The 60948-nt window shown below is 30.7% G+C and overlaps 2 protein-coding genes across 2 annotated transcripts; both read left to right on the top strand.

Annotated features, from left to right (window-relative positions):
* On the top strand, positions 1794–2132 carry LOC109346917. The gene has a single exon (XM_019586656.1). It carries the CDS (start codon positions 1794–1796, stop codon positions 2130–2132), a length of 339 nt encoding a protein of 112 aa, XP_019442201.1.
* Positions 23839–41141, top strand: LOC109347263 (nuclear pore complex protein GP210). Its single transcript, XM_019586977.1, has 36 exons — positions 23839–24096; positions 24522–24787; positions 26640–26797; positions 26902–27118; positions 27211–27560; positions 28345–28524; positions 28754–28883; positions 28975–29123; positions 29398–29509; positions 29593–30158; positions 30266–30389; positions 30483–30757; positions 31275–31382; positions 31750–31812; positions 32133–32324; positions 33113–33169; positions 33311–33379; positions 33784–33930; positions 34037–34156; positions 34317–34436; positions 35107–35262; positions 35347–35409; positions 35816–35949; positions 36074–36485; positions 37007–37109; positions 37205–37317; positions 37714–37785; positions 38016–38091; positions 38325–38432; positions 38552–38693; positions 38792–38863; positions 38956–39172; positions 39291–39357; positions 39598–39689; positions 39904–39964; positions 40629–41141. The coding sequence occupies exons 1-36, from the start codon at positions 23924–23926 to the stop codon at positions 40985–40987; spliced, it is 5823 nt and encodes a 1940-aa protein (XP_019442522.1). The 5' UTR covers positions 23839–23923; the 3' UTR covers positions 40988–41141.

Raw genomic sequence — 60948 nt, 5'->3', positions numbered from 1 at the left:
AAGGAAATGTTTTATTATTGTTTCTTTTCATTTAGATTTATATATTTTATATTTAGTATTAATGTTTTATTCATTCTTGTAATCCTTGGATTCCACCTTGAGGTTAGTAAACTAACTTAAAGACATTTTCTCTACTAAATATTTATTGGATAAGTAGTAAACTAAGAAAATTTGGTTTTATAATTGTATTTAAGTATTATTTAACGTAAATTTATTGTCTTAGTTATATCACATCAAAAAATAATAATATTACTTTGTCAACTATGCAACTCAAATGATAAATAGAATAACATTTTAATAATAAGGATATTTTGATAACTATACTATATATTTTCAGGAATATATATTATAGACAAACATGATTTCAAGTTATTTTTAGGATTAATAAACTTTTTTCTCCAAGAAATATAAGTACCAATCAAACATATTTCAATATACCTAAAAATGACATTTCAGGTTATGAGAATGTGATTATCGGAATTATAATTCACACCCTGAAACAAAAATTCCCTAAAGGAAATAGTTAAGAAATCTAAGAATGAAAACCCAAAAATATCTAAATATCTTATTTTATTACACATCTAAAAATGAAAAAAAGGAGGTTTGAACTTTTGAAGATGAACAATGGATGATATAATTATATTTATACATTACACATCTCATAATTTCTTTCTTTAATTTGAATATTTTATTGTAGAAAATATCAATTGCATTAATCAAATTTTAATTAGATTGCAAATAATTAACTTATATGATTCTTTCCCATTTTTGTGTGCAAAATGTCCATGTATGTAAGCCTTGGAACAATTCTATTAATTTGGTTTCCTTATGAAGAGACAAATATAAGTTTATATATAAAATATAAATAGAGAATTTAAGGGGTGTACATCTACTGTCCATACTTAATCTCATTTTATGTGTCATGATTTTGTGATTGATTAAAAAAAATATTTAAATTAAAATTTAATTTTTAAGTATTTTTCTGATCATTCATAGCATATAGCATATGGAATGACACTCTTCACCAATTTAAGTGTGAATAAGTTACTCATATTTATCTCTCCTAACAGTGACTTGCTTAAACGATGTCATATGACTTCCTTTACCTTTTCTCATTGCATGTCATCACTCCCAATACACAAACAAAATCAGTCCGGATTCACTTAGTCTAAGATTAAGTTAAAAAAACTATTTCATATCTCAGTCACTCATTCTATAAAAATCTAATAGCTCAAACATACTAATTAATTCAAATTGCATGAATCATTAAGTTTCCATCGAATAGATGACTAAGATGCGAAGAAAAAATCCATTTTATATAAAAATTGGAAATTGAAGAAGGCGGGAAAATGAGCCGTTGTTTCTCAAATCAATGAAATTTTGGCGCCATAATTGTTGTGCTGCCCGTAAAATTCCCGGTCACCCCTTTCTCTCTCTCTCTCTCTCTTTTATTCATTCTCAAAGCTCAAACCTTTTCTCTTATTCCATTCTTCTTCTTCTCATTTGTGTTCTTTCTCTAAACCCATTTTTCATTTCATTCCTTCTTCTTCATTTTCTTAAACCACCCTTTTATCTTTGATTCTAAGCAACACCCACTTTTCTTTTCTTATTTTTCCACCCAAAGTTCAAACCTTTCACACAAGGGTTTTTTTCACTTCCATCAATTTTCAACAAAAAAAAAACCATCTTTTTTTACCTTCATTTTTAATTCTATAACTATTTTATTCTTTGATTCTGATTGATACCCATTTCTCCTTTCACCTTGTTGAACCCAAAGTTGAAACCTTTCCATGATGGGGTTCTCAAAGAAGAAAACTTTGCAACCAGATTCCAACACTATTATTAGCCTTGAATCAGAATCAAAGAAATGTTCTATTGCTGGAATTTCAGTTCGTTCTTTGAAACCAATAAACACAAAGGGAAGAGGAAAAGAGAATGATGAAGAAGATGAAGAAAGTTGTACAACACCAACAACAAAAGAAGCAAGGATACCAGAAAAATTGAAGTGTCCAATGGCACCAAAGAAGAAAAGACCAACAAAGTGTAACAATTTTCATGGTGTTAGAGAGTTTTTTAATCCTCCTGATTTGGAAACTGTGTTCAAGTGCCATGTTGTTGAGAAATTTATCTGATTTCAAACCTCATTTTTCAACTAACTACAATTTCAGAAGGGTTAAAGTGATATGAGTTATAAGTTAAGAGGTTTTATTTTGATATTTAGTGTACAAAGAAAAAAAAATCAAAAAAAAATCATGATATTTAGTTTAGATAGCACTATTAAGTAGTAGTCTTGGTTTGGTTTTTTGTTTTGTTTTTTTTATTATTAGAGACTGTGTACTATGTAGTTTTCTTAGTTCTGTTTTTTTAAATTAATGAGAAGCTTTTAATATTGAGTTTGATTTTTTGTTTGGTTTTTTATATATTTGTTTTGGATAGAGACTAGGTAGTTATGTTTGTGTTGTGTATTTTGAGTATTAGCATAGAAAATTTGTGAGCTTCCAATATTATATATCAATGTTATAGAGAGATAAGAGTTTGAGGTTTGATCCAATGTATGATGTTTTGTGTGCTTCTATTTCCAATATTATATCATTGTCTTATGATAATTCATTATAGTAACCTTATGAGGAATGTGTGTGTGCACTATTGGTTTTTCCCTTTTTTCATTTTCCAATGTTGAGCTATGTTGGTTCTATTTTTTTCCTATCTTTCTTATTTATTTGGTATATTGGTTCTATTTTTATTACTCTATGTTTTAGGCTTATCTAGTTGTTACAAAGAGCTTAAATTATTTCATATTTTACAAACAATAAAAAACTATTTTACTACTATGAAAATGTTCTCATTCGCTTGGGCACATTCAAAAATGGGTTCCAAAATTTAGTTTTTGTCAATTTAAAAAGTTGTCATAGTTAGCATATGTATAAATGAAATTGTGTACCTGCCATAGTTTCTGCATGGGTTCTAAACTATTGGGATATGCGGTGACATGTATTTTATTATCATAAAGATTTATATATAGTTATTATATCATATTATTTGTTTGCATTACTTTTTTTGATCTTTGAAAGTATTTTCAGATTCATTCATTGCATCCAAAATTATATGTAACATTGGTTTTTTAGAGTAAAATTCATTTATTGGATGGCTATCTCATCATTAAAGGAATAAAATAATGTTTTACTCTTTTAATATTTTAGGATAAATATTATTTTCCTTTCAAACAAAATCAAATTTTGATTTTGGCTTGATATTCACCGATTTATATCAATAAGTTGTTGGTATAGTGGTTTAAAATCCCACTAGATTTTCAAGGTTGTGGGTTTGATTTTTGGAAGCGGTATTTATTATAAGGGTTAACCACTAATCTAAAATACGTTAGTTCCTTACTTAAAAAGGTGAGAAAATACTGTTAGTAGTACCAAAAATATATATATGATGTGTATCAAATATAATTGCAAATTATCTGACCCTCATGAGTAAATATCATTAGATTAAGGTTTCAAGTTTCAACTAAAAAATGTCTCTCTTAGGTAGCAAAAAGATTCCTTACACTTATAAAAGGAAATCTTATTATTAAATAAGGTTTTTTATGCACTAACAAATTAGTTGTTTAAATACCAATGTTGCTTTTTTATGGCACTGCACAAATTGATTGTGACAAATCCTTTTATAACCTTATTAGGCCAAGGAACCTTTCTCAATCTATGCCACTCTTTCTTTAATCTTCAATGCCCCACCTTTCCTTGAGCCTTGAATACTCCTACCCCAAAGGTCAAGCCCCTCATAAAATATATACTTTAGAATCCTATGTGATTGGTACTATTCAGGTTTAATGTAGTTATTTTATGCTATATTTTTAACTAGTCCTTTATATTTGACAATATTGATTTGTGTAAATAAGATCCTTATGTTGTTCTTGCCATGTAAAATAAGTTTTTAATTAATATCTTTTTTCACCATATAAGTAAGGAATTATTAAACCAACTCCTTGAAAAAATAGTGGCGTGTGATGATAGAATCTATAAAAAAAAAGATAATGAAACCCAACTATTTTTTTAAGAGGATCATGAATAAAATTAATCTTAATTATTATCGTTATTTTGTGCTTGTTATTTGGTAGTTTAGATTTGCATGGAGAAGATTATTGTGCATGTTATTGTCATGTAGAGGAAAAGCAAATAGTGTTTGGGGGTAGAGTGGATACTATTCACATGAGCAAGGGATTAGTTTAAAAGGTGATGATGATATATAGTTTACTTAATCCAAGGTTGTCCATGGTATATTAAATAGTATGAAAGGCTATTAGGGATTAGGATACTTTTAAGAAAGCACTCACTAAATTAAAGTGATATTTTCACTTTACCTCTTGCTTCCTTCAAGGAAGCAACTCATTGTCTAAAGAGTGTTGTGAGAGCCGGACCAGACCGAACAGTCTGACTGCTGACCGGACTTGAAAACGGATCTGTATTGCAGTCTTAATTGAATGAGAGTTAGACTACTTTGAACCGGGGAAATTCTGGTTCGACTGTGTTAAACCCAGTTAAACCGAATTAATCCGGGAAGTTAACCGGACGTTCACTTAAAAAAAATGGAACACTGCTATAATATTTTGTTTTACTACCATCCAAAAAAAGATAATGATGTTATTAATTCAATATAATTATACATGGTTATTAATTATAAAAAGTTTTACATTTATATATAATTTTATATTTATAGATAAAAATTATTAATTATGTATGGAATCATCCGGTCAAACGAATAGTTTAACCATTTAAACCGGTTAAATCTAATACGTGATCTTTATCAGTTTGACGTCCGACTCGGGTTTCACAACACTAAAGAGATTTTCATTTTCATTATTTAATTTAGTTTAGTTATATAATCACATTCTTGGAATCATGCCAAATTATTAGCTTACAAGATTAATATATCCAACCATATACCTACTTTGCCTGTCAAAATTATTTACATTAATTTAATTTCCAATTGAGTCTCACATGAAATAATTTATAACGTTAATTCGCATTTAACTACGCTCATTTAACAACATTTGTATGTGGAATGTTGTTAAATGTAAGGCGAAAGTAAATCAACAATACTTAGTACTTTGTCGAGTGTATGAGTCAAAGATTCAATAATGCTTAGTGAAACGAATGTTGTTGATTCTCACACATTCAACAATGTTCGCTTCAATGAGCACTACTAAAAGTCATAGATTCAACAATATTTGTTTCAGTGAGTGCAAATCTTTGTAGATTTAAAATAAAACCTTACATACTCTAATACACATATATTTCAGTTTTCTATTTCTCTTATTCTTCTTCTACTCCACTTGTTACCCTTCTTTCTTTTTTATTTGTGGTTTCTTTCTTCAAACAAGTTGTCTTTTATTAGTTATATTTGTCATATTTTTAATATTGATTGTGCCAAAAAGACAGATCAAACAATGATCTCAATTTCTCTTGGTGCTTTGGCACATATTGTCGAAGTCGATGTACATCAATTCAATGACATTGACTTGGACACATTACTTAAAAACATAAGGTGAAATGTTGTCTTATTTTATGAATATTCAATGTGGTTATTCTCATATTAACTATAATCCATTTATTTCTACAGTTAAGAGAGAGAAGAATTTCATGAACTAGTCATTGACATCCTTATCATCTTCGCCTCTTTCATTAGTGTGTATAATCTTCTCGCTCTTTCATGAGTTCCCTTTCATTAGTTCACTTTCCCTAGTGTCCTTAAGACATGTGTTTAGTTAATGAATTTGAACTAAGAGAGACAAGTTATGTAATGGATTATGAATTCGGTTTTCAGAATGATGTTTCTATTGTCAATTATTTGATTGATATGTATGGTAAATGTGATGGAATTGAGCATACTTGTCACTGTTTGATAGAATGTGTGAGAGAAGTGTTGCCTCATGGACATCTATGATTTGTGAATATTGTAACCTAGGGAAATTTGAGATTTAACAGCGTTGTAGAAAATAAACATTTAACACTGTTCGCTTAAGTGACAATTGCAGAAATTAGACATTTAACATTGCTCGCTTGAGTGAGGGCGGACATTCAATAGTGCTTACTCAAGAAAGTGATGGTAAATGTCTTCTTTCTACCACTATGTTGGATCTAACCATATATTCTATTACGCATGCATAATCAACATCCAAAAGCGCCGTTGAATGACAATTTTAAGTATTATTGTGTGGTAAATTACAGATGCTTGTAAGATGTGTGGTGAAGCCCGGGCATGATGCAGGCAAGGCACTGATGCCAACATGAGATCCGATGTTCACTAAAGCATGGCAAATTGTCTTTGCATTACTCACTTTTCATATTCAATCATTATTGACATTTAAATATAAGTAATACAAATGAATAATGAAATATATACTAATTATGTATAAAATGCTACACTAAAAATACAAAGATATTACACTTAAGTTAAGATGCATACTCGTTAAATTGATTCACTAATTAAATTGCATAATCGTTAAGTTATATATTTTATAATAAACATATTAAAATAAATATTATTTACAACATAAAACTCAATTGTTGAAATGATTAAATGGTAGATCATGTTACAAATAACTATTAGGTTCATGGTTTGAATTCTTGTGTCATTTTGAAAAATGAGTTTTTTGTGCACAAACTGGTTTTGACCAATGCAGTACTAATAAGGGGACTGATCTACCGGTTGAATCAATTGGTACAATGTGCTTATAAAACCGATTTCAACTATTATTTTTTTGGTATCTCTTGCAAGTTCAAATAAAATCGGTAATCACTAGATTTATTAGTGAATTGTACATTAATTTTGCCTCGAAACATCATTTACCATATATCTTTGATATTTGTTGAGATCATTGATTGAAGAAAGCATTAATTTATAATTTCACAGTGTGGCATCGCTCAATCAATGTAGGATTAATATTTGATTGTTGCTGTATTAATATAAGGAAACATGCATTGTATGTTTACATCTTTAGTCTTTAGAAACTTTGAATATTCAAATTCTTTAAACATGTCAAGTTAATATTGATTTTAATTTTCTACCAAAACTTAGAATTTCTCTATGCTTAATGTCTGATAAAAGCTTTGTAAGTTTTTTTTGATATTACTAAAAGTATTTCCTCCAGGAATAAGAAATTAATCCATTTGAAAAGCTTTGTAAGTTTACTAAACCAATATATAATTTTCAAAATTAATGGAGAATATAATGATCTAAACATTCAGTAAGAAAATTATGTCCACTTATATAGTTTCAACTTCAGCAACCTATGATTAAATAAATGAACTTTAGAAACCTCCGAAACAGAAATAAAAAATTATCTCCATAAAACAATAATAAGATGATGGATAAGAGGACCAAGTACTTATACATAGCAATTTAACGTAGGGATAAAAAAGTTGGAGTATATCCCATTCTAGAAAATATGATAGGATTATGCCTTAGATGATTTGAATATACGAGGAGAAGATTATTACAATTTATCCTTCAATATAAAATAATTCTATTACAATATATAATTAAAAAGGAAAATAATAACATAGATACAATATTGTTATAATGTAACGCTGTGAATTTTCGATGTATATTGTATTAATTATGTATTTTAACAAGAATTAATTTTAGAAATTAATCAATAATGATTTAGGCTAAATCATAGTTGAGTGTTAGCCTTGTTTTGCGAATTCTTATTTTATGGTAAATTTTCATAATTTTCTGTGAAAGAAAGTTTTTGAGCTGCTATCGGCCCAAATTCGCTCGAATTCGGCCCAATAGCGTGTTTTTGAGTTTCGTAGCTCGGAATCAAATTCCGAGTGCGCCAAAATATACATCAAGTTTATCTATGACGCATTTCTAAATATTTTTCACTCCGAATTCTGTGTTTGAAGTTATAACCGTAAACCGAAATCGGAAGATTTTTAATATTCATTTGAGTATTAGCCGACAATACTCGGGCATTGTTTAATTGCGAATGTTTTGCCGAAGATGTCACTTCACTTTCACGAGTGAAACTTGCTTGACTAGCAAACAAAAATACTCATCTCTTACATAAAACCCCTTAAACCCTCCATCTACCATTACACAATTTACTATTTGAAAACCTTTGGTTTCCCATCCCCAAATCAGATTCATTGTCTTTAAAAGAGCCCCCTCTAACTTAGAGAAACCCTTGGAATTTCACTCTTCTTCTTCTTCACTTTGATTCTCAAAAACTCCAAGGTAAGCCTTCATTCTTTTTCGTTCTTCATCTCTTAGAATCTAACCGTTAAGTGTTTATGAGATTTTAGTATGATGCTTATATGCATGTTACGAACATTTTCAACCTTGAAAATTTTCTAATAATTTTCCTAACTCTTGTTATAATCAAGAATACGAAAAATGGGTTCTCGTGAATTTAGAAAATCGTTGTTTTGAAACCATGAAATCTTGTTGTTCATGAGGCTGTTTTAGTGTTTAAAAATATGCATGTTGTTGATTTTCGATGAAAGAGGATGAGTATGAAATCAAAGGATGTTTTGATTTAAAACGTCATTTTGAGTATGGGATGAACCCTTGTAAAGAAGGTGTTGAAATGACCATGAACACGATGAGAATCATTAACGAGACTTTCGAGGTTAAAGGATGGTTCAAGAATATGAATCTTGGACCAAATGGATGAAAGTCTCACAAATCACTGATTGGTTTGTGTGTTTAGTTTCAAGGCGTTCGAAGTTGGACAACCTACCCATTCACTTAAAGGAAATCAACCGCTCTACAACCCAAGGTGAGGGAGAATACATCATGACATAGTGATGTCTGAATATGACACTCGAATCTCCCAACTACCTCAAAAGTTGGGAGTTATAATTGTTTTTTAGAAACCCGTACTTAACCAAATGATTGCGTGTCTGGATTAAGTACGGATGATTTCTTAAGCTGTATGCCCTAGGAAAGTTTAAAATATCAAGTATTGTGGTAGTTATCTATGAAGGAACACCACTTGAGAAACTAAAATGTGTAGGGATCGGAAACAACAGAGATTTTCGATCCGGTGGCCCAAAAGGGCGAGGAAGTAGTCCTCGCAATTGGACACCCCTCACATGGACGATCCAGCCTCGCCTAGGCGAGCCAATCTCGCTTGAGCGAGCGGTTCTCGGCTGGGCAAGGGCCAGGCAAGTGTTTCGCCTGTTCTGGGCAGTTCTGGTTGCCTAAACGACAGTATCTCACCCGGGCGAGACCCAGAGGGTGACTTTGACTAGTTTTTGGTGAATCTTTTGCTTGAGCGACAGCCTCTCGCTTGGCGAGACACACACAATGTTTTTGACTACTTTTGATTGGTTGATTGCTTAGATAATAACCCTAACTTGGGTGAGAATTATGTTTAATAATTGGGCGAGATCGTGGCTCGAACAAGGAGCCCGATGCCCAAACCAACAAACTTATACAATTACCTTTGTTCTTGTGCCTTATTCATGCAAGGATTCCGACGATGACGTCGCGAGCAAGGTGATGCCCCAAAAGGATTACATGATACCACACAAAGAGGTCATATGACCGTAAGAGGTTTGGCCATATAGTCATCCAGGATATTCATCGATGGTTCGTAGTGGTAGGAATATTATTCCTATATTACGTGATAACTTAAGATTAGGTCCCACAAGAAGCATTCCTTTAGGAGATGTCTTAGGATGGGTCGATTGATATAAAAGAATGATTAAAAGATTTAATTAGCTAACCTCAGTTAGTGTGAATACTCATTATGAATAACGAAGTAGTGGAGAGGAAATTTACAGGAGACGAATGAGCCCTGCGATGTTGAGAGGGACGGCGATGGTGATGATTCGTCAGCAAAGTCTTGAGGATGACTCTAGGTGAGACGAGTCCCTTGTATTCCTGGATAAGGTATTCTATTGGATAGTTCTCATAATGCAAACTAGATGATCTATGACAACCCCTCTTTACGATCATGATCGATGAGAGGGATGCTCATAAAGTGGTTGATACAACACCGTCTTAAAACAGACAGTTCTTTAGAACAAATCGATCATATATCCTTGCGAGGAATATTTTTGGTGTGTTCAAATCGGCTTGCTATGAGATCTTAACTCTCAGTTATTTTTGAATAGTTTATTGAGATGATATTGTTGTAAGGATGGGTGAAATAAACGTAACATTCATTCATTGAGTTTGTGGATATTGATTCTCATAGTTTGAGATATAATATCATTCATCATTTGTATTTATGTATGCGAAATATATTGTGTACATTATGTTTATCTATCTGGATGTGATATTTTGTGTAATTCTATGTCGTCAATGAATAATATTCATTAGATGTCTTACTCTCTTTTCTTTCTGCCTGACGTCGGTTCGTGTTCTCGTTAAGATGGGCCGTATCGCGAGGATTTGGAGCTACCGATTCTCCATGTCCTAGGAGGGGACATGGAGTACTGATGGACACTAATACACGTACATAGGCAGACATGGAGTAGTGATGGACCTCTTCCCTTCACATCATGCAGACTTGTAGGCTTCTTTCACTTTACCTACTCGGAGGCTAGCACTTGCTGCACCATCCATTCAGTCTATGATTCCTCACGGACCCATTGCGTCAGTGCCATCTACTCGGAGATAGAGTTGGGACGACGTGCTCAATTCCCCACTATGGAGGAGAGCTACTCAACAGATGATCCCCGATCTTCAGGCATATGCGGGAGTGGGAAGTAGGTTGTAGGGTTCATCCAATGACCCGGAAGAGGAGATGGAGGCTGAAGAGGAGAAGTTGCAAGTCGAAGAGGAGGAGCTAGAAGCCGAAGAGGATGGGCTGGAAGCCGAAGAAGAGGAATGTGTAGAGTTAGTCTGTATAGAAGACTCCATTAAGGTGGTAGACCTCTCCTCTGATTCTGAGACAGAGGAGGGCCCCAACGAGTGTCCTAGCGTACCCGCTAACACTAGAGCTAGTCACTAACAGTCATTTTCATTTTCATTTTGCTTTTGAAGATAGTTTCTGTGTAGGATACTTTTAATGTGTTAAATAAATCGGTCTACTTTGTATATTTTCAGTTTAGACAAGATTTGATTCCGCTTTGTTTTTCGTACATACATTTTCCGTTATTTTCAATAAAGAATTATTCCACGATATCTTAAGTGACTTTTAATTACCATTAGGTAACGATTGTTGTCTTTTCTGCAATTTAGGTTACTTAACGTGATGTTCCGAAAAAGAATAGAATATAAGGAAAATAAGTTCATATTATATTATTCAATTTTTGTTTTACCCATTTTTGGACAATGTTGTTGGAGTAATTTTCGGGGCGTTACACATAATATTAGATGGGTGGCACATGAAGCAAGATATGATCACTTCTTTTATAACCTCCGAAATAAATAGCCGATATAATTGTATTAAATATAAGAGATCCACCTTAATTAAAAATTATGAATTTCTAACCAACAATACTTATAATAGTTAACAACAACGAGTACTTTTAGTGGTTTGGAAAATATGGTTATTTAATCCCGATAAAAATATTCATTTAGAGGGGTAATTACAATTTAAAGATAGGAATTAGTCTAACATTAAAAAAAACATGGATATTATGGCAAGGAATAAATAATTGTCACTATTTATTATCAAACCATTCTTTAATTATTTTAAATGTAGATTACTATTATAGTTAAAAAAATTATTATATTAACATTTATAATAATTTACCTACTATTTTTTATTATAGTAATTATTTTTAAAAATAGAAATCAAAAGTTAAGGAAAGAAGGTGGAGAAATATAGGTGATTGCACGGAAACAGAGGACTTGAGTGGCGCTTTAGTATGTCAGAACTGGCATGGAAAACTAGTCGATGCTACAGTATATGGAGGACCATGTGTCAATATTACGAGCAGAGGTGGCATTAAACTTAATTTCATGTGAACCAGATATGAGTATCCGAGAGGTGTAGGCGAAAAGTAGCTAGCGAATGCTGTGTGGTAAATTATATATGCATGTAAGACGTTTGGTGAAGCGCATGCATGATGTAGGGCAAGGCAATGATGCCAACATGACATGCAGTGTTTAGTAAAGCATGACAAATTGTCTTTGCATCACTCACTATTCATATTTAATCATTATTGACTTTTAAATAAGGGTAATACAAATGAACAATGAATAATATGCTAAATGTGTATAATCATTATTGACTTTTATACATACTTGAGTTGAATACATGCATGGGTTTTAGTATGACACATGTCTTTTTTTCATTGGATAGAATGACAAATTGGGAACTTGATTTGAACCTATACCACCAATATAAGAATAAGACATGCACCAATTGTGAAACCATTCCATTCTTCTTCCAATAGTGAGTGAAATCATCAATCAAATATATCATGGCTATTTTAATGAACAAAATTGTGTTATCGTCTTTTATGTTAGCAACAATATTTGTTACTTTGATGGTTGGTGTAGAGTCATTATTTGAAGTCTACGAACAGAAAGTTCTAATGACAAACAAACTTTCAAATCCAATAACTATTCATTGCAAAGACAAGAAGCATGATGATGGATTCAATACATTACAAACTGGTGAAAATCATCGTTTTAAGTTCATCCCCGATCCACTCGGTAAATCAACTTTATGGTTTTGTAGCTTTAATTGGACAAGTGCATTTCACTACTTTGATATTTATGTTCAGAAAAGAGATGATTGCGTTGAGAACCTTTGTACTTGGGATATAAATGCAAATGGACCATGTAGAACTGATGCACAAAGACGTTGCTATCCATGGAATAGTTAAGCAAGTAGTCTCTTCGGTTATTGTGATAAAGGAATAATATAATGAATATTGTGTGACCACTTTTAATATTTGGAGTTATCCAATCAAATAAATTAAAAGTTACATTTCTCTCCACATTAGTCCTTCTATATTTTACTTTATTTTAGTTTTGGCCCCTATATTACCTTTTTTATTTTTGTTCTTTTATTTTCAATTATTTGCATTTTGTTCTCCATCATAAATTATTAATCAACCATATCAATATATCATCTACAAATGTTGCAACACCATGTATCTTCACTATTTATTGATCAGATTATTATAGCTAGGCTTCTCCTTAATACAATCTGCTACATCTCATATATCCATTAATGAACCATCGCGACCTTTATCACATTCACGCATAACTCGATCACGATGATCATCATATTAATATGTTTATGGCGTAGATCAAGTATGGATGAGTGTCTTGGAAATTTCATGCAATGTGATCTAAAACATGTTTATTTCTAACTGGTCGTTCTTTATTCTTTAATGAGATCAATCCAAAGTCAATAATTGCAACAAATTAGTTACAATACACAAGTTTAAAATACAACAATAAATTATCAACTTTATTATGCGTAAAACTGTATACAATGTCCAAAGTAAATCATAAAATTTATAGATATAAAATCTTTCCATATATGTTATATGGAAATTTGTCTATTTTGGACACTTTCTTTAACAACCAGAAACTTGATGTCATTAAATTTTGACTTTATAGAACTCCTATTATTGTTAGAATAAAGAACCAAGGACTTATTATCGCAATAAATTATGAGTGGTCTTTCATTGTCGTCGAGCACACATAAGGCATTGACAAAATTCTGCAACCATATGACATGAGCTGGCGTCTCAAAACAAGCCATCACAACCAAGGTTGAAGGAGCTATGAGCGTCTGTTTAACAAACTTCCAAGAGCAGCATTTCCAGCTAACGAAATATATATCCAGAGGTGGAGTATCTACAGTCTAGACATCCAGCAAAGTCGGAGTCAAAGTATCCAATGATCCTTAAATTCTTAAAGCACCAATAAGTGAGCATGTACTCTCCTAAGTATAGAAGAAAAATAAAGGCTTAGTAAATAATCAAGATAGGTTTTAATATAAAAAAAAATCATTGTTAATGATATTCTATTTTTGAATAAAAAAAATAAAAAAAATTTGTACTAAAATGCATAATTATTCAACTCGGGTAGGACTGACCGATCACCTGAGTAGTTCGAGTTTCTCTTCTGATCGGTTATGCTCCAAAATCTACATGAATCGGTTCGATTTAGTAAATTTGAGCATAAAACTAGTGACTCGGTCAGATGGACTAGTTTAACTCGACTAGTTCAATTAGCATTAAAATACGTCAAAATAACATCCATTTGAGAGATCGAAAATTTGGTCCTTTCTACTTATTTTTAACTATTTTTATCATTAATGAAACAAATTCGTTGTTGTTTAATTAAATTTAATATTTACTTGTTCATTTTGTTGTGATTAAATTGTAAATACTACTATTTTTGATGAAATTTTCAACTTATTTAGAACATTTTGTTAATCTTCCATATTTGTTGTTTAATCAAATACTTGTGCAATGATAATATTTTATATTCAAAATACAAAATATTAAATAGTGTTATATTATGAATGTACTAGATTATTTAATATGGGCGAGTAAACTAGTCCAACTAGTAACAGATGGACCCAATACCTTGACCGAGTAAATGATTGCATCGAGTTTAATAATTCTTCTAAAATGAAAAGAAAAAGAGTAGAAAATACAACAAATTAAAAATTTAATAGAAAATAAATAAAAAGTTATACAATCCTAATAGTTCCATAATTTTATTTATCATATTTTATCTTGAAAGGGAAAGATTAAGGTGCATATCAATATAAATAACTTTATATATAAAAAATAAAAAATCTAAATATAATGTTTTCACCTCATTCAATATCCTTGCCATCCATAATACTATACACACTAAAAATCATTATGGTCTCAATTTATATTTTCTAAACAAGCATTGTTAGAACTTCCTTATGGTCGGTGAAATATCAATCTTAAGACCTTAAATCTCATGATTCTCACACATTGTATAAAACAATGATACAAAGTCAGACTTGAATTTATGTTATCATATCTATTTCTTTTTGTATGCCTTTGGAGAGAGTTTTGGTATGGTGGTATTCCTCAACCAAATCTTGAATTCCTTTTGGATCAATGTTTTTTCTTTGATGGGGAGAGGTGATAACTATTCGTGATTTGGTGTCTTGGAGACCATAAGAGTTCCTTATGGGTTTACTCATAGGGTTCCTATTATCCCATATAGGCCAACCGTTTGAGTATTCACTGAGTAAGTTCCTATCCGTTATCGGTTTTAGAAGTTATACGGTTTGTCAGAAATTTGATCACTTCTTTTGTAACTCCAAAATAAATAGCCGATATAATTGTATTAAATATCAGAATTCCACCTTAATTAGAAATTATGAATTTCTAACAAACACTACTTATCATAGTTAACAACAATGAGTACTTTTAGTGGTTTGGAAAATATGGTTATTTAATCCCGATAAAAATATTCATTTAGAGGGGTAATTACAATTTAAAGATAGGAATTAGTCTAACATTCAAAAAACTTGGACATTATGGCAAGGAATAAATAACTGTCACTATTTATTATCAAACCATTCCTTAATTATTTTATATGTAGATTACAGTTAAAAAAATTATTATATTAACATTTATAATAATTTAGCTACCATTTTTTATTATAGTAATTATTTTTAAAAATAGAAATCAAAAGTTAAGGAAAGAAGGTGGAGAAATATAGGTGATTGCATGCAAAAAGAGGACTTGAGTGGCGTTTTAGTATGTCATAACTGGCATGGAAAACTAGTCGATGCTACAGTATGTGGAGGACAATGTGTCAATAGTACGAGCAGAGGTGGCATCAAACTAAATTTCATGTGAACCAGATATGAGTATCCGAGAGGTGCAGGCGAAAAGTAGCTAGCGAATGTTGTGTGGCAAATTACAGATGCATGTAAGACGTTTGGTGAAGCGCGGGCATGATGTAGGGCGAGGCACTGACGCCAACATGACATCCAGTGTTTAGTAAAGCATGACAAATTGTCTTCATTGGATAGAATGGCAAATTGGGAACTTGATTTGAACCTATACCACCAATATAAGAATAAGACATGCACCAATTGTGAAACCATTCCATTCTTCTTCCAATAGTGAGTGAAATCATCAATCAAATATATCATGGCTATTTTAATGAACAAAATTGTGTTATCGTCTTTTATGTTAGCAACAATATTTGTTACTTTGATGGTTGGTGTAGAGTCATTATTTGAAGTCTACGAACAGAAAGTTCTAATGACAAACAAACTTTCAAATCCAATAACTATTCATTGCAAAGACAAGAAGCATGATGATGGATTCAATACATTACAAACTGGTGAAAATCATCGTTTTAAGTTCATCCCCGATCCATTCGGTAAATCATCTTTATGGTTTTGTAGCTTTAATTGGACAGGTGCATTTCACTACTTTGATATTTATGTTCAGAAAAGAGATGATTGCGTTGATAGCCTTTGTACTTGGGATATAAATGCAAATGGACCATGTAGAACTGATGCACAAAGACGTTGCTATCCATGGAATAGTTAAGCAAGTAGTCTCTTCAGTTATTGTGATAAAGGAATAATATAATGAATAATGTGTGACCACTTTTAATATTTGGAGTTATCCAATCAAATAAATTAAAAGTTACATTTCTCTCCACATTAGTCCTTCTATATTTTACTTTATTTTAGTTTTGGCCCCTATATTACCTTTTTTATTTTTGTTCTTTTATTTTCAATTATTTGCATTTTGTTCTCCATCATAAATTATTAATCAACCATATCAATATATCATCTACAAATGTTGCAACACCATGTATCTTCACTATTTATTGATCAGATTATTATAGCTAGGCTTCTCCTTAATACAATCTGCTACATCTCATATATCCATTAATGAACCATCGCGACCTTTATCACATTCACGCATAACTCGATCACGATGATCATCATATTAATATGTTTATGGCGTAGATCAAGTATGGATGAGTGTCTTGGAAATTTCATGCAATGTGATCTCAAACATGTTTATTTATAACTGGTCATTCTTTATTCTTTAGTGAGATCGATCCAAAGTCAATAATTGCAACACAATAGTTACAATACACAAGTTTAAAATAGAACAATAAATTATCAAATTTATTATGCGTAAAAGTGTATATAATGTCCAAAGTAAATCATAAAAGACTTTAGGTGACAAACCTTTAGTCAGTGGATTAGCTGGCATAAAATTTGTCCATATATGTTATATGGAAATTTGTCAATTTTGGATGCTTTATTTAACAACCAGAAATTTGATGTCATTAAATTTTAACTATGTAGAACTCCTATTATTGTTAGAGTAAAGAACCATAGACTTATCATCACAATAAATTCTCAGTGATTTTTCATTGTCGTCGAGCACACATAAGCCAATGACAAAATTCTGCAACCATATGTCAAAACAAGCCATCACAACCAAGGTTGAAGGAACTATGAGTGTTTGTTTAACATACTTCCAAGAGGAACCTTTCCAACTAAAAAAATATATATCCAGAGGTGGAGTGTCTACAGTCTAGACATCCAGCAAAATCGGAGTCAAAATATCTAATGATCTTTAAATTCTCAAACCACCGATAAGTGAGCATGTACTTTCCTTAGTAGACAAGAAAACTAAAGGCTAAGTAAATAATCAAGATAACTTTTAATAAAAATCATTGTAAATGATATTCTATTTTTGAATAAAATATATAAGAAATTTTTGTACTAAAATGCATATTTATTCAACTCGGGTAGGACCGATCGATCACCTAATTAGTTCGAGTTTGTCTTCTGATCGATTATGCACCAAAATCTATATAAATTGGCTCGATTTAGTAAATTTGAGCATAAACCTAGTGACTCGGTCGAATGGACTAGTTTAACTCGACTAGTTCAATTAGCATTAAAATACGTCAAAACAACATTCATTTGAGAGATAGAAAATTTGGTTCTTTCTACTTATTTGTAACTATTTTTATCATTATTGAAACAAATTCATTGTTGTTTAATTAAATTTAAAATTTACTTGTTCATTTTTGTTGTGATTAAAGTGTAAATACTGCTATTTTTTATGATATTTTCAACTTGTTTGGGACATTTTGTTAATCTTCCATATTTGTTGTTTAATCAAATACTTATGCAATGATAATTTTTTATATTCATAATACAAAAATATTATATAGTATTATATAATGAATGTATTAGATTTTTTAATATGGACCGAGTAAACTAGTCCAACTAGTAACAGATGGACCCAATATCTTGATTGAGTGAATAATTTGTATCAAGTTTAATAATTCTTCTAAAATGAAAATAAAAAGAGTAGAAAATACAACAAAAATTTAATAATAAATAATTAAAATTATATAGAATCCTAATAGTTCCATAATTTTATTTATTATATTTTATCTTGAAAATGAAAGATTAAGGTACATATCCCTATAAATAACTTCATATATAAAAATACAAAATTTAAATATAATGTTTTCACCTCAATCAATATAGGTGCAATCCATTATACTATGTACACTAAAAATCATTATGTTCTCAAATTATATTTTCTAAACAAACATCGTTAGAAATTCCTTGTGGTCGGTGATATACCAATCTTAAGATCTCACATATTATATAAAACATGGATACAAAGTCAAACATGAATCTATGTTATCATATTTATTTCTTTTTGTATGCCTTTAGATAGAGTTTTGGTATGATGACATTTCTCAACCAAATCCTGAATTCCTTTTAGGATCTAGGTTTTTTCTCTGATGCGGAAAAGTGATAATTATTCGTGATTTGGTGTCTTGGAGACCATAAGAGTTCCTTATGGGTTAACTCATAGGGTTCCTATTATTATCCCAAATAGGCCAACCGTTTGAGTATCAAGTGAGTAAGTTCATATTTGTTATCGGTTTTAGAAGTTATATGGTTTGTCAGAAATTTGATCACTTCTTTTGTAACCTCCAAAATAAAGAGTTGATATAATTGTATTAAATATAAGAAGTCCACTTCTCTTGTGGATATTCTCAGCTCGGACATGATTACCTCCAATGCAAAATGATATATGTGGGAAACCAAAAATATGAAACGAGATATGCAAACACACGGGTATACTACTAGTTTAATAAGAAAACAAACTCATCCTATGTTGTTCCTGAATTCTTATCCATCCAAACAACTTTCTTTAGCTCACACATACTTCATATACATATACATAAATACTAACATCTCAATAAATGTGAGGAAATGTAACCTATGACAATGATGCAACAAGTATTTTCCATCTAGGATGGAACAATGTGCAAATGCAAATTACCTCAACCATAATGTTCATCATGACATGCCCAACTTTATAGTACAGTACTAAAATTTACTAATCCGGAGTATGATGTCAACAAGGGTGAAATATAATGTACAAGTACATACCTACAAGAGTCTTGACATAACATGTTGTAGGATTCTCAGATACTGGACAAAACTGAATCCTCTCCGATACTGGAGGGAACAGTATTGACAGAGATGATGACATATGGCCTTAAAAAACTAATAGTGTAGATTTTAAAAATAAAAAATATGTAAATTATGAAACTAATTTGAACCTCACATTCCAGTATTCAGATGGTCTCGATTCTGACTTCCCTTATCACCAAATTTGTAGGGTGGTCTGTCCTAGGTTAACAAATACTTGGAGTTTTGCTAGGCATTACGTATATTACGTACTTGACGTGATGAGCATTATATTCTTTCACATGTTTTTTTTATAAGTAACAAACATTCTACACACTTAGATATCTATACATTGAACATTCATGACAAATAAACATTTAGCAATTTTACATGAGCTAAATCATCCAATAGGGGTGGTTATCCAAAATACCACAGAAAATTAATCTATTTTTCATTTACAGGTATGGATTTTGAATTCCATTCCATTCAATGGAACACTAAGAAAAATATGGTAGTACTATGTAGCATTTCATTGGAAATTATATTATTTTCAATGTATATAATATGTATGTGATGATATTTAAAGATTTATACACAACTAATATATTATTCATATTATTTTTTTAAAGAGATAATGATGATAAATATGAATATCATGTAATTTCGTATCCTATTCTATTTATAAGATATTTTTTAACTAAATGGTATATATTAATAAAATTGTTTATTCTGTTTTAAATATTTTTAGTGAATGTTTACTTTGATCCTTAATTTTTTGCATGTACCGATTTAATCTCCAAAAAAACTAAACTATTATTTAGTCATTGCGAATATAATTCAAAAATAATCTTCTATCACATATCATAAAACATGCTAAAATGATTAGTTTGACACAAGTTTGGTATTTTTTGGACCATTTTGGGTTTTCATATTTTTGAGAGACCAAACTTGTATAGTGAAAATTATGAAGGATCAAAATAGATATTTACTCTATTTGTTTTTAAAATATGATAGGATTAAATCTTATTTTTTGTTTTTTGTACTAATAAGAGTATTCACTCGCCCTATAGGTAAGGAACTAATTCATTTTGTGGTGTGTAAGTGTCATTTCTAACAAGTTTCACTATCATGAATCAAACATTTAATTTTTTAATCTTTTTTGAGATCTAACAGAGCTTTATATTAATAAATCAATGTCTTGTTAAAAACAATAAAATAGGAGTAAGGATCTTCTCCATTAATGGAGAGACAAGTATGTGATTTTACATGTGTTTTCAATGATAAAAATATTATTTCATTGTATATAAAATGATAAGAATATCTTACTATATTATTGTTTCATTTGCTTTTCATAGTACTTGTCTCTTCATTAATTAAGAAGATACTTGTACATAATCAAAGTTTCCATTATGGACAATTAGGGAACAATAGTAAATATTCCATAAAAATATTTAATGTGGCTTATGTTGTAGGTAATGTTTGATAAGAATGATGAGAGAGTATAAAAGGGAATGGTGGAATTAGGGCGGTGGGAGTATTAAGTATGGAATTGAAGAATGGAAAGTAAATAAAAAGAAGGAATCCAATGTCCTAAAGAGAGGAGACATGTACACATGGGGCTATAAGGAATCCTAAGCATATCTAAGATTCCATTTTTTGAATCCCAATTCTATCCCTTTCTCTCACCAAATCTTAATTCATTTAATTATTTCAAGATTATTATCACACTTTTATTCATAAGTATATCTGTTGTCTTAAGTTTGTATTATTCTATGTGTCATGATGTTGTGATTGGTTAGAAAAACGTTTTATAATTAAATTTTAACTTAAATATTTTTTTTTTGATCAATCATAAGTCTATGACACATGAAATGACTCAATCTGTAAGACAGCACATATGTCCTCTTTTATTCTTACTCATGGAACTTTTTATAGGATTTTCTATTTCTAAAATTCTATATACAACAATACATAGATTTTTTAAATATGTTTTAGAGAGCATAATAATAAACAATATAATGGAATGAATTCATGTGGAATTAGTAAAAACAATATGTTTTATTTCCAAGAGTGAACCCAATTAATTATATCATTTAGTTTTGAATTTTTTTCCTATAAATAAAAGTAGAGTTTAATATAGATGCATTGTTAGTATAAAATGCATCGTTTATCATCGATTTAAATTATTTTTGTTTGATAATCAATAATGACTAAAATATAAATGAATAAAAATAACTACACAATCAATATACACATATTAAATTCTCTCACCATATATATAGGTAATAAATTTATTCATTTCAAAATGTATAACCATCATTCTATATAAATGTTACTATCAACAAATAATAATTTTATAATTATTATCTATTATTGTAGCTAAGTTTGGGTCTGACGCGGTTTTAGCTTTTGCCATAAGTCACATCCCGTTACTCTAACTGCCCGAAGTGACCGTAAAATTTGGAAGCAAAATGAGTTGGCGCCAAAACAAAGAGAGAGACACAAACAATGTTGCTGTCGTCACTAACAACAACACCAAACTAGTTCATACTTGAATTGTCAAAATTACCCTTTATCTCCTGCCATTTGGGCCCCACCTGCTTTGGGTTGCACCTTGTGACTGTCCATTAATAATAAGGGTCATAAGTCCTAATGGCATACCCATTTGGCCATTCCATTTAAGATGGGGGAGTAAGTGTTCTCACAAATTGTGATTAGTTGAAAAAAATATATTTAAATTAAAAGTTTAATTTTAAATACATTTTTTTGTCAATCACAACACATAATATATTAAATGACACATATTATTGACAAAAAAATATAATCTCTTACATACACCTACGAATTAAAAGTGGACATTGCCATACTTGTGAATCTAATTTTGGAGCACATTTTGGTAAGGAACATTTGGAACATTTCATTTCTGAGCAGAATAGCTGTTTTCAAGTAGTGTTCGATATTAATAACATTTCCTCATTCTATTGATAGTAAATTAATTCAATTTGTAATATGTGGTTGTCTATTCTGATAAGTATCGATAAAATTATTTTGATATATCTTAAGATCTAGTAAAGTTTTACACTATTAGACTAACGTCTTACTCGTATTTTCTTCACGTTTTAAAATTATAAAGCAACAAAAAATAAAAAATAAACAATGAAATTAAAAGAGAGTAGATGAACTTAGTTTGACTAAGTCAAATTCTTTGTTGGATGTGGGGTATTCCTTAGACAAGAAGTTAGTTAATACAACCCTTCTTATAAATTTAAAATAAATTGATTGAATGAATATTTCTTTGTTGGAAGTAAGCATGAGATTGAATTAATTTGATGAAGCATGAGATTGAATTAATTTGATGAAGCATGAGAATGAATATGCCAATCATGCTAAAAACACACAACATGACTTTCCAAGGTTTTACTATCTCATTTCTACCATCACTTTTATTATAAGTAGACCAACAACATACACACCACACATTGGGCCTCCTTGTTCTATGTGGCCCAATTTTACACCTCTAATAAATATATATCTCATAACTTATTTTTCATATTCATGCCTCTTGAGAAAAAAATATATTCATTCACTTTGTATGAGTTTTATGTATTGTTCTTGTATTATAGAGTGATGAAGCGTATATGTATAAATCTTTACACTCATAAATATATATCTCCTTCCATCTCATAATATATGTCGTTTCATATGCTATAAGTTATGATTGACTAGAAAAATACTTAATAAATAAAATTTTAATTTAAATACATTTTTTCAATTAATCATAGCTCATATAATATAGAGTGACTCACATTGTAGAACAGATAATATGTTCTACTCTCTCTTCATACTGAAAATGATTTTTAAGTCATTACAAAAAATGGATTTTTAATAATATTTATTTATTTTAATTAATCATATATAAGTACTGTGAGTTTTGTAGTTGAAAGATCAATTTTTAGTGCATAATTTTTTTAGTACCATCAATGGTATCTCCTTACCATTTTAAGTAAGGAATTAATCATTTTTTAGGTGTATGATTGTCATTTCTAACAAATATCATTTTCAGGAACTAAACACACGACTTTTTGATCATTCTAGATATCTAGTGAAACCTCATACTACTATACTAACATCTTATTGATTTAGTAAGTATAATTTAAAATGCAATAAATGAACTTTGTAAATTTATTAATTATGAATTGAATAATAACAAAAGGAGTTAACTTACCTAGTACTAATTTACATTGGGAAAACAAATTTGCTTTTTATTTTCTTTTTCTTAACAATATAAATCACTCTTTTTCTTTTGTTATTTATGGAAAGATCAGAATAACTGATATGGTGTATTAATAAATAATGAATTAACAGTTCCCACTTAATAACCAATGAAATAGTGCCACCTATCCAATTATCTATTTCTTTCACCCTTCAAAACCCTAAACCCTAAATAAATGTTACTTACCATTTTGAATGAATTCAAAATCTGAACTTTTCTTCGTTTTGTGAAGTAAGATGAAGTTGTTATTGAGTTTTATGTTGATGGTGATGGTTATGGTGATGATGAAGATTCATCATGTAACTTCATCAACTGGGCCCCACATTGCAGATGTGAATCTTCTTTTGCCACCGAAATTGACATTCCCAGTGGAATATACTCTTCAAGGAACTCACGGTTGTTTCAAATGGTTAGTTTGCTCTTCTATATAGTTACTTTGCTCAACCAACAACGTGTTCGTCTAGTGGTGTAAGGTCTCGTTACATCATCCTAGGATGACTGCAAGGTTACGGGTTCGACTCCTGAGAGCGAACTTGTTGGGAGAGGCAGACATGCACTCGGAAAGGGATTAGTTTACCTTTGTTAGTACAAAAAAAGTTAGTTGCTCAGAAAATGTTGAAAGATAATAGGAAATGCCAAAAATAGCTGCATATTTCATTTAAATGTATAACTTTGTCTTAAGTTTTTTTTTTAAAATGATTAATTAGATATAAGCATGGGAAAGTTTAAATTGTTTGTTATGAGCATTATTTGCATTTTAAACTTAGTCTTAAGGTTTTTTTGTGATTGAGTTCATCTTGATGTTTATGTGATTTCTTTGTATTGTGTTCTTAGGTCGTGGGATCATCATGATATACTGTCTGTTTTGCCTGAGTATAACTCAAGCAGTAAGTGCTCCACTAGTGCGAGGCTGCGGTCGATTGCTCCTTATACCGGTCGGAAGGAGACTGCTGTTTATGCTGCTGATGTGCAAACTGGAATAGTAATCCGCTGCAAAGTCTTCATTGACAACATATCCAGAATCCAGATATTTCATCAATCTATTAAGCTTGATTTAGATGGGCTTGCTACACTACGTGTTCGTGCATTTGACATTGAAGGTATTCATCAAATCATATTGATTTTGTACTTTTCTCGATATTTTTGTGATCTAAGCAGACCAAATAGGTTTTATGCGTAGGAGGTCAAGCATGGAAGTAAGCAAAGATATTTATACATGATTTTCATTAATTTTGGAAAGGCCTATGATAGAGTGCCTAGTGAGGTCTCGTGGAAGTTTTGGGCGAAGAAAGGAGTCCGTATTGTGTATATTGAAGCAATCTAAAACATGTATGATGAGACTAAAACTAGTGTGTTAACACATTGTGGGGTCACAGAAGATTTCGCTACAACTATAGAATTAACCAAGTCTCAACTTTTGGTCCTTAGCTTTTTTTACCTTTGTCTTAGATGTGCTTATTGAGCATGCGCAATATCTACTTATCTAGTACCAGATTGCATTCTTTTATATATAGGAAAAGAGAGCTTTGGAGCCTGGACTAGGAAGCATATGGCTTCTAAAATATAGTATGTGGATTGTATGTTAAGCATGTAGTGCATTAACAATATCTTCGAGGTGAAAATGGAAATCATGCATCACTGCAAGTTAGCCAGTTTAGTTATGTCAGTTCAATCATACTAATGATGGTGAACTAGAGGGAGATGTAAACCACAGTATTGAAGCTTGACAGATGAAATGGAAAAGTGCTTTGTGTGATAGAAAAGCCAAGATACAAATGAGGTGAAATAGAGCATAAGTTTAGTGTTTTGTGTTCTAGATATGAGGGTGTTGCATTAGATGAGTGAACATACAAGATTAGATAGGCTTAGGAGTGAACGCATGTGAGAGAAAGTAAGGATATCACCTATTAAGGAAAAGATGGTAGAACCTTCTAGCCATGGTTTCTTTAGTGGTATTTCCTTGACATGCATGCATAGAGATTGACATGCCTTGTTACATGACAAAATATGTTTGACCGTAATTGTTTATTTATTTTTTAGGCGAATATGAAGAGTTTGGGCTTCATTGTGCTTCGTATTTTTGGAGCTTGTTGAATGTTCTTGTATTTATATACCTTTTTGTAGTTTTTCTTATGGAGGATATCTCCCCCTCCTTTTTTCTAATCCTATTTCATCTTAATGAACTTCTATTTCTATCTTGGAAATAACCTATATGCTTGCGAGGGTAAGATTGCGTACATCTAGCCTCCTCAGATTACACTAGGCGGGTGCCTTGTGCACTGAGCTGCCCTTTTATTTAAAAAACAATGGCAAAATCCCACCTTAGTTGGTTTTGGCCATGTGAGAAGTCTATCTGGAATCCCCGTACGAAGAGTAGATCAGGAGGAGGTATTGGACTTGAGTCCATTTACCAAACCCCACATAACGAGAAATGCCCTTGCTGTTGTTCATTGTTAGGATCCAACTGCAAAGTATTGGACTTGAGTGTCACATTGGAAGTATGGAATTGTAATGCGCGGGGTTTACAAAACCTTGCGCTCTCCAACTACAATAGCTAGATTTTGTGGCGAGATTCTACCAAGGTTTTTATCATTTATATTATATGTTTAGTTCACCAATTATATACCCCATTATGCCCAGACTCACTGTTTTGCATATTCTATGTCTTACCTTAGCAGAATTATTCTCTCCAAAACATAAAAAAGTGACCTATAGTAAACAAAAGAGTGCATCTCGATTCCAAGGATGGCATGAAAAGTACTGCGGGGTTGATTTTGCTCTGTTATACATAGGCAATCAACTATTAAGTATTCTTTTTAGTTTTTTTAATCTACAGATATGTTTATTTCTAGCTTAAAGTTTTCGACTAATTTTACATTTTATCCCCTTTCCTCCTTTATCATATGTTTATGCAATCAGAGACATTCATTAGACTTTTCTTCTGTACTGCAGAAAATGTATTTTCCTCATTAGTTGGCTTACAGTTTGCGTGGAACCTTATGCCTGAAGCTGATGGGTTGCCTCATCACCTTGTTAATGTTCCTCTAAAAGATTCTCCCCTTGGTGATAGTGGTGGCGACTTAGATATGCAAATAAAACTTGAAGACATTGTAAGTCTGCCACTAGCGGGTTTAAATTAGTTAAGCCACTATGTTACAACTTAGAATACATATTTAATATATATCCAACCTTTTTTCCTGGTTCTGTTTTGCAGGGTGTATTTTCAGATCTGTTTGTAGTAAAGGGAATTGAGATTGGCCATGAGATCGTGTCTGTGAATTTGCTTGAGCCACAGTTGAAGAATTTGGCTGATGAGATTCTTCTCACTGTAGCTGAAGCTATGTCACTTGAACCTCCCTCACCAGTTTTTGTCCTAGTTGGTGCAGTCATTCCCTATACTCTTAAAGTTATCCGTGCAAATGCCCCTCAAGGTTTCGTCTTTCGAAGTCATAAAACCTTTATTTATATGATTATGCTGTCAAATGATCAACATTCTTACCAATATTTTTGTTTCCATTTGTAGTGGTCACTCTACCTTCACCACATCATCGGTGGTCTGTCTCAAATGCTTCGGTTGCTCAGGTTGACTCGAAGACGGGGTTAGCATATGCATGGAACTTGGGGATGACAACTATCATTGTTGAAGATACAAGGGTTGCGGGCCATGTACAAGTTTCATCATTAAATGTGGTCTTACCAGCTTCTTTATACCTATATATAGCACCTCTATCTAGTTCTGGTGATCCTGGGGAAGGAATCCAATCCATTCCTCTAATGGCCCGTTGGTATGTTATATCTGGCCACCAATATCTTATCCAGATAAAGGTTTTCACTCATGATCATGATGATGCTCAAGAGATTTATATTACAGAGGTAGCTTGTGTCATTCTGCTTTATCCTTTTAATTATTATTTTAATGACAACAATGGTAAAGCATGTTTACATTAGGCCACTTAATGATCTGTATGATTCGAAATTCTTACTACCTTTTACATCTCTTTCAGTAAGCTCTCATTTTCTTAGAAACTCTTGTGTTCCTTTTCACCCAAATGCTCCACCAAACAGTTGGAAGGAGCAAATTTGATGCAATTGGTGCATCCATGGTAGAGCACCTTGTGGACTCAAATGAACAGAAAGGAACCAAATTGATGATTCATTTACTGATTGCCAAATAAAAGTTAATGGCACTGTGTAGATATCCAAGGATAAGAGCATAACTCAATTAAAGAAGACAAATCTATTCTATACCAAAAAAATATTGTTGCATTATCTACTAACGGCAAACACCAAAATATTCACCCACAACTGTGTGTTAGAGTATTTACTGTTGATGGCCTGACTTGTCAAATCAGCTTTGCTTCTGTTATGAATAGCTAGAGTCTAATAATGATTAGGACCAATTGTTGATAGCCACCCCATCAATAGCATGATTCAACTTAGTCATTTTACGTCTTCCATATTAAAATGATTAGTACACATCTAACTTGTGTATCAATGTAAAGAGATGTAGTCATGGCATTGTGATATTTTCAGTATGCATTTCTATCTTATTTCTTCTGATTTATTTATAAATTATACATCTGCATTAGGAATTTCTCTTCTAATCAATCTCCTTCCTCTCATATACAAATTGGTTAACATATTCATTTCATTGCAGAATGACGATGTTAAGGTTCATGATAACCAATCTGATTACTGGAAAACATTTTGGGTTTCAAATGATATTGCTTTAAAGCATGGCTGGTGGAATTCTAAAATCTTGAAAGCCTATTCACCTGGACTGGGAAAATTGACAGCCTCTTTGAGCTATCCTGTCGGTGCTGATGAGAAAAAGGAGGTAGGAGGTGGTCATTCTTTCTTCAAAGTTTTCTCGAAAAACACATTCTTCTACAATTAGCTCCTCAATTATTTGCACTCTCCTTTTCTTGATGAACCATCACCATATGTTACTACGGTTATGATGTATTTCTTCTTTGTTTGTGGGTGTAGAGAGGCTACATGTTGCTTTGTAGGCTTGGGAACCTTCTAGTAATTTTTTCAGTGTTTCACTTTGTAAATCCTTGCAGATTATGAAGGTTGAACAAGAAATCATGGTTTGTGATCAAGTAAAGTTTACTTTGAGCAACGAAAGTAGAATCATCGTTCTGCCCTGGGCCCCTGGTGTTTATCAGGAGGCAGAGTTAAAGGCAATTGGAGGTTGGAAGCTTTTTCCATCTGCTCAAATATGAATTGACTAGCTTATTTCTGATATTTATTAATGTACTTTTGATCCCACTGCATGGTGTAGGTTGTGCAAAAGCAGTGAATGACTACAAATGGTTGTCTTCAGACACATCTACTGTATCTGTGTCGGTTTTTGGTATTATCCAGGCAAAAAAGCCTGGTAAAGCTACAATCAAAGTGTTATCTGCATATGATTCATTAAACTATGATGAGGTAATGCTATCATGAATACACTAGTGATGTTTTTCTGAAAAGGGACAGCAGAATGTAAAGAGGCTTGTTGAATTTCTGATGATAGTAGGATATTTTTCTTATTATAAAAATTTTGTGAGAGGTGTTTTCTGTCTGTAACTCTGCACACCACTTGTCTGTCACTCTGTCTTCTATTCATGCATAAAATGTTCTCTTAATTTTTTTTCAAAATACTTTGAATGTCTATATACAATTTTTAAAATGTATTTATTTTATATTTCATAATGTATTGTAGATTCTTGTTGAGGTCTCCACTCCATCTTCTATGGTTATGCTTCACAGCTTTCCTGTAGAAACTGTTGTTGGATCAAATCTTCAAGCTGCTGTGACAATGAAAGCAGCAAATGGTGAGGCACCATATTCAGGGATATTGTTTACTTTTCCATTTTACTGTTTAGTGTTTTTTACTATATTGATTTGTCATGCGCAGGTGCATTTTTCTATAGATGTGATGCCTTCAATTATTTGATAAAGTGGAAAGCTGGAAGCGAGTCTTTTGTAATTGTGAATAGAACTCAGGACTTGGAAACAGTGCCAAATACTCAGCTCCATTCATCAATTGAGGGCTTCCCCTGTTCTTGGACTTATATACATGCTTCGAATCCTGGTCAAGCTGTGATCCATGCCGTACTCTCTAAAGAATATCACCAATACAGTCATGGTCCTGTTGTCTTAAAAGCATCTTTACATATTGCGGCATATCTACCCCTGATTGTTCATCAAGCAGGTGACGGAAACAAATTTGGTGGTTATTGGCTTGACTTGGCTCTAACAGAAAGTAGCAGCTTAGAGGAGTTATATCTTGTCCCTGGGACAAATTTAGATGTATTACTTGTTGGTGGACCTGAACGGTGGGACAAAGGTGTTGAATTCATTGAAACTGTGGAAGTTTTAGATGAAACGAATACTTTGGTTGAAGATGGGGTTCGTGTGCAATGGGTATCTGACAGCTACAAAAGTTTGTATAGAGTTTTATGTCAAAAACGGGGAACCTATGTAAGTTTCAGTGTTATTTTCTTCATAGGAAGCTTCCTCTTATATTTAAGATGACACAAAAGCTGGCAAATATTAATAATGACCTTTTCTTGTTTCAAATGACTCAGAAACTTCTTTTCAAACGAGGAAATTTAGTTGGGGATGACCATCCTTTGCCTTCAGTAGGTGAAGCTTGGTTGTTAGTTACATGTAGTATTCCCTCTTCTATTGTACTTATAGCTGATGAAACAGGTAAACACTATTCTGCACAATATGATTGAGTCATTGGCAAATGGCAACACATTTTTTGAAGTTCTCTATCTCTTAATTAATGGTGCATTGCAGTGAATGAACGTGAACTTATTAGAGCTGCAGCACAAGCTGACCGTAGTTCAGGACAAATTCGTGATGCACCTATTACTGTAGCAAATGGTCGCACCACTCGGATATCTGCTGTTGGTATTACTGATTCCGGTGAAGCTTTTGCGAACTCATCATCTCTCAGTTTGAAGTGGGAACTTGGAAGTTGTGAGGCACTAGCATATTGGGATTATGCTTTCGATTCTGTGAAATTCAACAATTGGGAGAGATTTTTGGTCTTGCAAAACGAAACAGGATTGGTACTGAAAGAATGCTGATAAATTTTGTCATTTTATTTTTTATCTGGCCCTGTTACTTTTATTTGGCAACTGCCAACTTCTGACAATTTAACTACCGCAGTTGCTTGTGAAAACTTGCTGTCTCAAAAACCAGTTTATTTAGGCTTGCCTTTGAACATTACTTTAGTTTATATACGTCCTACTTAATAACATATGAATGTAGAAATCTGCAGATAAGTTATGCTATAAGTGTAAGCTTGTTACCACTATTTGACATGTTATAGAGGACTGTTGTCTGTTAATTCTCAATGTCCTGCTTATAGATAACTTTTGCAGAAATAGTGCATTTGAATAAGTTTTAGTGATCTTTTCTGATGCATACGTGGCTGTGTACCTAACATGCAATTTTTTCCCACTTGCTAATTATTTTTCAGAAAATGTTGACATTATTCTATTAAAGGAAAAGGTGACATTAATTTACTTACTTTGTTCTAATGTATGGATAACTAAAGTTACCTTTGAATGCTGTGCCTGTTAGTGTATTGTTCGTGCTACTGTTACTGGCTTTCCTGATAGCTTGGGAGAAGATACTCTTCATCAGTTTCCTGCAACTGAAAATTTGCTGACAGATGCAATTCGTTTACAGGTACTATCTGTTTGAGTTTGTTTTTCTTCAAGAGGAAGCTGATTCTTTTACTTTAGTTGCTTAAAATATTTAGTTTACGAATTACAAGTTTCATGGTTAGTTTTTGCATCTTCTCCTTGTAACTGTTACTTGCTCCGTGACTTGGAGGTCTCGGGTTCAAATCCTGGGAACAACATATTTGCTTGTGAGGTTAAGGGTACATACATCTAACCTCCCGGATCTCACTAGGTGGGAGCCTCGTGCACTGGGTTGCCCTTCCAATAACTATGTTCTTTATGATGGGATTTTGTAGCGCACTTATATGCACTTATTTTTGTTATTCTGTCTTGAAAAGTTGTCTTATCTTTACATTGATGCAACAATGCAGCTTGTTTCTTCTCTAAGAGTTGATCCAGAGTTCAACTTGGTATATTTCAACCCTAATGCAAAGGTAACACACCAACACCATTATTTGTAGAGATTTTCTGTTTCTTTGCCGAGTCTAGAATTTAGTAATTCTCTGTTTGAACATTGATTTTTCGTTGGCTGCACTCTGGGTTCACCATTTTAATTTTAAGCAAAGTGGCTGGGTTTTCATGTATTTAGTGAAGATCATGACAGCATATTATTAATATTTATTCATTGATGTTATATTTGAGTTTATTTTGCAATTAAATGTCTTACATAATGCTTTTTAGTGATAAAATTATACTGTTAATGCAATTTAGATAGCATTAAGGGCTTTTAGTTATTTTTTATGTCTGCCTCCAGGTAAATTTGTCAATTACTGGTGGGAGCTGTTTCTTGGAAGCCATTACAAATGATTCTCAAGTTGTAGAGGTTTTCCAACCACCATCAGGATTACAATGTCTACAACTGATTCTGTCCCCAAAGGGATTAGGAACAGCTAATCTGACTTTATATGACATTGGGTTAAATCCTCCGCTAAGAGCATCTGCACTCGTAAGCTCCTTTTTTCTCTCTCACGTTTGATTTGGTAGAAATTTAAGGATAAATGCTTGGTTGTGTCCATAGCTCATTTATTTAAAATTTATTAGAGGATTAAACATATACCAACACAACCAAGCCAAATTTCTGTGGCAGTGCTCTGTTTTTTACCATGATAAAAAAAACACAATGAAGATGACCACACCGATTAAACACACACACATATATATATATATATTTTGTTATAATCTCTTAGAATGATTAGTGACTAATTTGTATCTTTCTTCTTGCACACTTATGACTTCTATTTTTGTTTGGAAAGCCACAAATATCTGTGTCTTGTCATTCAAATGTAAATAACAATGTCAATATCAAATCTCTTAATTAGTTTTAAACTTTTAATGTACCACATTTCTTGCTTACTAAAAATATTAGTTCCATTATCTCCTTATTGCTTGTTTAGTGTTGAAAAAGTTACAATTGCAAATTGGTTCATACACTAAGAACATATACTTCTATTACTTTTTTTGTAAGGAGATGCTCTTTGTTGACCAACACGAAAGGATTTATTTTATGTGGTCATATCTAATTTTGACGTCAATTTTGTATCGAAAGCTTACCATCTTCGGTGGAATATTTACTGACCTCTAGTAAGAGTTTAAAAGGTATCACCTGTAAGTGTCAATAAAGTTTTGAAATTTGCATGTCTCGGTTTTCTGTACTGCAATACAACTTGATCTTGATGTATGATGATGATCAAGTGATGTTTAATGTTTGATGCTTAGAACGGTTAAATATTGCAGGTCCAAGTCGCTGATTTAGAGTGGATTAAGATAATGCCAGAGGAGATTAGCCTAATGGTATGTTGTTTACTAAATTATTCTCATTTTGTGGCCAAAACTGGCTTTGAATGAGACTTTCTTTGATGAATATATTCTCAAACGAGAAAAAAAAGAAAGCTAAATGAAACCTTTTCTAACCTGCTATTCTGAACTTTACAGGAAGGAAGTTTTCAAACTATTGACTTATCAGCTGGTATTAATGATGGAAGCATTTTTCACGCTTCTCAGGTTTGAGTTATTTTTCTTTTTTCATTTTAGGATCTGTGCTAGAGGGTGAGCTTTGACGCAATGATAAGGTTGTTTGCCTTGTGACCCGGGGGTCATGAGATTAAATTCTGGAAACAACCATTTCGCTTATGAGGGTAAGGCTGCATATATCTACCCTCCCAAAACCCTACTAGGTGGGAGCTTCGTGCACTGGGTCGCCCTTTATATTAGATCCGTGCTTCATTTTCTTGTGGTCGGTATGCTTTAATCCGATCTTGTGGGAAATGGATGTAATCTGAGCTGCCTTGAATTTTGTCTCAGTCCTTTTGGATAATTGTCTTGCCCATATTCACCTATAGGAAAATATTGTAGTGAGAGTTTTATATTTTGAGTCATAGTTTAATGATTTGGAAATTGTGATGCAGTTTGTATACATGAATCTTCATGTACATGTTGAGGATAGTATAATTGAGCTAGTGGATATTGACAATATCTCAAGTCTAGTTGGTGGACATGTGAATGCACCAAGTTTTAAAATAAAGGGGATGCATCTTGGAATTACAACCCTTTATGTAAGCCTATTATTGTCAACCTCTATAATCTATACCTCCATTTCAATCAAATTTCTTTATAGACTATTGAGAATTCAAAAGCTTACTTATTATTTATTGTAATTAGGTCAGCGCCATGCAGCATTTTGGCAATTTAGTACAAAGTCAAGCTATGAAGGTGGAAGTTTATGCGCCACCAAGAATACACCCTTCAGAGATTTTCCTGTTACCCGGTGCATCATATGTGGTAAGTTCCAGAGTAGAAGTGTTGTTTATTCAGAATTATAAGTTTGACTTGAAAATGTGAACTTCAAAAGAAACCCATATGCTAACATTCTTTTCTTCAACTTGTGTTTAACTTTTATTGGTTCTATGATTAGACCATTTTGTTTTCTTTATTTGCTTAGCTTACCATGCAAGGAGGCCCAACTCTCGGTGGTCGTGTTGAGTATTCAATTGAAAATGATAAAATTGCAAGTATTGATAGATACTCTGGACGGCTGTTGGCAATTTCTACTGGGAACACTGTAAGATGTGAAATCCTGCTCAGATGTATTTTTGTTCCCAATTTTGTTTAGCTTTAGCTATATTAATTGTTAACTTGTTATAAAATGTTGATAGTCATGTTTGTTCATGGTTTAGCTGATTGTCTAGAACAAATTTCTTTTATTCATCAACACAAGATAGATACCGTACTTTGGCCGAGCACAATAATATTTTGTTTCATTTGAGTGACAATGTTATCAGAACAGGAAACTTGCTGATGTAAAGTTATGGCACCCTCAATATTAGGAAAGTTACTTGGGGTGGTATTAGAGCCTAATTTTGATTACTGCCCACATTCTTCAAAATTAAATTGTTGTCCACACTCCATCTCAAGGCTCTAGTGTGAGGGTGTGTGTTCACTGTTCAAGATATACAAACAACCTTTTTGGGCCTTCACTTAATGCTTTAAGCTTTTAGGTGATTTGGTCCTTGACAATACCCATTTAAATGTGTAAATTTTTTATTTCATTGTTCAACCTAGATTCAATGTGTTATTTATTGTCTGTTGGGTTGGACCCTTTTCTGATCCAACTCCATTTACGTCATACCCAACTCCATTTATTTCTGTAACAGTTCATCATTCACTTTACATTTAAACATGTGGTTTGTAGAAGATATTAGTCTAATCCAAGACATCTTTCTTATGGTCAGACAATTCATGCCAGAATCTTTGTGAATGACAATAGTGTGATTTGTGAAGCACTAAGCATTTTAAGGGTGGGAGTTCCGTCTACTGTCACATTGCATGCGCAGAGTGAACAACTCGGTGTTGGAAACATATTGCCAATTTATCCATTATTTCCTAAGGTGATAGTTAAAATCAGAAAATGAAAGTTTACATTCATTTATGTATTTCATGTCCTAATATAAATACCTTGGCGGTATTGACAGGGGAATTTGTTTTCTTTTTATGAGCTGTGTAAGAACTACCAATGGACTATTGAAGATGAAAAGGTTTGGTTTTATGATTTATCTTCAAATCTATCTTTTCTTTTCTTTTCAATATGATGTTTTTCTTTTCTTTCAATATAACACCAAGCCGCAACCAATTGTGTTCCTTATTTCCACAATTATCAGCAAACTTCATTAATGGACAACTCCCTTCTCAAATTAAGAAAAACAACTACTATAGTTAACAAACTTGGCAGAAACTTTTACTTAGGCATGTCATAAATCATGCTAAAAAACTGTATTTGGGCATCACCTTGCAAACCCCTACCCTGTAAAACTCTCAATTGAGGGGAGTAATCTGTTCGTCTCGCTCTCCATTTATTTCCTTCAAATTAATTGCTTCCAAAGAAAATCATGCCCAAAGGTGTAAGATAGTCTAAAGAATTTCGACTTTCCTTTGTTTCTTTAGGTATTGAATTTCAAGGCGGCAGAGAGCTTGCTTGGTGAAAAATATGGGATTCAGTTTACTGCTCCAGAAGAAAGTCAAGTTAGTGGCTATTTGGATGAGAATGACATTAAGTTTATTAATGTCTTGTATGGAAGGTATTAAGTTACATAGCATTCTTGTTGAGAATAATAGCATCTGATAAATATGTAAAATGCATAAGGGTAAGGAGTATTAAATGACATTAGAATATGTAATATAATAACATATATACATTTCCAGATCTGCAGGCAAGACCAATGTTGCTGTGTCTTTCTCATGTGAACTTCCAACTTCTGGGTCCAAGACACTTTCAAAATCCTATAGTTCATCTTTTTCTGTAACGGTGGTTCCTAATCTTCCACTGGCTTTGGGAATCCCAATAACCTGGATTCTTCCTCCACATTATACAACTACAAGCCTTTTGCCTTCATCCTTAGAATCTTACACTCAACTTAAAAGTCTGAATCGCAAAGGAACTATCAGCTACTCTTTATTGAGAGGTTCCGAGAAAAATGATGCACTGCAGACAGATGCCATATTCATTGATGGAGATAGAATTAAAACAACATCAAGTAATAATGTTGCATGCATTCAAGCTAAAGATCGTATCACAGGAAGAATGGAGATTGCTTCTTGTATCAAGGTTGCCGAGGTACGGAATTTAATCCTTCACTTATTATATAGCTGGGGCTACTTGTTTGCAATCAAATGAGAGTCCAAGCTTTTACTTTCAAGCATTGAGGCATGCTGGTTTCTGCTAGAGCAGTCTGTCTCTATTGGGCACCAACGTTTAACTGAACCGAATGGATCTAATATCATAGCGATTCAACAAAGTTTTACGTTAGTTATAGACTTCCTAAAACAACCTTTAACCGGGCTTAGGATCGGTTATGTATAACATCGAACACACATATGCAAGTTATTTAGAACAATACATGGTTTTATGCGTATACTAATCACTTTATACTTTGTTTCATTTAATTAGATGGGAGAGGAATGAACTATTTTAGATTAAATTTTTAACATGCTAGTTGGTCTTATTGTGGCGAGAGTTGTTTATATTCTTGTGCTGCACTTCTGTCTATTTTATTGACCATGTTATTTGAATACTGGACATACCTTTATTGATTTTGAAACTGTAATTCACATCATAAAATTATTAATTATGATCAGGTGACTCAAATAAGAACTGCCAGTAAGGAGGTTCTGTTCAATGTAATTGACCTTGCTGTTGGTGCAGAACTTGATCTTCAAACAAGCTTTTATGATGCTCTAGGTATCAGTGACCTTTTAATCATGAATCACATGTAGGAACATTCAGACTGAAAGTTTTCATCTTCTTTTGTGTCTTAACTGTGTTCTTTTCAACAGGAAATTCTTTCTATGAAGCATACAACACAGTGCCATTTTTTGCTGAAACTAATTACCCCGATGTTCTCTTCATCAACAGAACAGATGATGGAAAAGGGAATGTCCATATCAAGGTTTTTTATGGTTCCTACGTGAAATCATTTTCATGCTTGTCCTTGTTTTTATTTTTACTTTGGGCAACAGGGAGAATAAGATTGCAGCTTATGTGTTCTTAGATTTTGGTGACTTTTTGCTGGTATTTGTGTTGAACAGTATATCATGTGACTTCAGTCTCTAATTAGTGATGCCAACATAGTTTTTTTAAATCAATATCTGGCTTAATTCACTGTATTTATCTTTGTGATTCAACTTGAGAAGAGTTTGTGAGTGCATGGTATTGGTTAAGATCAAACTATATTGGTTTAGAACTTTAGAGTCTACACAAATTTTATGATGCCTGATACTTTAGTTTATTATCTTCTAAATGCTTTGCTCAGCTAAGTAGTTTATTATGCTATTCATTGTTGAAGGCAATTCGGCATGGTAAAGCTCTTGTGCGTGTATCAATTAGTGAAGCTCCACAAAAATCTGACTATGTGCTGGTAAGTATTTGATTTTTGTCCAAAATAAAAAGCAAATCTCTGCTCTATGTATCCTGATCCGTTATCCTGAAATCTGCCTTATAATTAACATTTATTTATTTCTCATTGCTACCTCAAGAATTATCCTTTTGTCCAACTTCTTATGTTCATTATTCTGCTGTGTATTCATCATGCTTTACTCTTCCTCTGCCCTCTTGCACTATCTTAGTGTTTTTTCTTTTTTTTTTCAGATTAGAGTTGGTGCCCATATATATCCTAAAAATCCAGTCCTTCACATCGGAAGTCCTCTTAATTTCAGCATAAAAGGTTGCTTCTAATTTATTCTTCTCCTAATGTCTTCACTAATGATTTTCTTTAAATAAAGAAATTGTCATATGGTGATTAAAGATGCATGTCGCGAACCCTTGTTCCCCAAAAGAGTCTGCACAATTTAGTCCCTCATGTTGTGAAATGGCTAATAAAGTTCACCCTCCCATCAGTTGGAGTTCAGACTCTAGTGATCTTGCATACGATAATGTCATTTTATTTTTATGATTTAGGTTTGAATGATAAAGTGTCCGGACAGTGGTTTTCCACAAATGAAAGTGTAGTATCGGTTGACGCATTATCTGGGATGGCGAAAGCTGTTGGGGAAGGTTCCGTCCAAGGTGCTGATATAGCAATATTTGTGTACAGAAAATGAAATCTATTTTGTAGTTTTGTCTGGAGTTTTTTGCTTTATAAACAATTATACCTTTCATTGGTTGAAATTTGTTATTATGAACAGTGTCTTTCAAGTATGCAAGATCGAAACTGCAAACAACAGTGACAGTATTGAGAGGAAATACTATCACTGTTCATGCTCCAAAAGAGCTATTAACTAATGTTCCGTACCCTTCAAAAGGATACAACTTCTCTGTTAAGTTCAGGTACGTAAACTATTATTCTCGAGTCTAAACATGTACTTGGTTTGAATGCAATCACTGATCCACCATTAACTTCTTTGTGACTGAATCAATTGCAATAGTGAAAGCCTTGGTGCACCTCGAGGAAGCAAGGGAATTTCTTTTGATTGTAGAATAGATCCGCCATATTTGGGGTATCTCTTTCCTTACTCATAATTATTTGTTATGGTCCTTTAAACAGTCGATTAATTCTTAAATTCATATTGCATATTCCCCCTTACTGAAGGTACGTGAAGCCATGGATGGATTTGAACTTTGGTGACACATATTGCCTATTTTTCCCTTACACACCGGAGCATTTGGTGCACTCGGTACCTAAGTTAGAAGGCATCAGACAAGAGATATCTCTCTCTGTATATGCTACTCTAAAAGAACTTGAACATGTTTCGGGATCTGCATCAGCACTTTTTATTGGAGGGTTTTCTATAATGGAGTTCGGAAAGGTGATTTCTTACCTTGTTTCTTTTCTTGCTCATTGCTTAAAACTTGATAGAGTAAATATCTGCATGACACTGAAACAAATATTAATTTTTATTTATAATGTTAATATTTCCCCCTCAGAATTCAATGCAGCTGAATCTGACATCCGGCTCTAACAAATCTAGCATAACCATCTTGGGAAATACTGGTAAGATGGCATACCATGGTACATCTTTTAAATAAATACTCATTTTTGTTGCAAATTTTCCATTTCTTCAAAAAAGTTTTTTGGAGAATAACTTTTTTTAGAATCCTAAAAGAAGGTTGATGTGTTTAGTGGGTAACATTAACCACTTAACTAATTGTTGAGAGCATAGTGGGAAGAATTATTTCATCACTGTCATCTACTGTGTGTATATTGAAAACAAGTTTGTTATCTTCTTATTAGATGTTGAAATACACTGGAATCGCCGCGATTTGATTATGATCAGTCCCATCCATAAAGAAAATTCTGGTGTTGGAGGGTATGCACAATATGAGGTGATTACTGTTACTTTGTCTCATTCAAATCTGAAGTTGATTCTTTTATAGTGTAACCAAGTTTTATTCACTAGTTAGAGAATGCATTCTTCATGAGCCTTATGTTTCTTTTCTTTGCAGTGTTCTCCATTGCAAAAATATCACCTCAGAAGTTAATACTTAAAAGTTAACCATTGAACTGATCCATATTTATTTTTCTTGTCCATGTTTATAGGTAAAACTGCTGAAAGCCAAAAGATTCAAAGACAAAATCATCATCACACTCCCATCTAATGGTTACCTCTTCCTCTTTATACATTTTAATTCCCATAAGCAATTTAGTAAATTTTATAGGTTAATCTAGATTTTTGGTCTATATGTTGTGAATTTGGTCTCTCTACATAGAAAATTCAATTCAGTCCCTATACATACAGTTAATTTCAATTTGGTCATTATCTACCACCAAAGTGTTAGTCTAGTGGTGTAAGGTCCCATTAGATCCCTAGATAAACCAAAAGGTCGAGGGTTCGATTGCTGGAGTGACACTTATTGGGAGGGGTAATCACGTACTTCGAAGATGATTAATTCTTTACTCATAGAGTAAGTATCTTTTATTGGTATTATAATAGTTTATTGAAGTTTATAGTGACTAAATTCAAAAGGGGTGTCACATGTATTGACCAAACATATAAGTAGGTCCTTAAATGTGTCACAATCATTTTCAATTTAGTCCATATATTGTAACTCCAACCAATATTATAACAACAATAAAGGATGAGGACCAAATTGGAAATAGTTGTATAAGGACTTAATTGAATTTTTTTGTACATATAGGACCACATTGAAAATAAGTACCAAATATATGGAACCAAAAATACAATTTAACCAAAAATATTAAATAGGGTAAGAACATGGCACATTAGAGGTAACAAGTTTTATCTTTGTTTTACCTTTTTACAGGCCAGAGAGTGGAAATAGACATCAACCATGAACCAGAGGAAACAACAACATCATCAATTTTAACCTTAAACAAAGCTTTCTGGGCAAGCATCCTTGGGTGTCTTCTGTTGTCGATTTTCACAGTCGCGATCTTCATACGTTACTTGGACAGACCAGAGAGACTACAGCAATCGAGCACTCCGGTTACCGGAAGCAATGCAGCACCTACAACTCCTGATAGAAGCAGCCCTGTTGTTATAAATGAAATGTCTCCTAGGACTCCTCAACCATTTGTAGACTATGTAAGGAGAACAATTGATGAAACTCCATACTACAATAGAGAAGCAAGGAGAAGGGTTAATCCACAAAATACTTATTAGACTTATGGAGTATGAATCATACATGTAGCATCACCAATGTTGTATAATTTTCACTCACAATTTTGGTAACAAGTAGATATGTAAATTTAGGAATGCATGCTATCATTCTCTCATAATTATTTAATGTTAAATATTTGTGTTGTTTGTAGGTTAATGTTGTAGCTATATTACAATGCATGTGTTTATTTAATTGTTGTCCTTCCTGACAAGTTTCACTCACGAGAATCGGATTCTTGATCTTTCAGTTTTTCCTGGATCTAGTGGAGCTTTAGGTCGTTGGACCAATATGCCTTGTTGGTAGGGAATATTTTAATGTAATAAAAATATTACAAATAACCTAAAAATATCAATAAACAATAAAAGTTTTACTCAAAATTAAATTTAACGTTTTTTTTAAATTGATTGAATCAACTCGCCTATTGGGCCAAGTCATTGATTATATGTTGAAAATGACCAAATTGAATTAGTTCATATCAATTTTGGGTATAACTGTTCGAAGAGTGACTCAGATTGACCAATCTGAGACAAATATAATAATAGTCATTCAACTAGTGGTTTACTGATTAAATTGTGTACCAAACAATTACATATCTTATAACAAATTTATTAAAATAAATATTATTTGCAACATCTAACTAAATGATTGATCGTGTTACAAATAATTATTAGATGGTGTAAGACCCCACTAGATCCTCAAGATGACCAAAAGGTCAAGAATTTGATTTATGTGAGAGACACTTGTTTGGAGGGACAACTATATACTTCGAAAGAGATTAACTATTTGGCATCGCTCGATCCATGTAGAATTAATATTTGGTTGTTATTGTATTGATATAAGGAAACATGCCTTGTGTGTTTACATCTTTTGTCTTTAGAAAGTCTGAAAATTCAAATTCTTCAGCATGTCAAGTTAATTGATTTAATTTTCTACCAAAACTTAAGTTTCTCTATGTTTAATATCTATTAAAAATTTTGTAAGTATTTTTTGTTGGTATAGTTATGGGTATCTCCTAATCTTAGAAAGTTTTGTAAGTTTAGTGCACCAATGAATAATTTTCAAAATTAATGAAGAAGCTAATGCTCTTGGCAGAGCTAGGTCTAGTTCTTTCTGGTTCTTAAAATATTCACCAAGAAAATTATGTCCACTTATATAGTTTCAATTTCAGCAAACTTTGATTAACTGAGAATGTTACTTGAGAAAGAATAGTTGTAAATCAATATCAAAATTTCAGTTCAAAGATGTCCCTAATGTTAAATAAATGAACATTAGAAACATCCAATACAAAAATAAAAAATTATCTCCACAAAACAATGATAAGATGATAGCTAAGAGGACCAAGTAAGTATACATAACAATTTATTGTAGGGATAAAAAAGTTGGAGTATATATCCTATAATTATGCCTTAGATGATTTGAATATGTGAGGAGAAAATCATTAGAATTTATCTTTCAATACAAAATAAATCTATTGCAATATATAATTAAAAAGGAAAATAATAACATAAATATTATAATGTCATAATATTAGATGACTTGTATACAAAACAAAATATGATTAGAAATGAATGTAATTAGAATAAAGTTTGAATAACACTTATTATAAAAAATAGGGTAGAATCAAGTCAATGATTTGAATCATTTCTCTCCACATGCATTATTGTAGAATTTGAGTCAATGAATGTAATAGGAATAAATTATGGATATTTCACTTTTCTTATTAATAATTCTAAATAGAAAAGAAAAATGAAGACTTAGTAAATAATCAAGATGAGTTTTAATAAAAAATCATTTTAAATGATATTCTATTTTTTAATAAAACAAATTTTACTAAAAATGCTTATTTATTTAACTCAGCTCGAACTGACCCATCTCCTAACTAGTTCGAGTTCCTCTTTCAATCGGTTATGCACTAAAATCAATGTGAATCAGTTCAACTTGGTAAATTTGAGCATAAAATTGGTGACTCGTTCGCTTGGACTAGTTTAACTCAACCAGTTCAATTAGCATTAAAAGACATCAAAAGAATATTCTTTTGAGAGAGGAAAAATTATATTCGGAATATAAAAGTATTAAACAATGTTATATTATGAATATATTAGATTTTTTAATATGTTCGAGTGAACTAGTGACCCAATAGTCCGACCAGTAACACATGGACCCAATACCTTGACCAAGTGAATGACTGGTACAAGTTTAATGACTTTGCTAAAATGAAAAAAGAGAGTAGATAATACAACAAAAAATTAATATAGTTTTTATGAAAATGAAATAAAAATTTATACAATCCTAATAGTTCCATAATTTTATTTATTATATTTTATCTTGAAAAGGAAAGATTAAGGTAACTATCAAAATAAATAACTTTATATATAAAAAATACAAAATTTAAATATAACATTTTTTATTTATTCTATATCCTTGCAATCCATAATACTATATACACTAAAAATCATCTCGTTCTCATTTTATATTTTCTAAACAAACACAGTTAACAACAATGAGTATTTTTAGTGGTTAGGAAAAGATCGTTATTTAATCCCAATAAAAAATATTCATTTGGAGGGGTAATTAAATTTTAAGATAGGAATTAGTCTATCATTCAAAGAACATTGATATTGTGGCATGGAATAATTGATAGTTTACTTATTGTTACATTATTCAGTTAATAATTTTAATATATTAATATAGTAATTTATATATCACTATTTATTATAACAATTATTTTAAAAAATGGAAACCAAATTTAAGGAAAGAAGATGGAGAAATATAGGGATTGCACGAAAGCGAAGGATTTTAGTGGCGTTTTAGTATGCCAGAACTGACATGGAAAACAAGGCGATACAATAGTAGGTGGAGGGTCATGGGTCAATGATGCAACCCGAGCATGATGTAGGGCGAGACACTGATGCTAACACGACATCGGGTGTTCACTAAAGCATGATAAATTGTCTTTACATATCATTCACCATCCATATTTATTTATTATTGACTTTTAAATATAAGTAATAAAATTGGGCAATGAATGATGTATGTGTATAAATATTTATACTAAAGTGCATAAATATTACCCTTAATTAATAAATATAAATGCAGGTATATCTATACATGAGTTGAATACATGCATGGGTTTTAGTATGATACATGTCCTTTTTTCATTGGACATAATGACAAAATGGGCATGTGATTTGAACCTATACCGCAAGTATAAGAATAAGAGATGCATCAATATTGAAACCATTCCATTCTTCATCGAATAGTGAGTAAAATCATCAATTATATATATCATGGCTATTTTAATGAACAAAATTGTGTTATCATCGTTTATGTTAGCAATAATATTTGTGACATTACAAATGATGGTTGGTGTAGAAGCAATCGACATAGGCATAGTTGCAGATCTAAACGTAACAATCAACAACGCAATATCACAACCACTTACACTTCGTTGCCAAGAGAAGGGCGAAGATGATGGGTATCATACTTTGTCTCCAGGAGCAAGTTACACTTTCAAGGTAGCCATTTTTAGACTTTTGCCTAAAACATTATGGTTTTGTAGTTTTAATTGGACAGGAGCACTTCACTCCTTTGACATTTATGTTCAAAAAAGAGATAAGTGTGGTGAAGATAAGTGCTCATGGAATATAAAAAAAGAAGGACCTTGTAGGGTTGGTGGAGTATGCTATCAGTGGCAGAAGTAACAATACAATACTCTTGGGTAATAAAAAAATGCAACCCTTGCTTATAGTATTCATGTAATAAAATGATATATGTGCTTTCTTACAATATATATACAAGATAGTTCATATATGCTATGAGAATAATTTGGTTGAAATTCTATAATTGTTAACTTTATATTCTTATAGTGTGTAAAAAACTTGAAAGCCATGTATATTACACTCCTATGCTACACATTGTCATGTGCTATGAAGCACGGATTCGTCAAACACCCTCACGTGTCGGTGTTCGACACGTATCCGACATGGATACGCTCGGATTCGCGAATGGTACGTGTCCATAGAGTATTCAAAAATTAAAAAAATAAAATAAAACATATAAATATTAAGACACGTATCCGATTCGTTTTCAATAAAATATAGGATATATAGATTCGTTTTCAATAAAGTATAGGATATATAGATTCGTTTCCAATAAAACAAGATAAGATAGATTCTTTTCCAATAAAACATGATAAGATAAATTCGTTTCAAATAAAACAGGATAAGATAGATCCATTTTCATTAAAATATGATAAGATATATTTGTTATGGAAGATAATGATTTTAGGATAGATTCGTTTTCATTAAAATAGGATAAAATAGATTTGTTATGGATTAAAACGATTTTAAATTTTCATTATAATTTTTACTTTGGATATTTTGATTTACACTTATAATTTTATCATATTTTATGTGTTTTTATTATTTTATACGCATATCTCTGAACATATCGTATCCTATATTTTTTAAAAAATACGTGTCGACGTATCGGATACGTATCATACCCGACTCACGTATCAGTATCTGTGTTTCAAGACTCACGTGAATTAGTAGGAAAAAAGGTTTTCGAGTCAGAAGTTACTTACTAGGACACCCATGTGAGTATTCAATGAATTTTTAAATTTAAGTATATATTTCTATAATATGAAATATCAACATATAATTATTATATGAATAATAAAATTTATGTATGTGTTAGATTTATCATTATATTTCAGTTACTAAAAGTTGTTATAAAATAATAATAAAATAAATAAGATATCATTTTAAAATAATATAAAGGTAGAATATATAAAAATATATAGTTAAAAAATAAATTTATCGATACATGGGTAACAAGGAGTGGTTAACATTATAGATGACAAAACTATTTACAGTCATCTAAATCCAATAAAATTAAATTCATTCAAATTAATCTATTATAGTTAATGAATATAATACAATAAATAACTTTTTAATGAGTGGATTTGAATCCAACGAGTATATCCAATATAATAGATATTCAATCTATCAAAAAAAAAATAAAACATTCAAAAATGATGTTTTTGTTTTTCAATTTCATTCACTATCCAAACTCTCATTTTCTTATAGTACTTCTCACACTCAAATTAATTTTTTACTAAATCGAAATCAATCATTGGATATGTGGATGTACTTAATGTTAGAAGTTTGTTTTTAAGTACATCACATATATAAGTATATGTTAAAATATTTACATTTAGAACCTTAGACGTCACATATTTTTTTAATAAAATAGATATAATAATGTCACAATATTATATAATTGGCACACGAAACTAGATATGATTAAAAAAAATATAATAATGATAAAGTTGGAATAACACATATTATAAAGATATCGTAGAATCAAGTCAGTGATATAAAATATATTCAAGTGGTGAGAACATAAATTACTATTGGCATAGTTGACCATCAAATTTCTTATTGTACTATTCATTGATGCATATGGACCGCCCTATTCGCACATTTAAAATGTACGTGAACCAAAAGGACATGTTGGGTGGGCCCATGGGCATGGCCCAAATTGTCAGTGGTAGTTATTCATGTAATAAATAAGTAAGTACCGTCTGCGGTTGTTAATACATCCAATTATCCAATCACATATAAACTTTGTTACATTTCTCAGTTCATGCACTATTTATTATCATTTTAGTCCTTGTATATTTTTTATTTGAGATTTAGCCCATATACATATATTATGTTTCTGTTTCTCATTAACCACTCCAATCAATATAATAGAAAAAGGAAAAAAATAATATATATATCATTTTGAATATTTGAGGAGTGGGCACACATCATACGACATGAATAGAAATGAATGTAACATATAGTAACACTTATTATAAGAAAAATATTAGAATCAAATTTTATGTTATTTAGATATTTGTCGAGGAAACTATTTAGAAACATAGATAAAATGGGAATTAATCCATTGTTTAGAGAATGGTGAAGCTAGGTTCATGAAAAATCAATAATTTTTTTTTGAATGAACATGTTTTATGGTGGGGTCACATGTGCTGTTAGTGAAATATAAAAACATAGTATATTATTTGGGAAATAATATTTAACAGGCATACAATTTGAATAAGATGTCATAATATATAACAATTCAAATAATTTGAGATTAACCACACATGTTGTCATAGTCATTATTTAAAATAATTAATATTTAAAATAAGGGGAGATTAATATTAAACCTATTAATTATTATGTAAAAGGATAAAATGTGCATAACATGTTATAATTACAAATAACAATTCATCGTAATATTTAAAATAAATCAACATAATTTAAATTTAAATTATGGGTAAGCATATATTTCAATTTTCTTATAAATATTTTCCTTAAAATAAAAATAAAGATTTATTAAATAATCAATACGATTTTTAATAACATATTCTATTTTTAAATAAAATTTGTAAGAAAGTTTTGTACTAAAATGCATAGTTATTCTACTCGATCGATCACCTAACTAGCTCGAGTCATTCTTCCTATCGGTTATGCACCAAATTCAGTATGACTTGGTAAATTTGACAATGAAATTGGTGCCTCGGTTCGTTAGGCTGGTTCGACTCGATCAATTCTAATCGCAATAGAAAACGAACAAAACAATATTATTTTGAGAGAGGAAAAATTTGAATCTTTCAACTTATTTTAACTATTTTTATCATTATTATATTTGTTATTTGTTAGGTTATGATGGAAGAAAATGAATGTTGTTGAATTAAGTTTAAAATTTACTTGTTATTTTTTATTGTGATTAAATTGTAAAGAATGTGGTGATATTTTCAACTTATTTGGAATATTTCGTGTTAGTAAAATCTTCTAAATTTGTTGTTTAATTAGATACTTTTGTAATGATAAGTTTTTATGTTCAGGATAAAATTTTATTAAAATGTGTTTCATTATGCATGTATTAGATATTTTAATATGAGCTAAGTGAACTTGTCTAATTACTGACCAAATAGTGTGATCTGTAATGCATTGACTCAATATATTAATCCAGTCAATAAATGGCCCGAGTTTAATAATGCTGATAAAATAAAAAAGTGAGTAAATAATAATAAAAAATAATATAATTTTTTTTAAAAAGTAAATAAAAATTTATATTATTCTAATAGTTCCATAATTTTAATTATTAAATTTTATCTGGAAAATGAAAGTCTAAGGTAACTATCAAAATAAATAAGTTTACAAATAAATTAACCATATTCGTTTGGAGGGGTTATATCAATTTGTAGATTGGATATTAGTTGAAAGAGCTTGGGCATTATGACAAGTAATAAATAATGGTCACTACTTATTGTTATATCATTCCTTAATTATTTTATATCAAGATTACTATTATAGCTATTAATTTAATATATTTATATTTATATGAATTTAGTTATTTCTATTTATTATAATAATTAGTTTGAAAAATATAAATCAGAAATAAAGGAAAGAAGATGGAGAAATTTTGTTGACTCCATGGAAATGGAGGACTATAATGACGTTAGGGGCAGAGGGGGGCATTGTCACACAAAATTTCATATGAATCATATATGACTGGCCAAGGGGTGCAATCGAGAAAGCGAATGATGAAGGAATAGTGTGTGACATATAACAGATGCATTCATATTATTGACTGTGTATTAATATTTACTTGCAATACATTGACATTACACTCTAAGTAATAAATGTAATTAATGAATGTATTGATATTACACTCTAAGTAAGAAATGTAATTAATATATATATATATATATATATATTTAATACATGCATGAGTACTAAAAAAAGTTTTAACCGTTTTGGAGTTAGGATAACATTCAATGGTCACCCCTTTATCATGACACACGTCGTTTTTTCATTGGACAAAATAACAGATTGTGCCCTTGATATGAATCTATACCACCTATTATAAGAATAAGAAATGCATCAATAGAGAAACCATTCCATTCTTCTTCGAATAGTGAAAAAATCATCAATCATATAAATATCATGGCAATTTTAGTGAGAAAAATTGTGTTATCATCATTTATGTTAGCAACAATATTTGTTATATTGATGGTTGGTGTAGAGTCAATATTTGAAGTATATGAAGCTAAAGTTCTAATGACAAACAAACTTTCAAATATAATAACTATTCATTGCAAAGACAAGAAGCATGATGATGGGTTCAATACATTGCAAACATGTGATGAGAGTGCAAAGTGTCAAGGATTGCATTAGCAACGTTTGCTTATGTTTTGATGAAGACAAGAAATTAGTTAAAGCTTGAAGATGACTCAACAATCAACATGCTGATGGCTCAAGTGGTGACTTATTAGACTTGAGTTATAATTATTTATTATCTTTTTAGAAGTCTAAGATGATTGTCATAGATATTGAGTCTAGGTTAGGTAAACATATGTGTGAGTCTCACAAGACTTAATAAAGTAATTAATCCACTAAAAAGAGACATCATCTAGAAACATATGATAATTAGGTTCATGCATTTATATACATTGATTTTGTACATTAAATGTATTATATTTTGAAAATGAGGTATTGCATGAGCATATATCATATAAGTAATTTACCATTTAGTCATATATTAAAAATACACTGATTAATTGAATTAGTCTAACATAAAAATATTCATTTGGAGGGGTAATTAAATTTTAAGATAGGAATTACTCTGTCATTCATAGAACATGGATATTGTGGCATGGAATATTTGATTATTTACTTATTGTTACATCATTCCTATTATAGTTAATAATTTTAATGTATTAATATATTAATTTAGATATCACTATTTATTATAAAAATTATTTTAAAAAATAGAAACCAAAATTTAAGGTAGAGGGCCAAGTGTCATGGAAAACAAGGCGATACAATAGTAGGTGGAGGGCCAAGTGTCAACAGTAGGAGTAACTAGAGAATAGCGTGTGACAAATTACAGATGTATGATGTGCAGCGAGACACTGATGCCAACACGACATCGGGTGTTCACTAAAGCATGACAAATTGTCTTTGCATATCACCCACCATTCATATTTAATTATAGATGCATGAAGTGCGGCGAGACACTGATGCCAACATGACATCGAGTGTCCACTAAAGCATGACAAAATGTCTGTGTATATCACCCACCATTCATATTTAATTATTATTGATTTTTAAATATAAATATTATAAATTAACAATAAATGATATAATAAATATTTACATTAAAGTGCATAAATATTATCCTTAATTAATAAATGTAGGTATGTCTATAAATGAGTTGAATACATGCATGGGTTTTAGTGTGACACATGTCCCTCTTTCATTGGACATAATGACAAAATGGGCATGTGATTTGAACCTATACCACCATTATAAGAATAAGAGATGCATCAATATTAAAAGCATCAATCATATATATATATATTAAAATGAACAAAATTATGTTATCATCTTTTATGTTAGCAATAATATTTGTGACATTACAAATGATGGTTGGTGTGGAAGCAATGGACATAGGCATAGCTGCAGATCTAAGGATAACAATCAACAACAACATATCACAACCACTTACAATTCGTTGCCAAGAAAAGGGCTATGATGGTGGGTATCATACTATGTCTCCAGGAGCAAGTTACACTTTCAGGATAGCCATTCTTAGATTTTTGCCTAAAGCATCATTATGGTTTTGTAGCTTTCAATGGACAGGAGTATTTCACTCATTTGACATTTATGTTCAACAAAGAGATAAATGTGGTCACGATAGGTGCTCATGGAATATAAAAGAAGAAGGACCATGTAAGGTTGGTGGCCAATGCTATCAGTGGCAGAAATAACAATACAATACTCTTGGGTAATAAAAAAACGCAACCCTTGCTTATAGTATTGATGTAATAAAATGATATATGTACTTTCTTACAATATATATACTACATTGTACAAGATAGTTCATATATGCTATGAGAATAATTTGGTTGAAATTCTATAATTGTTAACTTTATATTCTTATAGTGTGTAAAAAACTTGAAAACGATGTATATTACAACTCCTATGCTACACATCGTCACGTGAATTAGTAAGAAAAAAGTTTTCGAGTCACAAGTTACTTACTAGGACACGCATGTGAGTATCCAAGGAATTTTTAAATTTAAGTATATATTTCTATAATATGAAATATCAACATATAATTATTATATGAATAATAAAATTTATGTATGTGTTAGATTTATCATTATATTTTAGTTACTAAAAGTTATTATAAAATAATAATAAAATAAATAAGATATCATTTTAAAATAATATAAAGATATAATATATAAAAATATATAGTTAAAAAATAAAATTATCCATACATGGGTAATAAGGAGTGATTAATATTATAGGTCACAAAACTATTTACAGTCAATAAAATTAATCAATAAAATTATATTCATTCAAATTAATCAATTAGAGTTAATGAATATAATACAATAAATAAATTTTTAATGAATGGATTTGAATCCAACCAGTATATCCAATATAATAGATATTCAATTTTTCCCAGAAAATAAAACATTCAAAAATAATGTTCTTTGTTTTTTCAATTTCATTCACTATCCAAACTCTCATTTTCTTATAGTACTTCTCACACTCAAATTAAATTTTTACTAAATCGAGATCAATCATTAGACATGCGGATGTACTTAATGTTAGAAGTTTGTTCTTAAGTACATCACATATATAAGTATATGTTAAAATATTTACATTTAGAACCTTAGATGTCACATGTTTTTTAATAAAATAGATATAATAATGTCACAATATTATATAATTGGCACACGAAACTAGATATGATTAAAAATAAAATTAATAATGATAAAGCTAGAATAACACCTATTATAGAAGATATTGTAGAATCAAGTCAGTGATTTAAATTGTATTTAAGTGGTGAAAACATGAATTACTCTTGACATAGTTGACCATCAAATTTCTTATTGTACTATTCATTGATGTATATGGACCGTTGCCCGCATATTTGAAATGTATGTAGACTAAAAGGACATGTTGGGCGGGCCCATGGGTATGACCTAAATTGTCAATGATAATTATTCATCTAATAAATAAGTAAGTACCCTCTTTGGTTGTTAATACATCCAATTATCCAATGACATATAAGCTTGGTTACATTTCTCTCCATGCACTATTTATTATCATTTTAGTCTTGTATTTTTTTTTATTTGAGATTTAGCCCATATACTATGTTTCTATTTCTGATTAACCACTCCAATCATATATATATATATATATATATATTATAATGTCATTTTGAATATTTGAGTAGTGGGCACACAATATACCACATGAGTAGAAATGAATATAATATGGGGAAGTTGTAGTAACACTTATTATAATAAAAATATTAGAATCAAATTTTATGTTATTTAGATATTTGTCCAGGAGACTATTTAGAAACATAGATAAAATGGGAATTAATCCATTGTTTAGAGAATGGTGAAGCTAAGTTCATGAAAAATCATATGTGATATGATTAAAAAAGATTTAAAGAATAATTTTTTTCAATAAACATGTTTTATGGTGGGGTCACATGTGCTATTAGTGAAATATAAAAATATAGTAATATTATTTGGGAAATAATATTTAACAGACATACAATTTGAATAAGATGTCATAATATATAACTATTCAAATAATTTGAGATTAACCACACATGTTGTCATAGTCATTATTTAATAACGGGAAGATTAATATTAAACCTATTAATTATTATGTAAAAGGATAAAAGGACATAATTTCAGTCTATATTCTAAGTAGTTTGGGATGTGTACCGTAGTAAGTGAGTATAAGTTAGGTGAACCTAGTTGCTAGCCTCTTAAGCCATCTTAATTGTCATATCATATCCATGAGACATATCATCTTGTTAATTGTATATTCATGCATTAATCATACATTTTATATGTACATATAAGACATAATATAATTGCTACAACATGTGTATACGTTGTGCATAACATATGAGAAGTTTACCTTTTGAAACATATGCATAAATATTCCAGTTAATCGATTAACATGGTGACTTAATCGATTAACTCAATTGTTTCCCTATTAAATCAATGTATTCTGTTCGAACTGTTTTCTGTGTAATTCTGTTGCATGGTTAATCTATTAACGGGAAGTCTTAATCGATTAACTGGTCTGTTATTTGTTATAACTAAATTCTAGTTTAACCGTTTAACTATTTGCAACAAATATAACTGCTTAAATACCATGCTATAACTTAGAGGCAACGCTCAAAGATCCATAACATTGCATTCTAATGTATAGGGTTGTTTAGATAGCATATTGCATATTGTTTTATTGATTTTACAAGAAAGGTTGCATGTGTGAGAAGAAAGATATTATGCTATTTTGTTTTCTGTGAATTGCTTACTGTTTTGCATAATTCTTTGCTCATTCTTATATTGCTCACATATTCATGCATTAGATAGAGTTTTAGAGAGATTATCTGAATTCTGCTTTTTGATTAACTCACGTAAATCTTGATGGCTTAAGTGATTAGTCTTTGAGTCTTTTTCTTGTTATATTTCAAGCATTATCGTGCTTAGTATACCTTGTTGTTTTAACGTGTTTTTTGTGTAATTCTGATTTAGTATCTTTGTGTGAGATCACTACAGAGATAGAGATTCTTCACCAAGGCTAGGAGGTCTTGATTTGAGGACAAGAATCTTGGCTAGGACTGTTTCGCAAGAAATGTTTTCTCAGGCGAAGGGTGGAGTCAAACCAAGGATTTAGGGGTCCTAGATTTCAAGAAACAAGCGTCCTATGTGCTTGTGATTGAATTGGTGTATATAATCATATTATATCTCAATATTGTGAAGAAGAAAATCTCCCTAGATCAGAAGGGGAGGCCTGAATGTAGTTTGCAGTAGACCACAAACGAAGTAGGATAAAAATCCTTTGTGCACTCTTTTTCTCTCTTAATCTCCTTTAAGTTTTTTTGCTATTATAAATTGAATCTGCTTTTAATATTCTGGATATTTGTTTACTGCCATATGCTTAATAATTGTGCGTAAAAATATATGTATTTCATCTGTTCAATTGTGTGCAAATAACTGTGCAATCTGTCTGTCTAATCATTTTGTTCTGTGCAATAGTTAATCAATTAAAGCTTGTTGTTAATCGATTAACTGAGTTGTTTATAACAGTTAAGTTTTGGTTCAAGAAATGGTGATTGATAATTGTTACACTTATTCAACCTCTTCTAGGTGTTCCTAGGCCACTGATACCTAACATCTATCACATATTAAATTCCACTTTACGTTTTTTCACTATTTTAATAAGAGAAAAAATGTATGTGTTGTAGTGTTTGAGTTCTATATATTATCACTGCATCATCTACTATCCTTTTTTAATCATTATTGTCTCTTCAATAATAATAGTCAAAATAAATAGGGGATGATCTAATGACTGTGTATAAATATTTACATTAACACTACATAAATATTATAATATTTTAGTATTATTTCTCGAAATCAAGAATAATTAATATTTTTCGTGTTTTCCTCGTAAATTAATTAACCTGACTATTTATCATGAAATTTGAAATATTATTACAATTTTCAATAGAAATCATATTGGATATTTTAGTGTCAATGATTACTTTATATTGTAATTCACTTTGGATGATCACCTTATCCTAGAAAAACCCTTTTTATTCCTAATATTGAAAAGATTGATTTTCAACTAAAATTTTGGATTCAAGAGTTGATTACAGGAAGATATTATCATATCGTCAATCCAATATTAAATGATATCCTTGATAATCACATGAAATTAAATATACTCATAAGTTTGTTAAATCAAATAATTATTTATTAAAATACAAATTTATATTTTAATTTTGTGTCTTAAAATAATTTTTCGTGCTCTTACGAATTCCTAATTGCAATAGAGAAATCAATATTATGTAGCTCTTAATTAGAAAATTGTTTAGTGTGTGAGATTGCTTTAGATAGTGATTTAATATATTTTAAGATGATGATGTTATATATTTATGGTAAGGAAGAAGATTTAACTTTGCCCCATATTGTTCTACCCATATTAAAGAGAGAAGATGTTGTTTAAATCTGTATATCGCTTTTCTGCTCAAACATGATAGGAAGTTAAGACTCGGGCAAATACGATTTCCTTTAACCCTAATATTTCACAAGTTTGGTTTTAATTAAAAATATGCATGATATTAACTATTTTATATCTAATGTAAGAAAGCAAAATCAATTTTGGCATACACTGCCTTATCCATATTTGAGAGAGAGAATATACAATTTAAAAACATGTACAACTTTTCTGCTCAAATAAGATAGATAAATAAGACTCGAGACTAATACAATACCAAATGTTATGAAAGAATAATATACTCAATGTTTGTACAAATAACCACAATAACTATTTATCAATAAAAAGATTTTTTTATATTTATGAGTATGAGAATGCAAATAATTAATAAAATTCAAATTGAACACACTAGATAGTACACCTAGTTAAAAATATATTTTTTTATTATTGGGACAATTATGGCAATAATTTTTAAAGGATCATGAGGATTTTTTACCATATGCCACCAATCCTATTTTTAAGTAATAGAAAGAAATTATTACAACTGCTAATTCTTTTTTTATGTTTTGTTCTCTTCTTTACATTGTAAATTCAATTAAGAATGTAACTAAAAACTTTCCATACTTATTTTTTCATTTCACTTATTGGTAATTTCTCCTTCTACCTTACCAATATTAAATAAAAAAGTACTTATTTATTATTCCTTCTATCACATATTAGGAGTCACTTTAGATTTTTTGACTATCTTAATATGAGAAAACAATATATGCATTGTAGTATATGATTTTTACACATTATCATTACACCATCTATTATTCATTTTAATCATCATTATCTCTTAAAAAATAGTAATCTAAATGAATAATGAATGATGTAGTGGCTACTTATAAATATTTATACTAAGATATTACAATCTTTTGTATTATTTCTAACTTCAGGAAAATAAGAATCATTAACATTTTTTGGTGTTTTCCTCTTACATTAATTAACCTAACTATTTATCATGAAATTGGAAATATTATTGATAATTTCAATACACATTATTTTGGATATATTAGTGTCAATGATTATTTATATTGTAATTCACTTTATGATCACCTTAACCTACAAGAATTAACCCATTTTATTCCAAGTATTAAAAAGATTGATCTTTCAACTAAAATTCTGGATTCTGGAGTTCATTACTGATCGAGGAAAAAAATAGCATCTCGTCAACCCATTATTAAACAATACTCTTGATAATTACATGAATTTAAATATATTCATAAGTTTGTTAAATCAAACATTTATTTATTAAAATAAAAATATATTTATTAATTTTGTGTCTGAAAAGAGTTTGGATTGATCATACATATTTTTAGTTGTAATAGATAAATCAATACTATGCATTTCTTAATTAGAAAAATGTTTAGTGTGTGACTTTTAATAGTGAATTAATAAATTTTAAGATGTTGATGTTCTATATTTATGATAAGGAATAACATTTAACTTGCCCTACAATATTGTACCCATATTTGAGAGAGAAGAATTTGTTTAAATTGTATACTGATTTTCTGCTTAAATAGGATAGGAAGATAAGACTTGAGCCGAGTATAACTTCCTTTAATTCTAGAATTTCAAAAGTTTGATTTTAATTATAAAATTCACGACATTTACTATTTGTAACATTTTTCTTGTTTTCCATTTTACCTTATATTATCATACATTAATAAATTTGATTATTTATCTCAAAATTGGAAATATTATTGATAATTTTAATAAACATTATTTTGGATACTTTAGTAAAAACTCATTACTTTATATTGTAACTCACTTTCAATGACTATCTTAATATTTATGCATTATCTTAAATTCACAATTAAAATTGGACTAGAATATGATATATTTAAAATGAAGATAAAAATATTATGAAATTGACATCTTGGATCCGTATAAATACATGAATGTGTTTGAATTGTGTTTTTTTTTAATATATTCGTTTTTAAAAAAAAATTTCATGAGCAATATTTAAGCACACTTTTAAAATTGGTTTTTAAATATTAAGTGTAGCAAGTTCAAAACCTTATTATTAAATATAAAAAAATTAGTAAAAGATAATGGATATAAAATCAAACAATTATAAATTCTTGTAGAGTCTTATCGAATCAAGAGTTATGTTGAATCCCTTCTCTTACAAGGACTTTCCACTATTTTCTTAAGAGTTACAAGTATTCAACACCATATATCAGACAAGTTTTCTTTTGCAAACAAGTATTTGAAGCTCTAACTCTTACAACACTATTCTTTAACCAATAACCGCCAAGTGCAAATGAACATTTAATGCATGTACCAGATCAATTGGATCACATATATTCTTCTTGATATTCGGATAACTTTTCTTCGTTATTAACTTCAATCATAATAGAGTACAAAGTTTCAAGAGTACTAAATTTCTATTACCAATAAACATAGTTTTTAATGTATAAAAGAATAGTCACTAAAAAACATACATTCTCATTAAATTGATACTAATAATTTAAATACATTCAAATGATTAGAGTAGTGAAAACATAAAAACTTGCATGAGGAAAGTAATTGAAGTTTTTGGACACAATGGTCATTGAATATATTTGTCTCTTAGATGCACTTGTTTTGGACATAGGAACACTAGATTATTTAAAGTAGTTTGTTCTATTATAGAATAGAAAGGAAAATACTTAACCATTCTTAATGTTTTTTTCATTTCCTAAACTCATAGACAGTATAAAAAAAATTATAATATTAAAATGATATTATTGTAACTATTTTTTATCATTATTGGAACACAAAATGTTGTTGTTTAATTATATACGTATTTTGTATAAATGTTTACACTAAAAGTGCATAAATATTATCCTTAAGTGATAAACATAATGAATATATATATATATATATATATATACATGAGTTGAATACATGCATGCATGGTTTTAGTGTGACACATGCCTTTTTTTCATTGGACATAAAGACAAATGAACCTACACCACCAATATAAGAATAAGAAATGCATGAAACCATTCCATTCTTCTTCCAAAAGTGAGTAAAATCATCAATCATATATATATATATATATAATGGCTATTTTAATGAACAAAATGGTGTTATCATCATTTATGTTAGGGACAATATTTTTGACATTACAAATGATGGTTGGTGTGGAAGCAATCAACATAGGCGTAGCTAAAGATGTAAGGATAACAATGTTCAACAACATATCACTACCGCTTTCAATTCATTGCCAAGAGAAGGGTCATACTTGTGCCTATTATGATGTGTTTCCAGGAGGGAACTATTCTTTCACGGTAAGCATTATTACATTTATTCCTATATCACTATGGTATTGCAACATTGATTGGAAAGGAGTAAATCACATGTTTAACATTTATGTTCAAAAAAGAGATAAGTGTGGTCGCCATGGCTGTTTTTGGTATATAAAAAAAGAAGGACCATGTAAGGTTGGTGGAGAATGCTATCCGTGGAAGAAGTAACAAAATAATACTCAACCCTTGCTTCTAGTATTCATGTAATAAAATTATATATATGCTTTCTTACAATATATATACTACATTCTATAAGATAGTTCATATATGCTATGAGAATAATAATTTGGTTGAAATTCTACCGACACTGCAATTCATAACTTTAAAATCTAAACCATTTGACATGGACATTTGTGAAGCAAAACAAACAAATTAGCTAGAGGTAATATCGTGAAAAATTAAATGATACCATGGTTAATTTAATGTTACCATATTCTAAGAAAACGTAGCTCTATAGTATAAAATGATCATGGTTAATATTTTGTAATGCTATTAATTGCTACGGTAGTAGAAACTGTTGTTATTGTACTTTGCTACGATATGTTAGTACTTTAGTCACAGTTATAACTGTGGCAAACGGAGTCTTTTATTGTTATGGTTATATTAATGTATCTAATTTGTCTAAATTGCGGGCAGATTAATATCCTTGACACATGTGCAAAATAAAGATAATTAATGTAATAGTGGTATACTAATAAGAGATAATATGTGTTACTTTGATGTTGGTGTGGAGTCAATATTCGGAATCAAACAATATAAAGATCTAATGACAAACAAAATTTCAAGCTCAGTTACCATTCATTGCAAAGTCAAGAAACATGAAGATGAGTTTTATACATTACAAACAGATAAAAGTCATCGTTTTAAATTTAAACCTGATCCATTTGATCAATCATCTTTATGATTTTGTAGCTTTAATTAATTGGGCAAGTGCATTTCACTTCTTTAACATTTATAATGAAAAAATAGATCTATGCACAGACGATTGCACTTGGGATATATATGTAAAAGGGCCATGTAAAATTGCTACACAAGAACAAACATGTTATCCATGGAATAAATAAGCACCCTTTGTTGTTGTTTTTATGAAAGAAATAATGAATAATGTATAATCACTTTTAATATTTCCAATTATCTAATGAAATAACATGTAAGTTGTGTTACATTTCTCTCCACAGGTACTATTTATTATCATTGTAGTCCTTGTATATTTGAGTTTTAGCCCATATGCAATGTTTCTAATATTTGTTTTTTTTAACCATAATCCTAGTTTTGAGGGGCTATAAAAAACAACACTTAACCAAACCCTAAACGTGCAATGAGCAGCCCCATAAACCCTGTAAAATTAGGCAACCAACACTAAATTTGAAGCAACAACATAGAGAAAAGAGGTAGCCCTGCTCATTCTGGAGGTGGTGCCATTTTCAGGAACTACAGGGTGATATCCTAGCTTGTTTTGCGGATTACTTCGGTGTGCATGATGCCTTATTTACTGAGCTTAATACAGCTATGTTGGCCATTGATTTTGCCAAAAAAATGGTTGGAACAACATTTGGCTTGAGTGTGACTCATCCTTGGTGATTGATATCTTCAAAGGGCATGACATGGTTCCTTGGAGGCTTCTAAACAAATGGTTGAGATGTTGTACTATAATCTCCTCTATGAACTTTTGTATTTCACACATTTATAGGGAATGGAACTCTTGTGCCGATAAACTTGCTTATTTGGTTGAAATGCCTAACTATAGATTTCAATCCATGTAATCTCTTCTCCTTTTCATTAATACAAGTTCCTCGAGTGCTCTGCCACCTTTGCTTTAAAAAAAAGGTAACAACCGCAAAACCCTAAAAATAACAAATCAGAAAAATGAAGTTGAGCAGCGGCCCCCTAAACCCGAAGAACATAAAAATAGAAACAAAAGAGGGTTTAGGGCTACAACCAATGAAGATGTCTTCTTTAAAAGGTTGTGGTCTTATAATTTTCTATCAAAGATGAGATGCTTAGTATGGAGATAGAAGGTGTACCAACACATTCAAATCTTGCTAGTTTTGGAGTTATAGGAGCTCCAATTCCAATAGAGTGTGCATTTTGTGGAATGATGGAAGGAACTATATGCCATTTCTGACAATAAAAAAATAGTTTATTTTATTTTTATCTGTCCATAAAAATAGAATTTAATTTGTAAGAGTATGGAGGATTAGCAACACTCTAACCATACATTTCTTTTCTTTTGAGTAGAAATGAGGTGAGCAGTATCATACTCCATCTTCTTTTTATGTATATCATGTCCTAATATAGATACCTTAGCTGTATTGACAGGGGGATTTGTTTTCTTTTTATGAGCTGTGTAAGAATTACCAATGGACTATTGTAGATGAAAAGGTTTGGTTTTATGATTTATCTTCAAGTCTATCTTTTCTTTTCAATATGAGATTTGTTCTTATCTTTCATTATATATAATAAATTAGTTAAGTGGCGCCAACATAGTAAACAAAAGTTCAATTCTAGTACACAAAGAAT

This window comes from Lupinus angustifolius, chromosome LG05 (genome assembly GCF_001865875.1).
Source record: "Lupinus angustifolius cultivar Tanjil chromosome LG05, LupAngTanjil_v1.0, whole genome shotgun sequence".
Taxonomy (NCBI): Eukaryota; Viridiplantae; Streptophyta; class Magnoliopsida; order Fabales; family Fabaceae; genus Lupinus; species Lupinus angustifolius.
The sequence above is the reverse complement of the archived record's forward strand: the minus strand, read 5'-3'. Positions and strand labels throughout refer to the sequence as shown.

Excerpts from the sequence above, each read along its gene's own strand:
- LOC109346917 (XM_019586656.1), top strand. The coding sequence starts at position 1,794 with ATGGGGTTCTCAAAGAAGAAAACTTTGCAACCAGATTCCAACACTATT.
- LOC109347263 (XM_019586977.1), top strand. The coding sequence starts at position 23,924 with ATGAAGTTGTTATTGAGTTTTATGTTGATGGTGATGGTTATGGTGATG. Across the intron at positions 38,864-38,955 it reads ATAGATCCGCCATATTTGGG|GTACGTGAAGCCATGGATGG; the intron begins GTATCTCTTTCC and ends CCCTTACTGAAG. Across the intron at positions 39,965-40,628 it reads CATCACACTCCCATCTAATG|GCCAGAGAGTGGAAATAGAC; the intron begins GTTACCTCTTCC and ends ACCTTTTTACAG.